The sequence below is a fragment of the Ascaphus truei genome (genome assembly GCF_040206685.1).
Source record: "Ascaphus truei isolate aAscTru1 chromosome 13 unlocalized genomic scaffold, aAscTru1.hap1 SUPER_13_unloc_6, whole genome shotgun sequence".
In the NCBI taxonomy this organism is placed as follows: domain Eukaryota; kingdom Metazoa; phylum Chordata; class Amphibia; order Anura; family Ascaphidae; genus Ascaphus; species Ascaphus truei.
In genome coordinates this window covers 694,422-766,510 of record NW_027453850.1, presented here as the reverse complement: position 1 = coordinate 766,510, position 72,089 = coordinate 694,422, and the positions used below count along the sequence as shown (strand labels likewise).

Here is a 72,089-nt window from a genome sequence, read left to right as displayed (position 1 = left end):
CTCTTCTCTGATTGGTTAGTACCCAAATGAGTCACATACCTAAATTTTCGTATTCCCCTATAACCCTGGGCCAAACAAAAATAGAAAAATAATCCTAAGTGTCAACCCTAACTTTCAACCCTAACTTTCAACCCTAACTTTCAACCCTAACTTTCAACCCTAACTCTTCTCTGATTGGTTAGTACCCAAATGAGTCACATACCTAAATTTTCGTATTCCCCTATAACCCTGGGCCAAACAAAAATAGAAAAATAATCCTAAGTGTCAACCCTAAATTTCAACCCTAACTTTCAACCCTAACTTTCAACCCTAACTTTCAACCCTAACTCTTCTCTGATTGGTTAGTACCCAAATGAGTCACATACCTAAATTTTCGTATTCCCCTATAACCCTAACCCTAACCCTAACCCTAACCCTAACCCTAACCCTAACCCTAACCCTAACCCTAACCCTAACCCTAACCCTTCTCTCTCTCTCCACTCCCTTCTCTCTCTCTCCACTCCCTTCTCTCTCTCTCCACTCCCTTCTCTCTCTCTCCACTCCCTTCTCTCTCTCTCCCCCTTATAACTCCCTCGTCATTCCCTCTACCTCTCTCTCTCCCTCTCCCTTCTCTCTCTCTCCCTTTTCTCTCTCCTCTCTCCCTCTCCCTTCTCTCTCCCTCTCCCTTCTCTCTCCCTTTTCCTTGTCACTCCCTCATCACTCTCTTTCTCTCCCTTCTCTCTCTCTCTCCCTTTTCTCTCTCCCTCCTCTCTCCCTTGTCACCCACTTCTCTCTCCCTCTCCCTTCTCTCTCCCTATCCCTTCTCTCTCCCTTTCCTTGTCTCTCCCTCTTCCTTGTCTCTCCATTCTCTCTCCCTTCTCCTTCTCTCTCCCTTTTCCTTCTATCTCCCTTTCCTTCTCTCTCCCTTTTCCTTCTCTCTCCCTTTTCCTTCTCTCTCCCTTTTCTTTCTCTCTCCATTTTCTCACTCCCTTCTCTATCCCTCTGCCTTCTCTCTCCCTTCTCTCTCCCTATCCATTCTCTCTCCCTCTTCCTTCTCTCTCCCTCTTCCTTCTCTCTCCCTTTCCAATCTCTCTCCCTTTTCCTTGTCTCTCCATTCTCTCCCTTTTCCTTTCCCCTCCCCTTTCCTTTGCTCTCCCTCTCCCTTCTCTCTCTCTCCACTCCCTTCTCTCTCTCTCTCTCTCTCTCTCCCCCTCCCTTCTCTATCCCTCTCCCTTATAACTCCCTGATCATTCCCTCTACCTCTCTCTCCCCCTCTCCCTTCTCTCTCTCTCCCTTTCCCTTCTCTCGCACCCTCTTCCTTCTCTCTGTCTATCCCTCTCCCTTCTCTCTCTCCCTTCTCTCTCTCCCTCTCCCTTCTCTCTCCCTCTCCCTTCTCTCTCCCTATCCCTTCTCTCTCCCTTTCCTTGTCTCTCCCTCTCCCTTGTCTCTCCATTCTCTCTCCCTCTTCCTTCTCTCTCCCTCTTCCTTCTCTCTCCCTTTTCCTTCTATCTTCCTTTCCTTCTCTCTCCCTTTTCCTTCTCTCTCCCTTTACCTTCTCTCTCATTTTGCCTTCTCTCTCCCTTTTCTCTCCCTTTTCTCTCCCTTTTCTCTCCCTTTTCTCTCCCTTTTCCTTTTCTCTCCCTTTTCCTTTTCTCTCCCTTTTCCTTTTCTCTCCCTTTTCCTTTTCTCTCCCTTTTCCTTTTCTTTCCCTTTTCCTTTTCTCTCCCTTTTCCTTTTCTCTCCCTTTTCCTTTTCTCTCACTTTTCCTTTTCTTTCCCTTTTCCTTTTCTCTCCCTCACCCTTCTCTCTCCCTCTCCCTTCTCTCTCCATCTCCCTTCTCTCTACATCTACCTTCTCTCTCTCCGTATACCTTCTTCCTCTCCCTATCCCTTCTCTCTCTCCCTATCCCTTCTCTCTCCCTATCCATTATCTCTCCCTTTCCTTGTCTCTCCCTCTCTCTTCTCTCTCCCTTTTCTTTCTCTCTCCCTTCTCTCTCCCTTTTCTCACTCCCTTCTCTATCCCTCTGCCTTCTCTCTCCCTTCTCTCTCCCTATCCCATCTCTCTCCCTCTTCCTTCTCTCTCACTTTCCATGCTCTCTCCCTTTTCCTTGTCTCTCCATTCTCTCCCTTTTCCTTTCCCCTCTCCTTTCCTTCGCTCTCCCTCTCCCTTCTCTCTCCCTCCTCTCTCCCTTGTCTCTTCCATCTCTCTCCCTCTCCCTTCTCTCTCACTATCCCTTCTCTCTCCCTTTCCTTGTCTCTCCCTCTCCCTTGTCTCTCCATTCTCTCTCCCTCTTCCTTCTCTCTCCCTTTTCCTTCTATCTCCATTTCCTTCTCTCTCCCTTTTCATTTTCTCTCCCTTTTCCTTTTCTCTCCCTCTCCCTTCTCTCTCCCTCTCCCTTCTCTGTCCCTCCTCTCACACTTGTCTCTCCCTGCTTTCTCTCTCTCCCTTCTCTCTCCCTCTCCCTTCTCTCAATTTTTTTCTCTCTTACTCCCACTCTATCTCTTTCACTTCAACCCGTCTCTTGCTCTCACACACATTTCTTTCTTCCACTTCTCTCTCTCTCTTTTTCTTTCTCACACCCTCTCTTTCTCTCCCTGCTCTCTATTACTCTCCCTGACTAGCATCCCTGCTCCTTCTAAATCACCTGTATTTTACTCTCACAAATGTCCTTTCTTTCTCTCTCTCTTTCAAGGACTACCACTCTCCCCTCTCTCTCACAAACCCCTCTCTCACTCAGTCTAAGCATTGTTTATTTAGTTCATCAGTGAAAGAGGGTCCTCAACTGCATTGCTCTAAAGGGGATTGCATTATATTTTTTCACTTATCTTGGGTAAAATTTATTTGCAGTATGAAAATAGGTAAGTTCGTCTATCAAGATGATGTTCACAAAGGACATACTAACAAGGAGGTAAGTAGTTGAGGTAAGTGAGTACACCTACACAATGCATTGCTTTTATCTCTCAGGATATAAAGCTTTGAGTTGATTTCTCTCCCTTTACACGAGTGTGCCCTTTTAGAGTCAGGCAGTGAACTCTTCGCTACTGTCCCATCTGCAGCGCTAGCTCGACTGTAAATTGGGGGAAGAAAGCATACCCCTTTACGGACGATAGACAGTAGTGCTTCTTCACTCCTAGCATACGGCAGAGGAGAAGCTCCGCTCTGTACAAAACGGATCTAGTCCTCAATGTCCAAGTACTTAGTAGTGAGGTAAAAGCTAGCTCTTTACCTCTAAGGGTGCCTCTCGCTAACATGCAACGAATGCAAGAGTTTTCAAATTTTTGAATGACTAACTGCATATAAATGCAACATGTCAATTGGATAGGGAATAGAATATATACAACAAAATAGAAAGGGCAGGCTCACAGACTGATTCCATGCCCTCCCTCACCCGCTCTTGACCCATGTTCACTATCACCCACCACCTCATCCACCTTCACCCTCACACTCATCCACCTTCACCCACCCACCATTGCCCCCTCACCAACACCTTCACTCACCCACACCTTCACTCATCCCCCTACCTCACCTACATTCACCAACCTTTAACCCCACTTAAACACACCCTCCCTCTTCCACCTTAATCCTCACCCTCCCTCACCCACGTTCACTCTACCTTACTGGCCTCAACCTTACCTACAAAGCCTCCTATACCCATATTAACCATCCCTCACCCACCTTCAACATCACCTTCCCACACCCTCCTTCACCCAACCTCCCTCACCCACCTTCTACCCTCATCATCCATATTAAAATTCACCTTCACCACCCTTACCTGCACACCAATACCCAGCCTCACCCTTGCCCACTCACCCATACCTGAACTGACCCACACTTTTTTCACCCACCTTCATCCTCACCCTCCCAGACACATTTACTCACCCTCCCTAATCCACCTTCAACACCACCTACCCACTCTCTTCATCATCCACCTTCCCTCAAAAACCTTCAACCTCCTTACCCACACCCACCATACATCCCTAAACCTCCCTCACCCACCTACCCACAACCTCCCTCACGTGCTTACCCACTTACACTTTTTCTTACCACACTTTCAACCCCAAACCACACCCTCCCTAAATTGTTCAGAACTTAACTCTCATTGGCCAAGTACCTAAATGAGTCACATAACTAAAAATGTTCTATTCTTTTTTAACCAAACACAAATACAAAAATAATCGTAAGGGTCAACCCTAACCCTAACTTTCAACGCTAACCCTAACTCTTCTCTGATTGGTTAGTACCCAAATGAGTCACATACCTAAATTTTCGTATTCCCCTATAACCCTGGGCCAAACAAAAATAGAAAAATAATCCTAAGTGTCAACCCTAACTTTCAACCCTAACTTTCAACCCTAACTTTCAACCCTAACTTTCAACCCTAACTTTCAACCCTAACTCTTCTCTGATTGGTTAGTACCCAAATGAGTCACATACCTAAATTTTCGTATTCCCCTATAACCCTAACCCTAACTGTCAACCCTAACTGTCAACCCTAACTTTCAACCCTAACTTTCAACCCTAACTTTCAACCCTAACTTTCAACCCTAACTTTCAACCCTAACTTTCAACCCTAACTTTCAACCCTAACTTTCAACCCTAACTCTTCTCTGATTGGTTAGTACCCAAATGAGTCACATACCTAAATTTTCGTATTCCCCTATAACCCTGGGCCAAACAAAAATAGAAAAATAATCCTAAGTGTCAACCCTAACTTTCAACCCTAACTTTCAACCCTATCTTTCAACCCTAACTTTCAACCCTAACTTTCAACCCTAACTCTTCTCTGATTGGTTAGTACCCAAATGAGTCACATACCTAAATTTTCGTATTCCCCTATAACCCTGGGCCAAACAAAAATAGAAAAATAATCCTAACTTTCAACCCTAACTTTCAACCCTAACTTTCAACCCTAACTTTCAACCCTAACTTTCAACCCTAACTTTCAACCCTAACTTTCAACCCTAACTTTCAACCCTAACTCTTCTCTGATTGGTTAGTACCCAAATGAGTCACATACCTAAATTTTCGTATTCCCCTATAACCCTAACCCTAACCCTAACCCTAACCCTAACCCTAACCCTAACTTTCAACCCTAACTTTCAACCCTAACTCTTCTCTGATTGGTTAGTACCCAAATGAGTCACATACCTAAATTTTCGTATTCCCCTATAACCCTGGGCCAAACAAAAATAGAAAAATAATCCTAAGTGTCAACCCTAACTTTCAACCCTAACTTTCAACCCTAACTTTCAACCCTAACTCTTCTCTGATTGGTTAGTACCCAAATGAGTCACATACCTAAATTTTCGTATTCCCCTATAACCCTGGGCCAAACAAAAATAGAAAAATAATCCTAACTTTCAACCCTAACTTTCAACCCTAACTTTCAACCCTAACTTTCAACCCTAACTTTCAACCCTAACTCTTCTCTGATTGGTTAGTACCCAAATGAGTCACATACCTAAATTTTCGTATTCCCCTATAACCCTGGGCCAAACAAAAATAGAAAAATAATCCTAAGTGTCAACCCTAACTTTCAACCCTAACTTTCAACCCTAACTTTCAACCCTAACTCTTCTCTGATTGGTTAGTACCCAAATGAGTCACATACCTAAATTTTCGTATTCCCCTATAACCCTGGGCCAAACAAAAATAGAAAAATAATCCTAAGTGTCAACCCTAACTTTCAACCCTAACTTTCAACCCTAACTTTCAACCCTAACTTTCAACCCTAACTTTCAACCCTAACTTTCAACCCTAACTCTTCTCTGATTGGTTAGTACCCAAATGAGTCACATACCTAAATTTTCGTATTCCCCTATAACCCTGGGCCAAACAAAAATAGAAAAATAATCCTAAGTGTCAACCCTAACTTTCAACCCTAACTTTCAACCCTAACTTTCAACCCTAACTCTTCTCTGATTGGTTAGTACCCAAATGAGTCACATACCTAAATTTTCGTATTCCCCTATAACCCTGGGCCAAACAAAAATAGAAAAATAATCCTAACTTTCAACCCTAACTTTCAACCCTAACTTTCAACCCTAACTTTCAACCCTAACTTTCAACCCTAACTCTTCTCTGATTGGTTAGTACCCAAATGAGTCACATACCTAAATTTTCGTATTCCCCTATAACCCTGGGCCAAACAAAAATAGAAAAATAATCCTAAGTGTCAACCCTAACTTTCAACCCTAACTTTCAACCCTAACTTTCAACCCTAACTCTTCTCTGATTGGTTAGTACCCAAATGAGTCACATACCTAAATTTTCGTATTCCCCTATAACCCTGGGCCAAACAAAAATAGAAAAATAATCCTAAGTGTCAACCCTAACTTTCAACCCTAACTTTCAACCCTAACTTTCAACCCTAACTCTTCTCTGATTGGTTAGTACCCAAATGAGTCACATACCTAAATTTTCGTATTCCCCTATAACCCTGGGCCAAACAAAAATAGAAAAATAATCCTAAGTGTCAACCCTAACTTTCAACCCTAACTTTCAACCCTAACTTTCAACCCTAACTTTCAACCCTAACTTTCAACCCTAACTTTCAACCCTAACTCTTCTCTGATTGGTTAGTACCCAAATGAGTCACATACCTAAATTTTCGTATTCCCCTATAACCCTAACCCTAACCCTAACCCTAACCCTAACCCTAACTTTCAACCCTAACTCTTCTCTGATTGGTTAGTACCCAAATGAGTCACATACCTAAATTTTCGTATTCCCCTATAACCCTGGGCCAAAAAAAAATAGAAAAATAATCCTAAGTGTCAACCCTAACTTTCAACCCTAACTTTCAACCCTAACTTTCAACCCTAACTTTCAACCCTAACTTTCAACCCTAACTTTCAACCCTAACTCTTCTCTGATTGGTTAGTACCCAAATGAGTCACATACCTAAATTTTCGTATTCCCCTATAACCCTGGGCCAAACAAAAATAGAAAAATAATCCTAACTTTCAACCCTAACTTTCAACCCTAACTTTCAACCCTAACTTTCAACCCTAACTTTCAACCCTAACTCTTCTCTGATTGGTTAGTACCCAAATGAGTCACATACCTAAATTTTCGTATTCCCCTATAACCCTGGGCCAAACAAAAATAGAAAAATAATCCTAAATGTAAACCCTAACTTTCAACCCTAACTTTCAACCCTAACTTTCAACCCTAACTTTCAACCCTAACTCTTCTCTGATTGGTTAGTACCCAAATGAGTCACATACCTAAATTTTCGTATTCCCCTATAACCCTGGGCCAAACAAAAATAGAAAAATAATCCTAAGTGTCAACCCTAACTTTCAACCCTAACTTTCAACCCTAACTTTCAACCCTAACTTTCAACCCTAACTCTTCTCTGATTGGTTAGTACCCAAATGAGTCACATACCTAAATTTTCGTATTCCCCTATAACCCTGGGCCAAACAAAAATAGAAAAATAATCCTAAGTGTCAACCCTAACTTTCAACCCTAACTTTCAACATAACTTTCAACCCTAACTTTCAACCCTAACTCTTCTCTTAATTGTTAGTACCCAAATGAGTCACATACCTACATTTTCGTATTCCCCTATAACCCTGGGCCAAACAAAAATAGACAAATAATCCTAACTTTCAACCCTAACTTTCAACCCTAACTTTCAACCCTAACTTTCAACCCTAACTTTCAACCCTAACTCTTCTCTGATTGGTTAGTACCCAAATGAGTCACATACCTAAATTTTCGTATTCCCCTATAACCCTGGGCCAAACAAAAATAGAAAAATAATCCTAAGTGTCAACCCTAACTTTCAACCCTAACTTTCAACCCTAACTTTCAACCCTAACTTTCAACCCTAACTTTCAACCCTAACTTTCAACCCTAACTCTTCTCTGATTGGTTAGTACCCAAATGAGTCTTACCTAAACTTTCATATTCCCCTATAACCCTGGGCCAAACAAAAATAGAAAAATAATCCTAACTTTCAACCCTAACTTTCAACCCTAACTTTCAACCCTAACTTTCAACCCTAACTCTTCTCTGATTGGTTAGTACCCAAATGAGTCACATACCTAAATTTTCATATTCCCCTATAACCCTGGGCCAAACAAAAATAGAAAAATAATCCTAAGTGTCAACCCTATCTTTCAACCCTAACTTTCAACCCTAACTTTCAACCCTAACTTTCAACCCTAACTTTCAACCCTAACTTTCAACCCTAACTTTCAACCCTAACTCTTCTCTGATTGGTTAGTACCCAAATGAGTCACATACCTAAATTTTCGTATTCCCCTATAACCCTGGGCCAAACAAAAATAGAAAAATAATCCTAAGTGTCAACCCTAACTTTCAACCCTAACTTTCAACCCTAACTTTCAACCCTAACTTTCAACCCTAACTTTCAACCCTAACTTTCAACCCTAACTTTCAACCCTAACTCTTCTCTGATTGGTTAGTACCCAAATGAGTCTTACCTAAACTTTCATATTCCCCTATAACCCTGGGCCAAACAAAAATAGAAAAATAATCCTAACTTTCAACCCTAACTTTCAACCCTAACTTTCAACCCTAACTTTCAACCCTAACTTTCAACCCTAACTTTCAACCCTAACTCTTCTCTGATTGGTTAGTACCCAAATGAGTCACATACCTAAATTTTCATATTCCCCTATAACCCTGGGCCAAACAAAAATAGAAAAATAATCCTAAGTGTCAACCCTAACTTTCAACCCTAACTTTCAACCCTAACTTTCAACCCTAACTTTCAACCCTAACTTTCAACCCTAACTTTCAACCCTAACTTTCAACCCTAACTTTCAACCCTAACTCTTCTCTGATTGGTTAGTACCCAAATGAGTCACATACCTAAATTTTCGTATTCCCCTATAACCCTAACCCTAACCCTAACCCTAACCAGTGTCAACCCTAACTTTCAACCCTAACTTTCAACCCTAACGCTTCTCTGATTGGTTAGTACCCAAATGAGTCACATACCTAAATTTTCGTATTCCCCTATAACCCTGGGCCAAACAAAAATAGAAAAATAATCCTAAGTGTCAACCCTAACTTTCAACCCTAACTTTCAACCCTAACTTTCAACCCTAACTTTCAACCCTAACTTTCAACCCTAACTTTCAACCCTAACTCTTCTCTGATTGGTTAGTACCCAAATGAGTCACATACCTAAATTTTCGTATTCCCCTATAACCCTGGGCCAAACAAAAATAGAAAAATAATCCTAAGTGTCAACCCTAACTTTCAACCCTAACTTTCAACCCTAACTTTCAACCCTAACTCTTCTCTGATTGGTTAGTACCCAAATGAGTCACATACCTAAATTTTCGTATTCCCCTATAACCCTGGGCCAAACAAAAATAGAAAAATAATCCTAAGTGTCAACCCTAACTTTCAACCCTAACTTTCAACCCTAACTTTCAACCCTATCTCTTCTCTGATTGGTTAGTACCCAAATGAGTCACATACCTAAATTTTCGTATTCCCATATAACCCTGGGCCAAACAAAAATAGAAAAATAATCCTAAGTGTCAACCCTAACTTTCAACCCTAACTTTCAACCCTAACTTTCAACCCTAACTTTCAACCCTAACTCTTCTCTGATTGGTTAGTACCCAAATGAGTCACATACCTAAATTTTCGTATTCCCCTATAACCCTGGGCCAAACAAAAATAGAAAAATAATCCTAACTTTCAACCCTAACTTTCAACCCTAACTTTCAACCCTAACTTTCAACCCTAACTTTCAACCCTAACTCTTCTCTGATTGGTTAGTACCCAAATGAGTCACATACCTAAATTTTCGTATTCCCCTATAACCCTGGGCCAAACAAAAATAGAAAAATAATCCTAAGTGTCAACCCTAACTTTCAACCCTAACTTTCAACCCTAACTTTCAACCCTAACTTTCAACCCTAACTTTCAACCCTAACTCTTCTCTGATTGGTTAGTACCCAAATGAGTCACATACCTAAATTTTCGTATTCCCCTATAACCCTGGGCCAAACAAAAATAGAAAAATAATCCTAAGTGTCAACCCTAACTTTCAACCCTAACTTTCAACCCTAACTCTTCTCTGATTGGTTAGTACCCAAATGAGTCACATACCTAAATTTTCGTATTCCCCTATAACCCTGGGCCAAACAAAAATAGAAAAATAATCCTAAGTGTCAACCCTAACTTTCAACCCTAACTTTCAACCCTAACTTTCAACCCTAACTCTTCTCTGATTGGTTAGTACCCAAATGAGTCACATACCTAAATTTTCGTATTCCCCTATAACCCTGGGCCAAACAAAAACAGAAAAATAATCCTAAGTGTCAACCCTAACTTTCAACCCTAACTTTCAACCCTAACTTTCAACCCTAACTTTCAACCCTAACTTTCAACCCTAACTCTTCTCTGATTGGTTAGTACCCAAATGAGTCACATACCTAAATTTTCGTATTCCCCTATAACCCTAACCCTAACCCTAACCCTAAGTGTCAACCCTAACTTTCAACCCTAACTTTCAACCCTAACTTTCAACCCTAACTTTCAACCCTAACTCTTCTCTGATTGGTTAGTACCCAATTGAGTCTCATACCTAAATTTTCGTATTCCCCTATAACCCTGGGCCAAACAAAAATAGAAAAATAATCCTAAGTGTCAACCCTAACTTTCAACCCTAACTTTCAACCCTAACTTTCAACCCTAACTTTCAACCCTAACTTTCAACCCTAACTCTTCTCTGATTGGTTAGTACCCAAATGAGTCACATACCTAAATTTTCGTATTCCCCTATAACCCTGGGCCAAACAAAAATAGAAAAATAATCCTAAGTGTCAACCCTAACTTTCAACCCTAACTTTCAACCCTAACTCTTCTCTGATTGGTTAGTACCCAAATGAGTCACATACCTAAATTTTCGTATTCCCCTATAACCCTGGGCCAAACAAAAATAGAAAAATAATCCTAAGTGTCAACCCTAACTTTCAACCCTAACTTTCAACCCTAACTTTCAACCCTAACTTTCAACCCTAACTCTTCTCTGATTGGTTAGTACCCAAATGAGTCACATACCTAAATTTTCGTATTCCCCTATAACCCTGGGCCAAACAAAAACAGAAAAATAATCCTAAGTGTCAACCCTAACTTTCAACCCTAACTTTCAACCCTAACTTTCAACCCTAACTCTTCTCTGATTGGTTAGTACCCAAATGAGTCACATACCTAAATTTTCGTATTCCCCTATAACCCTAACCCTAACTTTCAACCCTAACTTTCAACCCTAACTTTCAACCCTAACTTTCAACCCTAACTCTTCTCTGATTGGTTAGTACCCAAATGAGTCACATACCTAAATTTTCGTATTCCCCTATAACCCTGGGCCAAACAAAAATAGAAAAATAATCCTAAATTTCAACCCTAACTTTCAACCCTAACTTTCAACCCTAACTTTCAACCCTAACTTTCAACCCTAACTCTTCTCTGATTGGTTAGTACCCAAATGAGTCACATACCTAAATTTTCGTATTCCCCTATAACCCTGGGCCAAACAAAAATAGAAAAATAATCCTAAGTGTCAACCCTAACTTTCAACCCTAACTTTCAACCCTAACTTTCAACCCTAACTCTTCTCTGATTGGTTAGTACCCAAATGAGTCACATACCTAAATTTTCGTATACCCCTATAACCCTGGGCCAAACAAAAATAGAAAAATAATCCTAACTTTCAACCCTAACTTTCAACCCTAACTTTCAACCCTAACTTTCAACCCTAACTTTCAACCCTAACTCTTCTCTGATTGGTTAGTACCCAAATGAGTCACATACCTAAATTTTCGTATTCCCCTATAACCCTGGGCCAAACAAAAATAGAAAAATAATCCTAAGTGTCAACCCTAACTTTCAACCCTAACTTTCAACCCTAACTCTTCTCTGATTGGTTAGTACCCAAATGAGTCACATACCTAAATTTTCGTATTCCCCTATAACCCTGGGCCAAACAAAAATAGAAAAATAATCCTAAGTGTCAACCCTAACTTTCAACCCTAACTTTCAACCCTAACTTTCAACCCTAACTCTTCTCTGATTGGTTAGTACCCAAATGAGTCACATACCTAAATTTTCGTATTCCCCTATAACCCTGGGCCAAACAAAAATAGAAAAATAATCCTAAGTGTCAACCCTAACTTTCAACCCTAACTTTCAACCCTAACTTTCAACCCTAACTTTCAACCCTAACTCTTCTCTGATTGGTTAGTACCCAACTGAGTCACATACCTAAATTTTCGTATTCCCCTATAACCCTAACCCTAACCCTAACGTTTATCTCTATGGCAATGAACAGACCCGCTTATTGCCCCCCGGTCCGACCCCCCAGAGATGGACTCCAACTGGACAAGCACAGTCTCACCAAGTATGTGGAGGGCACTGATCGGATTGACATGTTTCTAAGGAACTTTGAAACGCAGTGCCGGCGGTACGGGGTGCTTCCCCAGCATAGGGTTGCACGCCTGGACCCGCTACTCTCCAGCTTGGCTAAACAGACTTTGATGGCGCTTACAGAGGAGTTTGCTGATGACTATGACCACCTGAAAGAACTTTTGCTGTTTCAGCATGGTTTTACCCCTGAAGCTTACCGGGGTAAGTTCCGGCTGGAGGAGAGGCACCCTCAGGAGACCTATGTCACTTATGTGACCCGCATGGCTTTGTATGGGTTACACTGGGTGGAGGGCTCTGAGGCCAAGACTTACCAACGCCTGCTGGACCTCATCTTTCAGGAGCAGCTCATGCAGCAGTGCCCGCCGGCGGTGAGGGCTTTTGTGTATGATAAAAAGCCCAAGACCTACACCGAGGCGGCGAGGATGGCAGATGACTATGTGGTCAGCCGGTCCCAGATGACCGCCAAGGTACCAGCCAAAGCGGTAACCCCACCGGCGCCGGCCAAGAAAGCTGTGAGTACCCCCCAGTGGACCCAAAAGCCACCTGCGGGCAGCGGGTCACAGAAGGCGGGAGAGCTCCGGCATGAGCGCTGGTGCTACAATTGCAACAGCACTGGTCACATCAGACCAGATTGCCCGGAACCCCTGCGTTCCAACGGACCCTATCGAGGGCAACGCACCCCAGCTGCAAAGCCGGTAGCCCGCGTGCGGGTGGCTTCCACCAAAGAACCAGGACCGGTCATGGAAACAACTCCCAGCGAGACGTCCCATGTCACCCCTACCCCGGTTTCTTCAGTGCCTACAGCCAGGAGCGGAGGACATCACAGCGCAGACCTGCAGCAGACGGACGGCAGGAGCAAGCATCTCACCCCGGTCACAGTCGGTGACCGGCAAGCAGTTGGCTTACTTGATTCAGGAGCTGCAGTGACCCTGGTCCGACCTGATATGGTCCGGCCAGAGGAATTGATCCCAGGCCCTGGGATACAGATCATTGTGGCTGACGGAGAGCCACGTTTCCTGCAGGTGGCCCGCATTTTTTTGGATTGGGGGGTGGGCAAGGGTGTGCGGGAGGTGGGGGTTTTACCAGGTTTGGATGCTGAAATTCTTTTGGGCAATGACCTGGGACCGATGACCTGCACCTACGACCGTGTGCCCCAGCCCGCTGCAGTGGCGGCGGTTACCCGGAGCCAGACCGCGGCAATGTCGGCGGTGGCCACCCCAGTCCCCCAGCCTTTGGGACCAACGTTAGCGGAGGGCACAGAGGAGCCCAGGGAGGTAAGCCAGGATCAGTTGCAACCACAGGCTGACTTACTGTTCCCCCTTACCGTGTCCCCTTCCCCTGACAATGACATGACTGGGGGGGGGGGCAGATTTAGGAGCCCAGTTTAGGGAGGCAGTGAAGGCAGACCCTACCCTGGCCGGCGTGAGACTTCGGGCGTCCGAATCTCAGGCAGGGGAGGGCACTGAGCGCTGCCTATGGCATAAGGGACTCCTATACAGAGAAGAAGGGAACCCGAGAATAGAGAAGGGATTGACCGGTAAGCGACAGCTAGTAGTACCCCAGGGGTACCGACAGCAATTGTTACGGGTAGCTCACTCTATTCCGTTAGCGGGACATCAGGGGGTCACCAGAACGCGAGCCCGGTTATTGCAGTGTTATTTCTGGCCGGGGGCATCCAGGGATGCGGCTGATTTCTGCCGCTCCTGTGATGCCTGCCAGCGAGTAGGTAAGGCGGGCGACCGTGTGAAGGCACCCCTGAGACCCCTACCGATAATAGGGGAACCCTTCCAGAAAGTAGCGATGGACCTGATAGGACCCCTCATGATTCCTAGCAGGTCAGGGAAGTGCTACATCCTCACGGTGGTGGATTTTGCCACCCGGTACCCTGAGGCGGTAGCGCTGGGCACCATAAGTGCCAAGACAGTGGCAGCAGCTTTGCTGAACATTTTTGCTAGGGTAGGTTTCCCTAGTGAGATCCTAACTGATCAGGGGTCGCAGTTCATGAGTGAACTGTTACATTGTCTCTGGGATGCCTGCGGTGTACAGCACCAGCGCACTACCCCTTACCATCCCCAAACAAACGGATTATGTGAGAGGTTTAATGGTACCCTGAAGCAGATGCTTCGGACCTTTATAGAGGTGGAGGGGAAAGACTGGGAGATTCACCTGCAGCACTTGCTGTTTGCATACCGAGAGGTACCGCAAGAATCTACAGGCTTCTCCCCCTTCGAGCTACTATATGGCCGCAGGGTACGTGGACCTCTGGACCTCTTCCGTGAGGGATGGGAGGGGAAGACTACTGCTACTGATGCTTCAGTGATCCAGTATGTAGTAGATCTCAGAGACCGGTTAGAGATGCTTATGGGGGTGGCCCAGGACCACCTCAGGGCTGCTCAGACCAAGCAGAAGCAATGGTATGACCAGCAGGCCGTAGCAGAGAATTCATCCCAGGACAGCAGGTGCTTGTTCTCAAACCCACTCGGGAGAACAAGCTGATGGCTGCCTGGTCGGGACCGTACCCGGTTATCCGAAAGGTGAATGAGTGCAACTATGTTGTACAGGTAGCGCCTGAGAGGCACAAGACATATCACATTAATATGTTAAAGGAATACAGAGCACCGAGTATGGGAGCAGTAATGGCCATTTGTAGCCCACTGCTGGAAGATCCGGCGAGCAATGCTCTGCCTGATCTCCTAGGGGAGGCAAAGCAAGGAAACACTGTTGAGCAGGTAGAGATCGGGGCACAGTTGAGTGCTAGGCAGAAGGGAGAAGCCAGGGACATGCTAGCTCAGTATAGCGCCCTCTTCACTGACATGCCAGGGACCACACATCTCACCAAACACCCAGTACACACAGGGGACCTGCAGCCTCTGCATAAGCACGCTTATAGAGTGTCAGCAGAGGTCAAGACAAGTATGGAGAGAGAGATTGAGGAGATGCTGACCCTAGGGGTAATTACTCCGTCCCAGAGCCCTTGGGCAAGTCCAGTAGTCCTAGTGCCTAAGAAGGACAAAACCACCCGGTTTTGTGTGGACTACCGGTTGCTCAACGCTGGGACGGTGTCAGATGCTTACCCCATGCCCCGCATGGATGAGTTACTAGATGAACTCGCGGGGGCAAAGTATCTGACCACCATGGATCTGAGCAAAGGCTACTGGCAGATTCCCCTGACCCTGGAGGCTAGGGAGAAGTCAGCATTCTTCACTCCAAGTGGCCTCTATGAGTTTTTGGTGATGCCATTTGGGATGAAGAATGCCCCGGCTACCTTCCAACGCCTGGTCAATAGGTTACTGGAAGGGATGCAGAGCTATGCCAGGGCTTACTTAGATGACATTGCTGTCTTTAGTAATTCCTGGGAATCCCACATAGGACATGTAGCTGCGGTGCTGGATAGAATCAGGGAGGCTGGGCTTACCTTAAAACCCACTAAGTGTATGGTAGGTATGGCAGAAGTCCTGTACTTAGGGCACAGGGTGGGTGGAGGGCATTTCAAGCCAGAGCCAGCCAAGGTAGAAGCCATAGTTCAGTGGCCTGTTCCAAAAACCAAGAAACAGGTCATGGCCTTTTTGGGCACCGCAGGGTACTACAGGAAATTTGTCCCACAGTACAGCGCCGTGGCCAAACCCCTGACTGATCTGACTAAGAAGCAACTGCCTGTGCTTATTACCTGGTCTCCTGCTGTGAAACTGCTTTCCAGGCACTGAAAGCTGCGCTTGCTGAGGCCCCCATCCTGGCTGCCCCAGATTATACCAAGCATTTTCTTATTCAGACTGATGCCTCAGACTTTGGTGTGGGGGCTGTGTTGAGCCAGGTGGGGGACGACGGCAAAGAGCACCCTGTGGTGTATCTCAGTCGCAAACTGCTCCCCAGGGAGGTGGCATATGCCACCATTGAAAAGGAGTGCTTGGCCATTGTGTGGGCACTCAAAAAGCTCCAGCCCTATGTCTATGGGAGCGCTTTCACGGTCATTACCGACCACAATCCCCTGAGCTGGCTACAGAGGGTATCAGGGGAAAATGCCAAACTGCTGAGATGGAGCTTGGCTTTGCAAGAATTTGAATTCACCATTCAGCACAAAAAGGGTAGTGAAAACAGCAATGCTGATGGACTTTCACGCCAGGACTATCCCTCTGAGACTGAATTCATTAATGGTGCCAGCAGTGCCCCACTCCCCGTCAGGGCCAGTGGGCCACAGGACACGCATTAAGAAGGGGAGGTGTAGAGGGAGAGAGGGGGTGGCCCGGTATTAAAGGGGTTGCACCCCATTTGGCCACCCCTGACCGCACCAGGGAGACAAGGGGTTAACTGGGCTGAGGTCCAGAAATGTGATGTAACCCTTGTTATGACATGTAAATGTATTTTCCCCTGTTCCATTGTAATGTCTGGTTACTCAGTGTTTGCATCACACACACACTAGAATCCATCCGGGAGCACAAGGGTTAATAATTCTTTAATGATTATAGCTCTTTGTGTAAGTTTCCCGCCTTTTCGGGCACCATTTTGCAGGTCCCCATTGGCCGCCATTAGGGCTCAATGCATTTCAATAGGAATTTGTGCTGTTTTCGTCCTGTTTCCTGTAGTGACCAGCAGGTGGCGTCCGAGAGGGAGAGCGGCGGTTTCCCATTGAAAGTCAATGGGCTCATTGACTTCAATGGAGATGCCTCGAGGTAACCTAGTTGGCTGCCGTCCAGACCGCAAACCGCAAAGCGGATACAATGTCCTTCAAAAGAGCTAAAATCACTGGGTCAAGTTCAACGTCAATTAGCGGGGAAATAAACTGTTTTAGGGCACCTAGGGATAAAATTCTTTTTGCCCCTAGTTCCTAAGCGTCCCCCCACTCGACCACCACCGGGTCCCCGAATCCTGGACCCCCGATAAGGGTCGAACCAGATAGAGCGGGTCGCGCCATAGGCTTTGCCGGCGGCGGCAGAAACGGCTCAGAAAAATGACTAAGTGAGAAATGCTGAATTTTAGGAATCCATATCTCCGGTTCCGGAGGGTTCAGCGGATCAGGGTTTGGGGTATCTGTAGCCACTGCTCCGGCATCGCTGCAGAACCATCCTTGACCCGCTTGGACCAACCCGACGGAGTATGGACCCCCTTGAAGTTCGGGACTTTTCCCATAAACTTCAATGGCAGAAAACCCCCATTGACTTCAATGGCGGCGATTTACCATTGAAAGTCTATGGCGGAGCTGCCCGTTGTTTTCAATGGGGATTTAGTGAAAAGCTGAGATTTCTTTTTCAATGGAGATTTTTGTATTAAAATGATTTAATGTGCATTGGTGTAACTTCGGTTTCTTAGGTCGTAGCAAGTCGCTTTTTGGACCATATGGTGTCCCAGTTCTGGCAATGCGAACTGGGAAGTTTGGACCTGCTAAACCTAACGGAACCGGATATTTTAATACGTTTATGTTTTATGCTTAATAGTGTATCTTAAGGTATGGACAAAGACCCAGAAGAGATTCTTTTGGGCCATAAGGTAGCAGATGGCCCTGGGGACGCCGCTATGTCTAGGATTTAAGTGCTGTTCAAAGAGTTTTATCACCCTCACTGTTTATCCGAAGCCCAAACCAGGGCAGGTCTTAAGTGTTCCAGTTAACACCTTTCAACAAAGGTTTTCCTGCCAGAACTCCAAATGGTAGACTGTCTGGCATTCCTGACGTAAATGTGGGGCTTCAGAAATGAGACCCCCAGAGTTCTACTGCGCATGTGCCAACTAGCAGGGGGGCATGGGTCAGAATGCTTTCCCACGTTAGTGAGTGGCTGGAGGTAATTGTAAACCAATCCCCTGTGCTTAAGGTTAAGAATAGAAGGAGAATGGTTTATAAACTGCTGTCCACCCATATATCCTTTGTCTTCGTTTGCTGATATGGTTACCTGATATCACCTGAATGATTTCCTCACTGCTGAAAGAAATGCTACATCATACTTCTCATTCCCCAACCCTTAAGTAAGTGTACTTCTTGTTCGTTACTGTATTATCTGTTGTGTTCACCTATATTCTAAGGAATAAATACAATTTATTATATCTTAAGCCTCGTTCAGTTCAAACCCAATTATTTTTGTGTAATATTAATAAGCCTGTGGAAGCTATCGTCACAAGGAGGTATTATAGTGTGTATTGTGGGGAGAATTAGTGTGTGTGTTGTTTGGGAGTGATATTCGGGAGGATTGTGTGTGCAGAAGGAAGAATGAGTGAGGGGGGAGTAAGGGAGCAGGATTGAATGAGAGGGGGTCATTGAGTGATAGCGGGGAGGGGAGGGAAGAGTGAGGAGAGTGGGTGTAGGAGGGAGCAGTGCAAGAGACCGTCGGGGGCAGAATACATGGTGAGAAGGGAGGCTGCCTAGAAGCATAAAAATCTACTTCACCACTGTTCTGTACTCTCTTCAATACTCTGTGTTACAGATCTCTCTGGCAAGAAATGGGGTCCAATGGCAAAGACTGCTCTAAATAAGATAGTATAAATGAACACAGAGAGAAATTCCAAAGAGTAACCCAAGAAAATACAAGTGAAATCTAATCGTAAGGTAATTAGTCCCATTAAGTGAAATACATAAAGGAATAGTCCATAAAAAAGCACAAAGGAAAAAAATAGGAGTACTTTATTGTGATGTTACATTTCAGAGAATATAAAATTATAGGAAAACAATTCCACTTTGTTCAGAAAACCAGAAAGTCTTGGTCCCAGGTGGACTGAATTTTTATTGCAAATAAGTTCCTTAATACACAAGTAAAGAATATAGTTACTTATTCTATTCTCTACTGTAAGACGTGCCACATTGCCCAATATTTGGGTACAGTGCCCAGATTGTGACCATGCACTACAGAGGTGAGATTCCCCCAACTCCAATTTGCTACACACTCCAAGAGAGATTATTGTGATCAGAGGTGGAATGAGAGGGGTGAGAAGGGTCGCTGCCCAGGGAGTAGCCTGACAGGGGGTACAGAAATCTCTTTTGGTGCATATATTGCGGAGCTGCATTGATTGACTTGTCAATCAGCTCTGCTGCCTATCCCATTGACATCATGATCCGGCACTGTGATCAGCTGCAGCGCTGACCCAGGTGTGTTAGTGCAGCACTTTACAGGGAGGGAACAGAGGTTGTGGATGACAGATGCTGGGGATAGGCCATGAGTACGGGCCAGAGTAAGGTGGAGACTTTCTGTACTCTGCATACAGGACACTGCATGCATGACAGTGTCTGTGTGTGTGTGTGTGTGTGTGTATTCCAAGTGTCAGTGTGCATAAGTAAGTGTGCTCTGTAAGTATGCCTGTGTGGCAGGTATAGGGGGGTGGTTCAGCTGGAGGAACTTATCCAGGCACAAAAGCACATAGATGCCCCAGATTATACCACCCCAAATGCTGATAATATCCTGCTGCACTTTACAGAAGATGATGCAGATGTCAGTGGGTGGTGGGTTCATTAAATCCATCCATCATATCATAGCCACACTGTGCATATGATGTACTGAATCAATCACAGGAAGACATCTCCATGGTAGGGGTAGAAGTTAACAGAATATGTCCAGCACTGTGGTGTGTAGCCCATAAATAATAATTGTGCACATTACAGAACATACTTGCAACTGCAAGATCATTTTGCTGCTTGTAGTGTTTGCTCTTGTCCTGTGCAGTGTTGTCGTAGATCCGTCTCTTCAGTGTTCACTGCAATAAAAGTAAGACATTGCATTAATATTACAGAAGTTTGGGAGCTGAAATCCCACTATGCTGCAGACATTTTCCCTTTGCATAAGATTCTTGTGATTATATCTCAATGATGATCAATAACAACTACATCATAACACAGCCGCTCAATACAAAATATGTATTTGCTATCAATGGTCATGGAGGCCAAACGTCACACAATGTACAGATATACTGCTGCGGCCGAGTTTATTCGAGCATTTGCCTGTTCTTGGCCGCAGCAGTAACCTGGCGCGCGCCGGAGGGTGCCGGGCGCACGCCGAAGCAGCGGAGGAGCGCCCTCCGATCGGGGCTTTCTCCCTTCCGCTGCCGGGTCCGTCGGGTCCCCCGGAACCCCCTGCCGCTGTCCCCCACATCGCGGGACACCAGTGCTCCCTCGGGGAGCCCTGGACGCGCGTGCAGGGGGCGCAGGCACATGATGACGCGTGACCGTGCATCGGTGATGCGCGGCACGCTGAGGGAGTGCGGCTAGCACGCCGGGGCATCCCCCGGCTTGCGGTGCTAGCCGTGCTTCAATAAAACGTGTCGGTAGTGTAGCAAGGATTATTTCTTCCTCTGGTGCATTATGATGGGATGTGTTGTAAGATTCTGCATTATTAGCATCACTGAATCTTTTGGAAACTGAGTAATATTCTATGTTTTAATGCAATATTATGGATGATCAGCCGGTAAAATAAAGCTTACTGTATCTGTAGCCATGCTCTACCCATGATGTGCTGAATCAATGACTGCAGAGTGATTCAGAGTGGTAAACATGACTGGAACTCATCTCTGAATAGAGGACAGAACAGCAGTGCAGAGTAGGAGGTGAATGTATCTCAAATGGAAGACTTAGTAGCTGTGTGGGGAGTAGACAGTACAGACTGATCAAATAAATAGTTAAAGGAGTATCTTCAACATTACTTGGCTTTGTTATCAACATTGAAGTTTCTCTTGTTTTTTCTGTTCTTTAAATCACTACTACTGATGCCATGTGTAACCTGTACTGAGAGATATACTCTACTGGCCTAGATGAAACCATATGATGCAAACAGGATTCATCCCACTCCAGATTCATATGATTGCACCACTTCAACCTTTAATAAAACACATAGAACTACAGCAGTGCGCTACTGCACATGTTCTTGTTATGAATGGTAGTAGATGTGGTCCTTGGGTCAATACTTCATACAGCAGCCACACTCTACTCATGATGTATTGAATCAACAAAAACCTGCATGGTACAGATCACAGGAAGGGTAGAGTAGAGGGGAATATGTCCAATGCGAAACCCTTAGCAGCTGGATTGTGTGGAGTCAACAAAACGACAAATACTAAATGAGAAATATACACATTGCTTATCTGTCTCTGTGTAGTCATTTTCCTCCTCTTCAACTGTCTTTCAAAATTTCTCTTCTGACAGAAAAGAAACACATGGCTTCAATATTCACTGTTCTTCCCTCCTGAAATAAAAGTTAAGCATTGCATGGTTATGATCATACATACAATGAACCTTGCGCCAAACCATGTGATCCAAAGTAAATCCACCTCCCTCCCATAGCTGTGTTCCTTCTAGAGCTTCTACCACACAAGTCATTAATGTTCGTGACACTGTACTGCAGTCACAGTCTGCACACAAAGTACTGAATCAATTACATCACACTGAAAAGGCAGTCTACATGATGCAATAGTTAACCATAATAACTCTGTCATGCAAATGACAGGAAAACCTATATGTATATCATTAGGGGAGAGGGGAAAAATAATTAAAAAATAAGTGCGACAAATAAAAACAGATTATAGGAAAGTAAATCCTTGCCCTGGGAACTTTACAATCTAATAGAAATGTTAGAAGACTTAAAGAGAGGCAGCAGTTGGGGGAAGAAGTGCAGTAGATGACAATGCTTGTCCTTAATGGTGGGTACAATTAGTAGAAAGCACATCTTGGGAACAATAGTTGTTAGCAGTGACTGTGGGTGTGGGACAGTAGCCACGAGTCAAAGTTTTTTAAATGCTTGATTTAAGTCGTGAATTTTAAGATTGGTCTTACATGTGGGTGGAAGAGGTTATGTTGGCATATACTGAGTGTGAGGAAGTTTCACATGTACGGTGCAGTGATGGAAAATGGTTTCAGGCAAGTGAGAGAACAGTAGAGGTGAAAGAAGTTTACAGGAGACAGTTATGGTTATAGTGCAAGAGACAAGCAAGGGCATAACGAGAGATCAAAGATGATATGCAAGAAGGAGCAGATTAATGGAGAGCCTTAACAAAAAGGTAAGGAGGAGAACTTTGTAGGTGATACAAAAACTTGATGGGATGCCAGGACAGGGATTTAAGGAGATGAGCAGAGACTGTTGTGGGAGAAAGTGAGATAATTCAAGCAGCAGAGTTTTGCATAGGAGAAAGTTGTGAAGCATGGAGGCCTGTTAGTAGTATGTTAAAATAACCTATAGGATAACAGTATACATTGGAGTTTTAGCAGTAGGTTGAGAGGGGAAAGGGAAGATCTTGGCAATATTACAGAGAAAGAGGCAACACATTTTACCCATAGCCGTGCATGTGAATGGAGATGGAATTGAAGAGCCAAATGTTACTCCTATGCAACATGTTTGATGACAAGATAGATGGTAGTACTGTTTACTGTGATGGAGAAAGGGGATAATATGAGCCCAGTGTTAGACATTAAGTTTAAGGCAGTGGAGTGCCATCCATGAGCATATAGCCAGGAGACAACCCAAGAGTAGGGACTGGATTGCAGGAGTGAGAACAGGGGTGGATAGATTTGTGTGTGTATCATCCGCATAGAGATTATATCTAAGGCCAAAAGCATTGATGAAGTCACCAAATGATAGTATGTAGAGAGAAAGAGAGATCTCAGAACAGAGCCCTGATGTATACCCACAGACAGATCAATAGAAGACGAAGACATGTTAGCAACAGAGATGGAGAATGTGTGACAGGAAAGTTATGATGAAAACCAGGATAGAACTTTGTTACTGATACCAAGAGAGAGTTTAGAATATGAAGGAGGAGAGTGATTGAGAGCATCAAACGCAGCCGATAGATCAAGTCGGATTAGTAGGGAAAAACCTTGGGAATTAGCTTTAAGCACAGTCTGTAGAACGTGCTGTACGAAAGGCAGGTTGTAAAGGATCCAGGAGGGCATGTGATTTAAGAATGTTGACACTAGCAATTAGAAGGCAAACAGCATGAGGGATACAGAGCGGTAGTTAGTAAGGCACATAGGGTGTAGTTTGTTTCTGACAAAAGGGTGACCGCTACAGGCTTAAAGTAAGAGGGCAAAAATCCAGAGAATAGGGAGAAATTGAAGATGTGGGTGAGAGTGGGGACTAAGAGATGCAGTAAGGTGTGAGGGGATACGATCTAGAGGGCATGTGGTAGAGGGAGAATAGAAGATGATTAGCTTCCAGCTCTGTAAGAGAAGAAAAGGAGTCAAGTGCAGAAGGAGATTTGGGAAGAAGGAGAGAAGGGGGAAGGGACAGAAGGAATCTCCTTTTGGGTGGCATCCACCTTGCCTCTGAAGTAGTCAAATGCTTGAGGAGAAGTGAAGGAAGGATGGCAAGTGGGAGGAGAAGGTCAGTGGAGGGAGTCAAATACAGAGAAAAAAAACAGCGTAAATTAAATTTGAGTGTTGATGAGTGTGGAAAAAAGTAGTGTATTTAGCCCTAGAGAGCAGCTTTATACAGGACAGGAGACATTTTTACTGTAGAAAAATCAAACAAAGTGTGAGATTTCCTCCGTAGGTATTAAGAACAGCGAGTGGAAGTGTGATGAGTGTGTTTGGGAATTTAGCCAAAGGTGTGGGTTAGAGGGATGAGTGTGTCAGAGCCTATAGGGGGCATATAGATAGGAGGATAGCATTGTAAGAGTTAATAAGATTGTTAGTTTAAGCAGAAAGAAAGAGAGAGAAGAGAGAAGAGAGGTTAGAGTAGATGTCAGAGGAGAGTTTAATTAAGCAGAGGCAAATCAGTGGGACAGGTAAGATGCGGTGAGGGGAATGACTGATTGTGACTGATGAGAGCAGAAGAGGTTATGTACAACTAGAGCCTTGTTAGTAAGAGTGGACATTCCAGAGGGCACAGGAGAAGGGAAGAGAAAAGTAAGGAAAGGAATGTGGATTACATTAGATAGGTTAACACTCTTAGTAGGGAGGCCTGATGTGTATATGAGCCGGTCCAAGATTATAAGAGATATCCCCCAACATCAGCGAGCATAGAAGGAGACACAGAGATAGGTGTAGAGAGAGACAGAGATAGGGATATGTAGAGAGAGAAGGGCGTCAAGAGAATGAGACAGATAGGCGTAGAGAGAGGAGACATAGAGAGAGGGGGCTTTGAGAGGGGGGCGTAGAGAATGAGGGAAGGTGGAAGAGAATAGGATGTGCAGGAGTGCATTTCATTGAGCAGTGCAGAAATAGCTGCAATAGAGGTCTGTACAAATGGTGCTTTGTGTAGACACATGCAAAGGTAGGGGAAGGAAAGTGTATAGAACATGTGGATAAAAGCAGGAGTGTGGAAGTTAGAGAAATTAGAAAAGTTTTACAGAGGAGTGAGGAAACAGTAAACAGAAAGAACAAGAGAGAGGTTACATTGGGATGACGTGCTGTGGTAGAGAGAAATGCTAGGAGAGAGCCTCCAGATATTAGAGGACATGAATTGAGAGAGCAAATGTATAAATCAAAACCGGAGGGGGAGGTATAGCACGAAAGCTTGCACAGCAGTTGATGAAGATTATAGTCTTAAAGTTGCGTGTACCTGTCAGGGCACTCAAGAAGGTCAATGCTCACAAGTGCAGAGTTCATGAAGAAATGCTGAATCCAGTTCCCCTCCAATTTAATTTTAATATAACTTTTTCATTCTTCATTACTGCAAAAAGCAAACAAAACAAAACCACATTGCATTACTATTTTCAAAATGGATTGAATGACATATTCAACAGTAACTGTGTGATGCCAATATTGCCTTCTCACTCGTAGGCCAGTACGGTCAGGTACCCAGTACTGATAAAACAATAAGTGCCCGTACTAAGTACCAATATGAATTATAAGGAAATGTAAAATCTCCAGGTCTCTCTCCATCTCTGCAACAGATATATGGATAAGCCCATATTAAGGCATCACGTGACCGGAGCCGTCACTGACTGGGTATACGCAAAGATGCAGGGAGATGCAAAGAAAGGGAGGGAGAGAGACAGGGAGAAGATGGGAAACGGAGGGAGGCACGGATGGCAGGCCTCTCTCTTTCACTGGTGCATGCAAGGAGCTGGTCCCAACATCCACAAAGTGTGTGTGTATTATTGGTTGTGTTTTATGGCGGTAGGAGGATAGTGTGTATATTGTGTGTGTGTGGGAGTATTATATTGTGTGTAGGGTATTATAGTGTGTATATTATGTTGAGGTGCAGAGGAGAGTGTTAGATTGGGTATCTTGTGTTAGGGGGTATTGTGTATATTGTGTTTAAGACTATAATATTATTGGGGAGATTATTATTGAGGAGGTATTAAAGTGTGTATTGTGGGGAGTATTAGTGTATGTATTATTTGTGGGTGACAGATGCTGTGGGTAGGCCAAGAGTACGGGCCAGACTAAGGTGGAGACTTTCTGTACTCTGCATACAGGACTCTACATGCACTGCAGAGGTGAAATTCCCCCAACTCCAATTTGCTACACTCTCCAAGAGAGAATATTGTGATCAGAGGTGGAAGATGAGCAGGGTCACTGCCCAGGGAGTAGCCTGTCAGGGGGCATGGAAATCTCTTTTGGTGCGTATGTTGCCACGTGGCATTGATTGACCGGTCAATTAGCACTGCTTCCTATCACAGTGACATGATCCGGTGCTGTGATCGGTTGCAGCGCTGACCAAGGTGTGTTAGTGCAGCAATTTACAGGGAGGGAACAGAGGTTGTGGGTGACAGATGCTGGGGGTAGGCCAAGAGTACGGGCCAGAGCAAGGTGGAGATATTCTGTACTCTGCATGCCCATCCTGCATGCCCAGGACTCTGCATGCATGCCAGTGGCTGTGGGGTGTGTGTGTGTAGGTATGCCAAGTGTCAGTGTGCATAAGTAAGTGTGCTGTGTGTGTAAGTAAGTTTGCCTGTGTGGCAGGAGGTGTAGGGGGGTGGGGGGCGGGGGGCGGTTCAGCTGGAGGACTTTACCCAGCACAAAAGCACATAGATGCCTCTGATTATATCACCCCAAATGCTGATAATATCCTGCTGTAGATGCACTTTACAGAAGATGATACAGATGTCATCAGTGTTTGGTGGGTTCATTAAATCAATCCATCATATAATAGCCACACTATGCATATGATGTACTGAATCAGTAACACCAATCACAGGAAGACATCTCCATGGTAGGGGTAGTGTTGAAGTTAACAAAATATGTCCAGCACTGTGGTGTGGAGCCCATACATAATAATTGTGCACATTACCAGAACAACATATTGTCAACTGCATGATCATTTTGCTGCTTGTAGTGTATACTCTTGTCCTGTGCAGTGTTGTAGTAGATCCGTCTCTTCGGTGTTCACTGCAATAAAAGTAAGACATTGCATTAATATTACAGAAGTTTGGGGGCTGAAATCCCACTATGCTAATGACAGTTTCCCTTTGCATAAGATTCTTGTGATTATATCTCAATGATGATCAATAACAACTACATCATAACACAGCTGCTCTATACACAATATGTATTTGCCATCAATGGTCATGGAGGCAATATGTCACACAATGTACATATATAGCAAGGATTATTTCTTCCTCTGGTGTATTATGATGGGAGGGTGAGATTCTGCATTATCAGCATCAGTAAATCTGTAGGAAACTGAGTGATATTCTATTTTTTAATGCAATATTAGGGTAAAATAAAGCTTGCTGTATCTATAGCCATGCTCTACCCATGATGTGCTGAATCAATGACTGCAGAGCGATTTAGAGTGGTAAACATGACTTGAACTCATCTCTGAATAGAGGGTAGCACAGTAGTGCAGAGTAGAAGGTGAATGTATCTCAAATGGAAACCCTTAGCAGCTGTGTGGGGGGTAGACAGTACAGACTGACCAAGTAAATAGTAAAAAGTAGTAACTTCAACATTACTTGGTTTTGTTCTCCACTCCTGTTTTTCTGTTCTTTAAATCACTAATACTGATGCCATATGTAACCTGTACTGAGAGTTATATACTCTACTGGCCTAGATCAAATTAAATGATGCAAACAGGATCCCTCCCACTCAAGATTCATATGATTGCACCACCTCAAACTTTCATAGCAATAACATAGAACTGCAGCAGTGCGCTACTGCACATGTTCTTGTTATGAATGGTAGTAGATGTGGTCCTTGGGTCAGTACTTCATACTGTAGCCACACTCTATTCATGATGTATTGAATCAACAAAAATCTGCATGGTACAGATCACAGGAAGGGGTGGAGTAGAGGTGAATATGTCCAATGCGAAACCCTTAGCAGCCGGATTTTTTGGAGTCAATAAAACGACAAATACTAAATGAGAAATATACACATTGCTTATCTGTCTCTGTGTAGTCATTTTCCTCCTCTTCAACTGTCCTTCAATTTTCTATTTTGCAAGAAAATGAACACATGGCTTCAATATTCACTTCTGTTCTGCAGTCTTTCCTCTTGAAATAAAAAAGTTAAGCATTGCATTATTATTATTATAATTATTATTGACGATACATACAATGAACCTTGCTCCAAACCATGTGATACAAAGCAAATCCACCTCCCTCCCACAGCTGTGCTCCTTCTAGAGCTTCTACCACACAAGTTATTCATGTCAGTGAAACTGTACTGCAGTCCCGGTCTGCACACAATCTACTGAATCAATGACATCACACTGTGTCACACAATGTCATGCTAACGACAGGAAACAATCTTTGTATATATCTTTGTATATATAATAATAATAATAATAATAAAAAAAATAAGACAGGACAGACACTCCTACATTGCAATCAATAGAAAATAACTGGGACAGGCACTTCAAGGATGCATACGGTCCCGGATAAACTGTAGCTACCTATACACGTGTGCCTTGTCTCTAGACTCTGCATATATCTCTATTTATATACCACCCATTGTGTACTCAGCGCTTTACAAGAGAGACCAAAAAGTACAGGAAATTATTATACAATAAGTTCAACAAACAAAAACAGACAATAGGAAAGTAAATCCCTGTCCTGGGTAGTTTACAATCTAAGAGAAATGTAAGGAGACTTACAGAGAGACAACAGGTGGGGGAACAAGTGCAGTAGATGACAATGCTTGTCCTTAATGGTGGGTACTTGTAGTATAAAGCACTTCTTGGGAACAATAGTTAGTGACTGAATGAGTGACAGTAGCAACGAGTAAAAGCTATTGAAATGCTTCATTTAAGTTGTGAATTTTAAGGTTGATCTTAAATGTGGGTGGAAGAGGGTATGTTGGCATATACTGAGTGTGTGTGAGTTTCACAGGTAAATTGATGGGAAAGGGTTTCAGGCAAGAGAGCGAGTGCGCAGTAGAGGTGTAAGAAGTATAATGGAGACAGCTATTAGTAGAGCTTAGGAGACGAGGAAGGGCATAACGAGACCAAAGATGATATGTAGGAAGGAGCAGATGAATAGAGAATAGTGTTGGACTGGGTCCTCAACTATAAAAAAATGGGTAACGGGTACCCGGCCAAAATGAAAGGTTCTACCTGGTCGGGTACACGGTTTGGCACTTACCTTCCGGGTGGCGGTGACATCTAGGATCAGCAGCAGTCCTGTGACGGTGGCAGCATCTGTGGTGTCTTCAGCCGGCGGGGGAGCTGCAGGCTCACAGACACAGCTTACCTGCTTCGGTGCTGTGGAAGTGATTCCTGCAGCTCCCCCCGCCAGGTGAAGACACCTCTGATGCTGCCAACATCAGAGGACTGCTGCTGCTGATCCTAGATGTCTTAGGAAAGGTAAGTATAAAAGATTATTTCCAGCTGCCCTGACATTACCCGACGCCGGGTATTACCCGGCCAAGTCCACTTCTCAGTGGCCGGTTTCGAGTAATGTCCGGGTAGCTGGAAATGTGTCGGGTAACGCCGGGTACTCGGTACACCACTAATAGAGAACCTTAACAAAAAGGTAAGGAGGAGAACTTTGTAGGTGATCTGAAACTTGATGGGAAGCAAGGAGAGGGATTTAAGGAGGAGGAGGAGATGAGCAGATACTGTTGTGGGAGAAAGGGAAATTATTCAAGCAGCAGAGTTTTGGATAGATTGCAAATGAGAAAGTTGTGAAGCAGGGAGCCCTGTTAGCAGTATGTTAACCCATACGATAAGGGCATGCATTGGCGTTTTAGCAGTAGATTGACAGAGAAAAGGGCAAATCTTGGAAATATTACAGAGAAAGAATCGACAAACTTTAGCCAGTGTCGTGAATGAAGATGGAAAGGGAAGAGTCAAATGTTACTCCTAGGCAATGTGCTTTCATGACAGGATGATGGTAGTACTGTTTACTGCGATGGAGAAAGGTGATATTAGGCCAGATTTAGGGGGAAATATGAGGAGCTCAGTTTTAGACATTAGGTTTAAGGCAGAAGAGTGTCATCCATGGAGGATATAGCCAGGAGGCCACCCGAAACTAGGAACTAAATTGCAGGAGTGACGGTAGGGTGGATAGGTGTGTGTATCATCTGCATAGAGATGATATCAAGGGCCAAAATAGTTGATAAGGTCAACTAGTGATAGTATGTAGTGAGAGAGGTCCCAGAACAGAGTCCTGAGGTATACCAACAGACAAAACAACAGGAGACAAAGACACGTTAGCAACAGAGATGGAGAATGTGTGATGGAGAAGTATGATGAAAACCAGGATATAAGTTTGCTGCGGATACGAAGAAAGAGTTTAGAATATGAATGAGAAGAGTGATTGACAGTATCAAAAGCAGAAGAGAGATCAAGCAGGATTAGTAAGTAAAATGGACCTTGGGAATTTTCTTTATGTACATAATTGGTTACATTGGGAAAGGCAGATTGTGAAGGGCCCAGAGGAGCATGTGATTTAAGAATGTTGATCAAACGGGAGATCACAAGACGTTCTAGCAATTAGGAGGCAAATGGTAGGACGGATACAGGGCGATAGTTAGAAATTCACACAAGGTCAAGGTTATTTTTGAGAATAGGGGTGACCACTGCATGCTTAAAAGGAAGAGTTGAAAGAGCCAAAGGATATGGAGGAATTGAAGATGTGGGTGAGAGTAAGAATATAGGATTGAGAGGGCATGTGGTAGAGGGAGAAGAGAAGATCAGGTTCCAGCTTTGTGACAGGAGAAAAGGAGTCAAGAGTGCAATGAGATCTAGATAGAAAAAGAGAGAGGGGGAAGGGAGAGAACGAATCTACTTGTGGATGGCATCCACCTTGCCTCAAGTGAGCAAAGGCTTGAGGAGAAATAAAGGATGGATGTTAAGTGGGAGGAGAAAGTCAGTGGTGGGACTCAAATACATAGAAGACAGTGTGAATTAAATTGGAGTGTTGATGAGTGAGGAAAAAGTAGTGTTTGACCTTAAAAAAAGGAGCAGAGTTTTACAGAACAGGACAAAGGTTTAGTGTAGAAAATCAGACTGTGAGATTTCCTCCATAGGTGTTAAGAGCAGCAGTGTGATGTGATGAAGTGTGATGAGAGCGTGCTTGTGAATAAAACCAATGCATGGGTTAGGCTGCGTCTATAGTAAGCACGCAACAGATGGCAAAGTTAGCGCATGCCTGTCGCTCCAGCAATCCCTGCACTGAGGTCCGAGGCGACGGGGAGGCCCTGCATCGCTCGCACGCACTGTGGACAACCAAGCGTGTGCCCATGATAATCACGGCCTTAGAGGGATGAGTGTGTCAGAGCCTAGAAGGGGCATATAGATGATGGAGGAGGAGGGAGGAGGAGATGATAGCATTGTAAGAGTTAACAAGATAGCTAGTTTAAGCAGAAAGTGAGGAGAGGTTAGAGATAAGGGTAGATGTCAGAGGAGAGAGTTCAATTAAGCTGAGGTATCGAGTAGGACAGGGGTGAGGGGAATGAGAAGTGGTGGATGATGAGAGCAGAAGAGGTCATGTACAAATAGACCATGTTAGTCGTAGAGCAGACATTCCAGAGGGCACGTGAGAAGGGAAGAGTAAAGTGAGACAAGGAATGTGGATTACATTAGATGGGTTAATATGCTTAGCAGGGAGGTGGAGAGAGAGGCAAGAGGCAGAGGGTGGTGTAGGGGTAGAGGAAGAGATGTTGCATGTACCTTGTCAGAACATTAAAGAACGTCAATTCACACTGGTGCAGAGTTGATGATGAAATGCTGAATCCAGTTCACGTCCAATTCAATTTTAACAGAACTTTTTCATTCTTCATTACTGCAAAAAAAAAAGTAAAAAACAATGCATTACTATTTTCAAAATGGATTGAATTCCCCCACCAATGACTATGTGTTACCAATATATCCCTCTCAGTCCCACTGCAGCACATACTGTACCAGTGTGAAAGTAAGAAGGTACACAGTACCGGTAAAACAATACGTGCCGGTACTATGCACCATATGAATTATAAGGGGATGTAAATCTCCCAGTCTCTCTCCATATCCGCAACAGAGCGGGCTCCGGTCAGTGGCATGGATGCCCATATATGGGTATGCTCATATTTGGGCATCCCATGTCACTGACCGGAGCCGGCTCTGAGTATAGGGATATATGCGGAGACGCACAGGTGCAAGGAAATGGGAGGAGGCACGGTGAGAAACAGGGAGAGACCACAGGAAGATAGAGGGCAACAACTTCCACAAGGTACTTGTATGGGTATAATTGTTTGTATTTTGTGCAGAGGGGGTAATTTCAGATAAAATACAATTCTCCACCCTCTACGAAACAATTCCACTTTGTTCAGTAAGCCAGAAAGTCTTGGTCCCATGTGGACTGAATTTAATGCAAATAAGGTCCTTAATACACAAGTAAAGAATAAAGTTACTTATTCTCTACTGTAAGAAGTGCCACATTGCCCACTATTTGGGTCCTGTGCCCAGATTGTGACCATGCATGGCAGAGGTGAGATTCCCCCAACTCCAATTTGCTACACTCTCCAAGAGAGATAATTGTGATCAGAGGTGGAACTAGGGGAGGGTGTGAGCAGGGTCACTGCCCAGGGAGTAACCTGACTGGGGGCACGGAAATCTCATTTAGTGCATATGTTGCGGCACTGCATTGATTGACCGGTCAATCTGCACTGCTGCCTGTCACAGTGACATCCTGATCGGGCACTGTGATCAGCTATAGCACTGACCCAGGTGAGATAGTTCAGCACTTTACAAGGAGGGAACAGATGTTGTGGGTGACAGATGCTGGAGGTAGGCCAAGACTGTTGGCCAGAGTAACGTGGAGACTTACTGCACTCTGCATGCCCATCCTCTCCCTGACATCAGGGGAAGGAAGTGGCCCTGGGGTGTGTGTAGGTATGCCAGATGTCAGTGTATGCATAAGTAAGTATGCCTGTGTAGTGGGAGGTGTAGGGGCGTTAAGCTGGAGGACTTAAAACAGGCACAAAAGCACATAGATACCTCTGATTATACCGCACCAAATGCTGATAATATCATGCTGTAGCTGCACTTTACAGAAGATGATGCAGATGTCATCATTGGTTGGTGGGTTCATTAAATCAATCCATCATATCATAACCACACTGTGCATATGATGTACTGAATCAGTAACACCAGGAAGACATCTCCATGTTAGGAGTAGAGTTGAAGTTAACAGAATATGTCCAGCACTGTGGTGTGTAGCCCATAAATAATAATTGTGCACATTACCAGAACAACATACTGTCAACTGCAAGATCATTTTGCTGCTTGTAGCGTATGCTCATCCTGTACAGTGTTGTAGTAGATCCGTCTCTTCAGTGTTCACTGCAACAAAAGTAAGACATTGCATTAATATTACAGACGTTTGGGGGCTGAAATCTCACTTCGCTGCGGACAATTTCCCTTTGCATAAGATTCTTGTGATTATGTCAATGATGATCAATAACTGCATCATAACACAGCCGCTCTATACAGAAGATGTACTTGCTCTCATTGGTCATTGAGGTAATACGTCACACAATGTACAGATATAGCAAGGATTATTTCTCCCACTTGTGCATTATGGCATTATGATGGGAAATGTTGTGAGATTCTGCATTATCAGCATCACTGAATCTTTTGGAAATTAAGTGATATTCTATGTTTTAATGCAATATTATGGGTGATCAGCCGGTAAAATAATAATAGCTTGCTGTATCTGTAGCCATGCTCTACCCATGATGTGCTGAACCAATGACTGCAGAGAGATTCAGAGTGCTAAACATGACTGGAACGCATCTCTGAATAATGGGCAGCAAAGCAGTGCAGAATAGGAGGTGAAAGTATTTAAAATGGAAGATCCTTAGCAGCTGTGTGGAGAGTAGACAGTACAGACTGACCAAGTAAATGGTAAAAGGAGTAACTTCAACATTACTTGGCTTTGTTCTCCACATTGAAGCTTTCCTCCTCTTTAAATCACTAATACTGATGCCATGTGTAACCTGTACTGAGAGTTATATAATCTACTGGCCTAGATGAAACCATATGATGCAAACAGGATCCATCCCACTCCAGATTCATAGAATTGAACCACCTCAACCTTTCATAACAATCACATAGAACTGCAGCTGTGCGCTACTGCACATGTTCTTGTTATGAATGGTAGTAGATGTGGTCCTTGGGTCTTTACTTCATACTGTAGCCACACTCTACTCATGATGTATTGAATCAACGAAAACTTGCATGGTTCAGATCACAGGAAGGGGTAGAGTAGAGATGAAAATATTCAATGTGAAACCCGTAGCAGCCGGATTGTGTGGAGTCAATAAAACGACAAATACTAAATGGTAAATGAGAAATATACACATTGCTTATCTGTCTCTGTGTAGTAATTTTCCTTCTCTTCAACTGTCCTTCAAATTTTCTCTTTTGCAAGAAAAGGAACACATGGCTTCAATATTCACTTCTGTTCTGCAGTCATCCCTCCTGAAATAAAAGTTAAGCATTGCATTGTTATTATGATAATACATACAATAAACCTTGCTCCAAACCATTTGATGCAAAGCAAATCCACCTCCCACCCACAGCTGTGCTCCTTCTAGAGCATGCATGTCAAACTCCAGTCCTCGAGGGTCCCAAACAGGCCAGGTTTTCAGTAGGGATATCCTGAAAACCTGGCCTGTTTGCGGCCCTCGAGGACTGGAGTTTGACATCCTTGTTCTTGAGCTTCTACCACGCAAGTCATCCATGTGAGTGACACTGTACTGCAGTCCTGGTCTGCACACAATCTACTGAATCAATGACATCACACTGTAAAGGCAATCTACAAGATGTATTAGTTGTCCACACTTCCGAAATGTTACTTTTATGTCCAAATCACTTATTCCCATGACCTGATATTTGTATTTGTTATTTATAGGATTGTCACAAAGAGTTGATGAGGTCACCAAATGATAGTATGTAGAGAGAAAGAGAGATCTCAGAACAGAGCCCTGATGTATACCCACAGACAGATCAATAGAAGACGAAGACATGTTAGCAACAGAGATGGAGAATGTGTGACAGGAAAGTTATGATGAAAACCAGGATAGAACTGTGTTACGGATACCAAGAGAGAGTTTAGAATATGAAGGAGGAGAGTGATTGAGAGCATCAAACGCAGCAGATAGATCAAGTAGGATTAGTAGGGAAAAGTGACCTTGGGAATTTGCTTTAAGCACAGTCTGTAGAACGAGCTGTACGAAAGGCAGGTTGTAAAGGATCCAGGAGGGAATGTGATTTAAGAATGTTGACATTCTAGCAATTAGGAGACAAACAGCAGGAGGGATACAGGGCGGTAGTTAGTAAGGCACATAGGGTGTAGGTTGTTTCTGAGAAAAGGGTGACCACTACAGGCTTAAAGTAAGAGGGTAAAGAGCCAGAGAATAGGGAGGAATTGAAGATGTGGGTGAGAGTGGGGACTAAGAGATGCAGTAAGGTGTGAGGGGATACGATCTAGAGGGCATGTGGTAGAGGGAGAAGAGAAGATGATTTGCTTCCAGCTCTGTAAGAGAAGAAAAAGAGTCAAATGCAGAAGGAGAATTAGGTAGAAGGAGAGAAGGGGGAAGGGACAGAAGGAATCTCCTTGTGGGTGGCATCCACCTTGCCTCTGAAGTAGTCAAATGCTTGAGGAGAAGTGAAGGAAGGATGGCAAGTGTGAGGAGAAGGTTAGTGGAGGGAGTCAAATACAGGGAAAAAAAGACAGCGTAAATTAAATTTGAGTGTTGATGAATGTGAAAAAAAAGTAGTGTGGTTTGGCCCCAGAGAGCAGCTTTATACAGGACTGGAGACATTTTTACTGTAGAAAAATCAAATATCAATTGTGTGATTTCCTTCATAGGCATTAAGAACAGCGAGTGGAAGTGTGATGAACATGTTTGGGAATTTAGCCAAGGGTGTGGGCTAGAGGGACAAGTGTGTCAGAGCCTAGAGGGGGCATATAGATAGGAGGATAGCATTGTAAGAGTTAATAAGATTGTTAGTTTAAGCGGAAAGAGAGAGAGAGCAGAGAGGTTAGAGTAGATGTCAGAGGAGAGTTTAATTAAGCAGAGGCAAATCAGTGGGACAGGTAAGATGGGGTGAGGGGAATGACTGATTGTGAATGATGAGAGCAGAAGAGGTCATGTACAACTAGAGCCTTGTTAGTCAGAGAACGGACATTCCAGATGGCATAGGAGAAGGGAAGAGAAAAGTAAGGAAAGGAATGTGGATTACATTAGATAGGTTAACACTCTTAGCAGGGAGGCAGAGGCAGGGAGGCCCGATGTGTATATGAGCAGGTTCAAGATTATAAGAGATATCCCACACATCAGCAAACATAGAAGGAGACACAGAGATAGGTGTAGAGAGAGACAGAGATAGCTCTATGTAGAGAGAGAGGGACGTAGAGAGAATGAGACAGATAGGCGCAGAGAGAGGGGGCGCAGAGAGAGGAGGCGCCAAAAGAGGGGGCGCAGAGAGAGGGGGCACAGAGAATAGGATATTAAAGAGTGCTTTTCATTGAGCAGTGCAGAAATAGCTGCAATAGAGGTCTGTACAAATGGTGCAGTGTGTAGACACATGCAAAGGTAGGGGAAGGAAAGAGGAGAACATGTGGATAAAAGCAGGAGTGTGAAAGTTAGAGAAATTAGAAAAGTTTAACAGAGGAGTGAGGAAACAGCCAGCAGAAAGAACAAGAGAGAGGTTACATTGGGATGACGTTCTGTGGTAAAGAGAAAATGCTAGGAGAGAGCTTTCAAATATTAGAGGACATGAATTGAGGGAGCAAATGTATAAATCAAAACCTGAGGGGGAGGTATAGCACGAAAGCTTGCACAGCAGATTATAGTCTTAATGTTGCGTGTACCTGTCAGGGTATTCAAGAAGTTAAATTCTCACAAGTGCAGAGTTCATGATGAAATGCTGAATCTAGTCCCCCTCCAATTTAATTTTAATATAACTTTTCCATTCTTCATTACTGCAAAAAGCAAACAAAACAAAACCACATTGCATTACTATTTTCAAAATGGATTGAATGGCATATTCAACAGTGACTGTGTGATGCCAATATTCCCCACTCACTCGTAGTGAAGCACATATTGTACTAGTGTTGAAAGTAGGCCGGTAGAGTCAGGTACGCAGTACTGATAAAACAATAAGTGCCCGTCGTAAGTACCAGCTCCGCAACAGTGCGGGCATCACATTAGTGACGTGGATGAACATATATGGATAAGCCCATATTAAGGCATCACGTGACCAGAGCCGTCACTGACTGGGTATACGTAAAGACGCAGGGAGATGCAAGGAAAGGGAGGGAGAGAGACAGGGAGAAGATGTGAAACGGAGGAAGGCACGGATGGAGGGAGTTCTTCCGAGCTTCTGCGGGCCTCTCTCTTTCACTGGTGCATGCCGGGAGCTGGTCCCAACATCCACAAAGTGTGTGTGTATTATTGGTTGTATTTTATGGGGGTAGGAGGGTAGTGTGTATATTGTGTGTGTGGGAGTATTATATTGTGTGTAGAGGTGCAGAGGAGAGTACTAGATTGTGTATCTTGTGTAAGGGTGTTGTGTATATTGTGTTTGGAGCTATAATATTATTGGGGAGATTAGTATTGAGGAGGTATTATAGTGTGTATTGTGGGGAGTATTAGTGTGTGTATTGTTTGTGGGTGACAGATGCTGGGGGTATGCAGCAATCCCTGCACTGAGGTCCGAGGCGGCTCTGCATCGCTCGCACGCACTGTGGATGACCAAGCATGTGCCCATGATAATCATGGCCTTACAGGGATGAGTGTGTCAGAGCCTAGAAGGGGCATATATATGATGGAGGAGGGAGGAGGAGGAGGGAGGAGGAGGAGATGATAGCATTGTAAAAGTTAACAAGATAGTTAGTTTAAGCAGAAAGTGAGGAGAGGTTAGAGATAAGGGTAGATGTCAGAGGAGAGAGTTCAATTAAGCTGAGGTATCGAGTAGGACAGGGGTGAGGGGAATGAGAGGTGGTGGATGATGAGAGCAGAAGAGGTCATGTACAAATAGACCTTGTTAGTCAGAGAGCAGTCATTCCAGAGGGCACGTGAGAAGTGAAGAGTAAAGTGAGACATGGAATGTGGATTACATTAGATGGGTTAATACGCTTAGCAGGGAGGTGGAGAGAGAGAGGCAAGAGGCAGAGAGTGGTGCAGGGGTTGAGGAAGAGATGTTGCATGTACCTTATCAGAACATTAAAGAACATCAATTCACACTGGTGCAGAGTTGATGATGAATCCAGTTCACCTCCAATTCAATTTTAACAGAAATGTTTCATTCTTCATTACTGAAAAAAAAGAAAAGTAAAAAACATTTCATTACTATTTTCAAAATGGATTGAATTCCCCCAACAATGACTATGTGTTACCAATATATCCCTCTCAGTCCCACTGCAGCATATACTGTACCAGTGTGAAAGTAGGAAGGTACACAGTACCGGTAAAACAATACGTGCCGGTACTATGCACCATATGAATTATAAGGGGATGTAAATCTCCCAGTCTCTCTCCATATCCGCAACAGAGCGGGCTCCGGTCAGTGGCATGGATGCCCATATATGGGTATGCTCATATTTGGGCATCCCATGTCACTGACCGGAGCCGGCTCTGAGTATAGGGATATATGCGGAGACGCAGAGGTGCAAGGAAATGGGAGGAGGCACGGTGAGAAACAGGGAGAGACCACAGGAAGATAGAGGGCAACAACTTCCACAAGGTACTTGTATGGGTATAATTGTTTGTATTTTGTGCAGAGGGGGTAATTTCAGATAAAATACAATTCTCCACCCTCTACGAAACAATTCCACTTTGTTCAGTAAGCCAGAAAGTCTTGGTCCCATGTGGACTGAATTTAATGCAAATAAGGTCCTTAATACACAAGTAAAGAATAAAGTTACTTATTCTCTACTGTAAGAAGTGCCACATTGCCCACTATTTGGGTCCTGTGCCCAGATTGTGACCATGCATGGCAGAGGTGAGATTCCCCCAACTCCAATTTGCTACACTCTCCAAGAGAGATAATTGTGATCACAGGTGGAACTAGGGGAGGGTGTGAGCAGGGTCACTGCCCAGGGAGTAACCTGACTGGGGGCACGGAAATCTCATTTAGTGCATACACTACCGACACACTTTATTGAAGTGTGGTCGGTACCGCAAGCCGGGAAATCTCCCGGCTTGCTAGTGGCCGCCCCTCGGCGTGCCGCGCGTCATAGACGCGCGGTCACGCGTCATCGGGAGCGTGCGCCCGCTGCACGCATGTCCAGGGGCTCCCCGAGGGAGCCCTGGTGTCCCGCGATCGCGGGACAGCGGCAGGGGGTTCCGGGGGACCCGGCGGACCCGGCAGCGGTAGGGAGAGCGCCCCGATCGGAGGGCGCTCTTCCGCTGCTTCGGCGTGCGCCCGTCACACTCGGGCGCGCGCCAGGCTACTGCTGCGGCACAGAACGGGCAAATGCTCGAATAAACTGTGCCGCAGCAGTATGTTGCGGCACTGCATTGATTGACCGGTCAATCTGCACTGCTGCCTGTCACAGTGACATCCTGATCGGGCACTGTGATCAGCTATAGCACTGACCCAGGTGAGATAGTTCAGCACTTTACAAGGAGGGAACAGATGTTGTGGGTGACAGATGCTGGAGGTAGGCCAAGACTGTTGGCCAGAGTAACGTGGAGACTTACTGCACTCTGCATGCCCATCCTCTCCCTGACATCAGGGGAAGGAAGTGGCCCTGGGGTGTGTGTAGGTATGCCAGATGTCAGTGTATGCATAAGTAAGTATGCCTGTGTAGTGGGAGGTGTAGGGGCGTTAAGCTGGAGGACTTAAAACAGGCACAAAAGCACATAGATACCTCTGATTATACCGCACCAAATGCTGATAATATCATGCTGTAGCTGCACTTTACAGAAGATGATGCAGATGTCATCATTGGTTGGTGGGTTCATTAAATCAATCCATCATATCATAACCACACTGTGCATATGATGTACTGAATCAGTAACACCAGGAAGACATCTCCATGTTAGGAGTAGAGTTGAAGTTAACAGAATATGTCCAGCACTGTGGTGTGTAGCCCATAAATAATAATTGTGCACATTACCAGAACAACATACTGTCAACTGCAAGATCATTTTGCTGCTTGTAGCGTATGCTCATCCTGTACAGTGTTGTAGTAGATCCGTCTCTTCAGTGTTCACTGCAACAAAAGTAAGACATTGCATTAATATTACAGACGTTTGGGGGCTGAAATCTCACTTCGCTGCGGACAATTTCCCTTTGCATAAGATTCTTGTGATTATGTCAATGATGATCAATAACTGCATCATAACACAGCCGCTCTATACAGAAGATGTACTTGCTCTCATTGGTCATTGCGGTAATACGTCACACAATGTACAGATATAGCAAGGATTATTTCTCCCACTTGTGCATTATGGCATTATGATGGGAAATGTTGTGAGATTCTGCATTATCAGCATCACTGAATCTTTTGGAAATTAAGTGATATTCTATGTTTTAATGCAATATTATGGGTGATCAGCCGGTAAAATAATAATAGCTTGCTGTATCTGTAGCCATGCTCTACCCATGATGTGCTGAACCAATGACTGCAGAGAGATTCAGAGTGCTAAACATGACTGGAACGCATCTCTGAATAATGGGCAGCAAAGCAGTGCAGAATAGGAGGTGAAAGTATTTAAAATGGAAGATCCTTAGCAGCTGTGTGGAGAGTAGACAGTACAGACTGACCAAGTAAATGGTAAAAGGAGTAACTTCAACATTACTTGGCTTTGTTCTCCACATTGAAGCTTTCCTCCTCTTTAAATCACTAATACTGATGCCATGTGTAACCTGTACTGAGAGTTATATAATCTACTGGCCTAGATGAAACCATATGATGCAAACAGGATCCATCCCACTCCAGATTCATAGAATTGAACCACCTCAACCTTTCATAACAATCACATAGAACTGCAGCTGTGCGCTACTGCACATGTTCTTGTTATGAATGGTAGTAGATGTGGTCCTTGGGTCTTTACTTCATACTGTAGCCACACTCTACTCATGATGTATTGAATCAACGAAAACTTGCATGGTTCAGATCACAGGAAGGGGTAGAGTAGAGATGAAAATATTCAATGTGAAACCCGTAGCAGCCGGATTGTGTGGAGTCAATAAAACGACAAATACTAAATGGTAAATGAGAAATATACACATTGCTTATCTGTCTCTGTGTAGTAATTTTCCTTCTCTTCAACTGTCCTTCAAATTTTCTCTTTTGCAAGAAAAAGAACACATGGCTTCAATATTCACTTCTGTTCTGCAGTCATCCCTCCTGAAATAAAAGTTAAGCATTGCATTGTTATTATGATAATACATACAATAAACCTTGCTCCAAACCATTTGATGCAAAGCAAATCCACCTCCCACCCACAGCTGTGCTCCTTCTAGAGCATGCATGTCAAACTCCAGTCCTCGAGGGTCCCAAACAGGCCAGGTTTTCAGTAGGGATATCCTGAAAACCTGGCCTGTTTGCTGCCCTCGAGGACTGGAGTTTGACATCCTTGTTCTTGAGCTTCTACCACGCAAGTCATCCATGTGAGTGACACTGTACTGCAGTCCTGGTCTGCACACAATCTACTGAATCAATGACATCACACTGTAAAGGCAATCTACAAGATGTATTAGTTGTCCACACTTCCGAAATGTTACTTTTATGTCCAAATCACTTATTCCCATGACCTGATATTTGTATTTGTTATTTATAGGATTGTCACAAAGAGTTGATGAGGTCACCAAATGATAGTATGTAGAGAGAAAGAGAGATCTCAGAACAGAGCCCTGATGTATACCCACAGACAGATCAATAGAAGACGAAGACATGTTAGCAACAGAGATGGAGAATGTGTGACAGGAAAGTTATGATGAAAACCAGGATAGAACTGTGTTACGGATACCAAGAGAGAGTTTAGAATATGAAGGAGGAGAGTGATTGAGAGCATCAAACGCAGCAGATAGATCAAGTAGGATTAGTAGGGAAAAGTGACCTTGGGAATTTGCTTTAAGCACAGTCTGTAGAACGAGCTGTACGAAAGGCAGGTTGTAAAGGATCCAGGAGGGAATGTGATTTAAGAATGTTGACATTCTAGCAATTAGGAGACAAACAGCAGGAGGGATACAGGGCGGTAGTTAGTAAGGCACATAGGGTGTAGGTTGTTTCTGAGAAAAGGGTGACCACTACAGGCTTAAAGTAAGAGGGTAAAGAGCCAGAGAATAGGGAGGAATTGAAGATGTGGGTGAGAGTGGGGACTAAGAGATGCAGTAAGGTGTGAGGGGATACGATCTAGAGGGCATGTGGTAGAGGGAGAAGAGAAGATGATTAGCTTCCAGCTCTGTAAGAGAAGAAAAGGAGTCAAATGCAGAAGGAGAATTAGGTAGAAGGAGAGAAGGGGGAAGGGACAGAAGGAATCTCCTTGTGGGTGGCATCCACCTTGCCTCTGAAGTAGTCAAATGCTTGAGGAGAAGTGAAGGAAGGATGGCAAGTGTGAGGAGAAGGTTAGTGGAGGGAGTCAAATACAGGGAAAAAAAGACAGCGTAAATTAAATTTGAGTGTTGATGAATGTGAAAAAAAAGTAGTGTGGTTTGGCCCCAGAGAGCAGCTTTATACAGGACTGGAGACATTTTTACTGTAGAAAAATCAAATATCAATTGTGTGATTTCCTTCATAGGCATTAAGAACAGCGAGTGGAAGTGTGATGAACATGTTTGGGAATTTAGCCAAGGGTGTGGGCTAGAGGGACAAGTGTGTCAGAGCCTAGAGGGGGCATATAGATAGGAGGATAGCATTGTAAGAGTTAATAAGATTGTTAGTTTAAGCGGAAAGAGAGAGAGAGCAGAGAGGTTAGAGTAGATGTCAGAGGAGAGTTTAATTAAGCAGAGGCAAATCAGTGGGACAGGTAAGATGGGGTGAGGGGAATGACTGATTGTGAATGATGAGAGCAGAAGAGGTCATGTACAACTAGAGCCTTGTTAGTCAGAGAACGGACATTCCAGATGGCATAGGAGAAGGGAAGAGAAAAGTAAGGAAAGGAATGTGGATTACATTAGATAGGTTAACACTCTTAGCAGGGAGGCCCGATGTGTATATGAGCAGGTTCAAGATTATAAGAGATATCCCACACATCAGCAAACATAGAAGGAGACACAGAGATAGGTGTAGAGAGAGACAGAGATAGCTCTATGTAGAGAGAGAGGGACGTAGAGAGAATGAGACAGATAGGCGCAGAGAGAGGGGGCGCAGAGAGAGGAGGCGCCAAAAGAGGGGGCGCAGAGAGAGGGGGCACAGAGAATAGGATATTAAAGAGTGCTTTTCATTGAGCAGTGCAGAGATAGCTGCAATAGAGGTCTGTACAAATGGTGCAGTGTGTAGACACATGCAAAGGTAGGGGAAGGAAAGAGGAGAACATGTGGATAAAAGCAGGAGTGTGGAAGTTAGAGAAATTAGAAAAGTTTAACAGAGGAGTGAGGAAACAGCAAGCAGAAAGAACAAGAGAGAGGTTACATTGGGATGACGTTCTGTGGTAAAGAGAAAATGCTAGGAGAGAGCTTTTAAATATTAGAGGACATGAATTGAGGGAGCAAATGTATAAATCAAAACCTGAGGGGGAGGTATAGCACGAAAGCTTGCACAGCAGATTATAGTCTTAATGTTGTGTGACAAACAGCTTACTCCGGGGCTCCGCTGCTTGTCCGGGACGGTTAGAACACGGTCTTTTGGGGTAGGTTAAATGAGGAGGCGTCACGTACTGTTCCTTTAAACAGGCTGTGCCTGGTTTATTCAGTCCCAGGCACTGAGACTGCCACAGTGCATACAACAAAACACATCAAAACAAAAGCTGCTCACCTGAGCGATAACTTAACTTAGATTTCCCTAACTCAGGGTGGAAGTGGCTTTTCCACTTTCCAACAACAAAACAAGGTACTTTTGCAGAGTTAGCCAAATGAATAGAACAATTGAACCTGTGTGGGGAAGGGGCTTCTCCCCACTGTGTTCAGCAGCCTTCCAGGCTCTGGAGAAGAGACAAGAGCAAACAGGAAATCAGTCTTACATACCTGATTTCTAATTAGCATGACAGGTGACAGAAATCCCTCAGTTCCAGCGCTTGCCCAAAACTGTGGGATGGAGTGCATGTATTATAAGGCTGCACTCCCAGGCCAGACAGGATAGAAACTGTTCAGTATCCTGGGAGCCCTATATATGGAATTTATTACCATCCCCTGGTTTCTGTCACATATCCTCCCCCCCAGCTCAGACCCTGAGGGATGAGCGACCATGGATATTAGGGAGTGCATCCTTGACAACCCGTCAGCATTGCCATGTTTGTGCCCTGACCTGTGTTCCACAGAAAATTTAAAGGGTTGTAGGCTTAGGAACCACCTGGTCACTCTAGCATTCTTTTCCCTGTTTTGACACATCCAGGTAAGGGGTGCATGATCTGTGACCAACCGGAATTTTCTCCCCAACAGGTAGTATTTGAGCGTCTCTACAGCCCACTTTATTGCGAGACACTCTTTCTCTACTATGGAGTAATTTTTCTCCTGGGGATTTAGTTTCCTACTTAAATAAAGGATGGGGTGTTCCTCACCTTGAGACTCCTGGGAGAGTACCGCCCCCAGCCCTACCTCAGATGCGTCGGTTTGGACTACGAACTCTTTGGAGAAGTCAGGTGTGACCAACACTGGTTGGGCACAGAGAGCTTCTTTCAGGCTTCTAAAGGCCTGTTCGGTTTCGGGGGACCACTTTACCATAAGTGGTCCTCTTGCTTTTGTGAGGTCGGTTAGTGGGGTTGCCTTAGTCGCAAAATTGGGAATAAACCTTCTATAGTACCCAATTAACCCCAAAAAGGTCCTTACTTGTTTTTTTGTAACTGGCCTTGGCCAACCTTGTATCGCCTCCACTTTGAGTGTTTGGGGTTTGAGTAAACCTCTGCCAATAGAATACCCCAGATACTTGGCCTCCTCCAGACCAATGGTGCATTTAGCGGGGTTAGCAGTTAGTCCAGCAGACCGAACTGCGTCGAGCACAGCTTGGACCTTTGGAAGGTGGGATTGCCAATCTTCACTATGGATTACCACATCATCCAGGTAGGCAGCAGCATACCGAGCATGTGGTTTTAAAATTTTATCCATCATTCTTTGGAATGTGGCGGGAGCTCCATGTAAGCCAAAAGGCAGCACCCTATACTGAAAGAGGCCGTCTGGGGTTGAGAAGGCTGTCTTTTCTTTTGCCCTTTCTGTGAGGGGAACCTGCCAGTACCCTTTTGTTAGGTCTAGGGTTGTGAGATATCGGGCTTTACCCAGTCTCTCTACAAGTTCATCTACCCTGGGCATAGGGTAAGTATCAAATTTTGACACCGCGTTTAGTTTCCGGTAGTCATTACAAAACCTTGTTGTACCATCTGGCTTTGGGACTAAGACTATAGGGCTGTTCCACCCACTTTGGGATTCCTCAATTACGCCTAGTTTTAGCATTTTTTTAACCTCTAAACTTATAGCCTCTCTTTTGGCCTCTGGGATTCGGTATGGTTTAAGGTTAACTCGGACCCCCGGTTCAGAGACTAGGTCATGTTCAATTACGCTAGTTCTACCTGGCTGTGTAGAGAAGATTTCTTTGTTTCTGCTCACTAAATTCTGAACCTCTTGTTTCTGATGAACGGACAGGGTTTCAGCTATGCTAACCTCTGGGTCAGTTTCTTGACTCTCTGACGGACCTGGGGTTACTAGGGTTGACAAGACTTCTCTATCTTTCCAGGGCTTGAGTAGGTTTATATGGTAAATTTGCTCAGGTTTCCTCCTACCTGGCTGTCTTACCTTATAATTTACTTCTCCCACTCTTTCCAAGACCTCATATGGCCCATGCCATTTAGCAAGGAATTTACTTTCCACGGTGGGAACCAGAACTAGTACCCTATCACCTGGAAAAAAAATTCTGACCCTAGCACCCTTATTATACGTATTCCTCTGTGCTTCTTGAGCTTTCTCCATGTGTTCCCTCACTATGGGTAGGACTGCAGCAATGCGGTCCTGCATCTGGGCAACATGCTCTATTACACTTCTGTAAGGGGTAACCTCGTGTTCCCAAGTCTCTTTGGCTATATCCAGTAAGCCCCTTGGGTGTCGGCCATACAATAGTTCAAACGGGGAGAAGCCTGTGGATGATTGGGGAACTTCCCTAATGGCAAATAACAGGTACGGTAACAAACAATCCCAGTTTTTCCCATCTTTATCGACCGCCCGCCGTAACATGCTCTTTAAGGTTTTATTGAACCTTTCCACTAAACCATCTGTTTGTGGATGATAGACTGAGGTTCTGAGGTGCTTGATTTTTAGGAGTTTACATAACTCTTTTGTTACTTGGGACATAAACGGTGTTCCCTGGTCAGATAGAATCTCTTTAGGAATTCCAACCCGGGAAAACAGAACTACTAACTCTTTTGCTATGTTTTTGGCAGAGGTGCTACGTAGGGGAACTGCCTCCGGATATCGGGTGGCATAATCTAATATTACCAATATATGCTGATGTCCCCTAGCAGACTTTATTAGGGGTCCTACTAGATCCATAGCAATCCGGTCAAATGGTACCTCTATTATGGGAAGGGGTACCAATGGGCTGCGGTACGCCTTGAACGGGGCGGTGATCTGACATGCTGGGCATGAGGAACAATAATTCGTAATTTCTGCCAGAACCCCAGGCCAATAGAAGCTTCGGAGAACCTTTTCTTTTGTCTTTTCCACCCCTAGGTGTCCCCCCAATGGATGACTATGTGCGAGGTGTAACACTACATTACGGAATGTCCGTGGTACCAACAATTGTTTAGTTGTAACTGATTTTCTTTTATCAACCCGATATACTAGGTCGTTCTCTACCTCGAAGTAGGGGTAAGCAAGCGACCTATCTGGTTGGCCAAGAGTACTACTCAGGTCCCGTATATTTCCCCTTGCTACCTCTAATGTGGGGTCCTCCCACTGGGCCTTCTTAAAACTCCCAGGACTGACCTCTAGGTCAGCGAGGGTCTTATCCGGTTCTGGGGTGGTAAGTGTCTGATCAACATCCTGATTTGGGGTATTCCCTACCAAAGTAGTGATGGGGAAGGGAATTTTACAGCACTCCTCCTTTTCCCCCTTCTTATTTGGGCCCTCGTCAACCTCCATTTCTGAAAACGGGAAAGGATTTATTTCTTCTAATACTTCGTTATGGTCCGCTATTGAACTCTGGGCGCTATTCTGAGCGGGGGACCACATTTTTAGAAAATGGGGAAAGTCGGTCCCTATTAACACATCATGTGTCAGTTTGGGTACAATACCCACCTTGAAATCTAAAGAACCAAACTCTGTTTCAAAAAAAACATCAACAGTGGAATATTCATGATTATCCCCATGTATACAACAAATTGCCACTCTTTGTGAACTGTTTCCCTGTTTCTTCTTAATGGGCAAGAGGTATTCGGACACTAGTGTGACCATGCTCCCAGAGTCCAGAAGTGCCCGAACCCTCCTACCATTAACCTTTACAGATGCCCACAGATGGTTATTCAAGGGGTCCTCTGGGCTAGGGCGCATACATTGGGACAACAGCGAATAAGGTTCCACGCTGTTGCATTGCATGGGCTCATCATTTAGTGGGCAGATTTTTGCTGTGTGGCCCCTCTCATGACAATTTACACATTTAGGTACATAGTCTGTGTCCCACTTAGAGCCTTTTCCCGGCTCCCCATGTTGGCTATTGCCCTTAGTGTGCGAACCACTGTTGCTGGTGCTGCGTGAAGGTGGTCGCCGCTCTTCAGCTCCCCTTAACCCCGGTACCCTTTTACCGTCTCTGGAAGAGTCCTGGAACCTCGGGTAGTGGGGTTGCTCCACGACTGTGGGTTGCGGGTGCTCTCCTGCTGCATTGTACCTTTCTACGAGGGCCACAAGCTCATCCGCATTGTGGGGGTCACTCCGACTGACCCAATGGCGTAAGGCAGAGGGAAGTTTCCTCAAGAACTGGTCCATGACCAACCGTTCCACGATGTGGCTTGCTGAGTTGATCTCGGGTTGTAGCCACTTCCGGGCGAGGTGGATGAGGTCATACATCTGGCTTCGGGTGGCTTTATCCATCGTGAAGGACCATGCGTGAAACCTTTGGGCGCGAACAGCCGTGGTTACGCCGAGGCGGGCGAGGATCTCGAACTTCAATTTTGCATAGACGTTAGCTTCGGCTGGCTCTAGATCAAAGTAAGCCTTCTGGGGTTCGCCGCTTAGGAAGGGTGCGATTAGACCAGCCCACTCAGCTTCTGGCCATCCCTCTCTCTGTGCCGTGCGTTCAAACGTGAGAAGATAGGCTTCCACATCATCCGAGGGTCCCATCTTCTGAAGGTAGTGGCTTGCCCTGGTCATTTTCGGAACTGGGGCTGCCGCTGCCAGTGGAAGGTTACTGATAGTCCCCCTCAGGATCTCGAGTTCCTGCTGTAAGCCCTGAGCGAACCGCTGTTGCTCCTCTCTCAGCAAGCGGTTTGTCTCTTGCTGGTTTGCATTCGCCTGTTGCAGGGCTTCATTCGCGTCTTTCTGGACAGCGACATTGCGTACCAGCGCACTCACCACGTCTTCCATCTTGTTTGGAGAGAGAGAAAAAAAACTTTTTTTTTTTTTTTTTTTTTTTTTTAAAGTTCTTTAACCCCCAGACCTTTTAGTGTTCTGCCCGCATTCTCCACCATATGTGACAAACAGCTTACTCCGGGGCTCCGCTGCTTGTCCGGGACGGTTAGAACACGGTCTTTTGGGGTAGGTTAAATGAGGAGGCGTCACGTACTGTTCCTTTAAACAGGCTGTGCCTGGTTTATTCAGTCCCAGGCACTGAGACTGCCACAGTGCATACAACAAAACACATCAAAACAAAAGCTGCTCACCTGAGCGATAACTTAACTTAGATTTCCCTAACTCAGGGTGGAAGTGGCTTTTCCACTTTCCAACAACAAAACAAGGTACTTTTGCAGAGTTAGCCAAATGAATAGAACAATTGAACCTGTGTGGGGAAGGGGCTTCTCCCCACTGTGTTCAGCAGCCTTCCAGGCTCTGGAGAAGAGACAAGAGCAAACAGGAAATCAGTCTTACATACCTGATTTCTAATTAGCATGACAGGTGACAGAAATCCCTCAGTTCCAGCGCTTGCCCAAAACTGTGGGATGGAGTGCATGTATTATAAGGCTGCACTCCCAGGCCAGACAGGATAGAAACTGTTCAGTATCCTGGGAGCCCTATATATGGAATTTATTACCATCCCCTGGTTTCTGTCACAGTTGCGTGTACCTGTCAGGGTATTCAAGAAGTTAAATTCTCACAAGTGCAGAGTTCATGATGAAATGCTGAATCTAGTCCCCCTCCAATTTAATATAACTTTTCCATTCTTCATTACTGCAAAAAGCAAACAAAACAAAACCACATTGCATTACCATTTTCAAAATGGATTGAATGGCATATTCAACAGTGACTGTGTGATGCCAATATTCCCCACTCACTCGTAGTGAAGCACATATTGTACTAGTGTTGAAAGTAGGCCGGTAGAGTCAGGTACGCAGTACTGATAAAACAATAAGTGCCCGTCGTAAGTACCAGCTCCGCAACAGTGCGGGCATCACATTAGTGACGTGGATGAACATATATGGATAAGCCCATATTAAGGCATCACGTGACCAGAGCCGTCACTGACTGGGTATACGTAAAGACGCAGGGAGATGCAAGGAAAGGGAGGGAGAGAGACAGGGAGAAGATGTGAAACGGAGGAAGGCACGGATGGAGGGAGTTCTTCCGAGCTTCTGCGGGCCTCTCTCTTTCACTGGTGCATGCCGGGAGCTGGTCCCAACATCCACAAAGTGTGTGTGTATTATTGGTTGTATTTTATGGGGGTAGGAGGGTAGTGTGTATATTGTGTGTGTGGGAGTATTATATTGTGTGTAGAGGTGCAGAGGAGAGTACTAGATTGTGTATCTTGTGTAAGGGTGTTGTGTATATTGTGTTTGGAGCTATAATATTATTGGGGAGATTAGTATTGAGGAGGTATTATAGTGTGTATTGTGGGGAGTATTAGTGTGTGTATTGTTTGTGGGTGACAGATGCTGGGGTTATGCAGCAATCCCTGCACTGAGGTCCGAGGCGGCTCTGCATCGCTCGCACACACTGTGGATGACCAAGCATGTGCCCATGATAATCATGGCCTTAGAGGGATGAGTGTGTCAGAGCCTAGAAGGGGCATATATATGATGGAGGAGGGAGGAGGAGGAGGGAGGAGGAGATGATAGCATTGTAAAAGTTAACAAGATAGTTAGTTTAAGCAGAAAGTGAGGAGAGGTTAGAGATAAGGGTAGATGTCAGAGGAGAGAGTTCAATTAAGCTGAGGTATCGAGTAGGACAGGGGTGAGGGGAATGAGAGGTGGTGGATGATGAGAGCAGAAGAGGTCATGTACAAATAGACCTTGTTAGTCAGAGAGCAGTCATTCCAGAGGGCACGTGAGAAGTGAAGAGTAAAGTGAGACATGGAATGTGGATTACATTAGATGGGTTAATACGCTTAGCAGGGAGGTGGAGAGAGAGAGGCAAGAGGCAGAGAGTGGTGCAGGGGTTGAGGAAGAGATGTTGCATGTACCTTATCAGAACATTAAAGAACATCAATTCACACTGGTGCAGAGTTGATGATGAATCCAGTTCACCTCCAATTCAATTTTAACAGAAATGTTTCATTCTTCATTACTGAAAAAAAAGAAAAGTAAAAAACATTTCATTACTATTTTCAAAATGGATTGAATTCCCCCAACAATGACTATGTGTTACCAATATATCCCTCTCAGTCCCACTGCAGCATATACTGTACCAGTGTGAAAGTAGGAAGGTACACAGTACCGGTAAAACAATACGTGCCGGTACTATGCACCATATGAATTATAAGGGGATGTAAATCTCCCAGTCTCTCTCCATATCCGCAACAGAGCGGGCTCCGGTCAGTGGCATGGATGCCCATATATGGGTATGCTCATATTTGGGCATCCCATGTCACTGACCGGAGCCGGCTCTGAGTATAGGGATATATGCGGAGACGCAGAGGTGCAAGGAAATGGGAGGAGGCACGGTGAGAAACAGGGAGAGACCACAGGAAGATAGAGGGCAACAACTTCCACAAGGTACTTGTATGGGTATAATTGTTTGTATTTTGTGCAGAGGGGGTAATTTCAGATAAAATACAATTCTCCACCCTCTACGAAACAATTCCACTTTGTTCAGTAAGCCAGAAAGTCTTGGTCCCATGTGGACTGAATTTAATGCAAATAAGGTCCTTAATACACAAGTAAAGAATAAAGTTACTTATTCTCTACTGTAAGAAGTGCCACATTGCCCACTATTTGGGTCCTGTGCCCAGATTGTGACCATGCATGGCAGAGGTGAGATTCCCCCAACTCCAATTTGCTACACTCTCCAAGAGAGATAATTGTGATCAGAGGTGGAACTAGGGGAGGGTGTGAGCAGGGTCACTGCCCAGGGAGTAACCTGACTGGGGGCACGGAAATCTCATTTAGTGCATACACTACCGACACACTTTATTGAAGTGTGGTCGGTACCGCAAGCCGGGAAATCTCCCGGCTTGCTAGTGGCCGCCCCTCGGCGTGCCGCGCGTCATAGACGCGCGGTCACGCGTCATCGGGAGCGTGCGCCCGCTGCACGCATGTCCAGGGGCTCCCCGAGGGAGCCCTGGTGTCCCGCGATCGCGGGACAGCGGCAGGGGGTTCCGGGGGACCCGGCGGACCCGGCAGCGGTAGGGAGAGCGCCCCGATCGGAGGGCGCTCTTCCGCTGCTTCGGCGTGCGCCCGTCACACTCGGGCGCGCGCCAGGCTACTGCTGCGGCACAGAACGGGCAAATGCTCGAATAAACTGTGCCGCAGCAGTATGTTGCGGCACTGCATTGATTGACCGGTCAATCTGCACTGCTGCCTGTCACAGTGACATCCTGATCGGGCACTGTGATCAGCTATAGCACTGACCCAGGTGAGATAGTTCAGCACTTTACAAGGAGGGAACAGATGTTGTGGGTGACAGATGCTGGAGGTAGGCCAAGACTGTTGGCCAGAGTAACGTGGAGACTTACTGCACTCTGCATGCCCATCCTCTCCCTGACATCAGGGGAAGGAAGTGGCCCTGGGGTGTGTGTAGGTATGCCAGATGTCAGTGTATGCATAAGTAAGTATGCCTGTGTAGTGGGAGGTGTAGGGGCGTTAAGCTGGAGGACTTAAAACAGGCACAAAAGCACATAGATACCTCTGATTATACCGCACCAAATGCTGATAATATCATGCTGTAGCTGCACTTTACAGAAGATGATGCAGATGTCATCATTGGTTGGTGGGTTCATTAAATCAATCCATCATATCATAACCACACTGTGCATATGATGTACTGAATCAGTAACACCAGGAAGACATCTCCATGTTAGGAGTAGAGTTGAAGTTAACAGAATATGTCCAGCACTGTGGTGTGTAGCCCATAAATAATAATTGTGCACATTACCAGAACAACATACTGTCAACTGCAAGATCATTTTGCTGCTTGTAGCGTATGCTCATCCTGTACAGTGTTGTAGTAGATCCGTCTCTTCAGTGTTCACTGCAACAAAAGTAAGACATTGCATTAATATTACAGACGTTTGGGGGCTGAAATCTCACTTCGCTGCGGACAATTTCCCTTTGCATAAGATTCTTGTGATTATGTCAATGATGATCAATAACTGCATCATAACACAGCCGCTCTATACAGAAGATGTACTTGCTCTCATTGGTCATTGAGGTAATACGTCACACAATGTACAGATATAGCAAGGATTATTTCTCCCACTTGTGCATTATGGCATTATGATGGGAAATGTTGTGAGATTCTGCATTATCAGCATCACTGAATCTTTTGGAAATTAAGTGATATTCTATGTTTTAATGCAATATTATGGGTGATCAGCCGGTAAAATAATAATAGCTTGCTGTATCTGTAGCCATGCTCTACCCATGATGTGCTGAACCAATGACTGCAGAGAGATTCAGAGTGCTAAACATGACTGGAACGCATCTCTGAATAATGGGCAGCAAAGCAGTGCAGAATAGGAGGTGAAAGTATTTAAAATGGAAGATCCTTAGCAGCTGTGTGGAGAGTAGACAGTACAGACTGACCAAGTAAATGGTAAAAGGAGTAACTTCAACATTACTTGGCTTTGTTCTCCACATTGAAGCTTTCCTCCTCTTTAAATCACTAATACTGATGCCATGTGTAACCTGTACTGAGAGTTATATAATCTACTGGCCTAGATGAAACCATATGATGCAAACAGGATCCATCCCACTCCAGATTCATAGAATTGAACCACCTCAACCTTTCATAACAATCACATAGAACTGCAGCTGTGCGCTACTGCACATGTTCTTGTTATGAATGGTAGTAGATGTGGTCCTTGGGTCTTTACTTCATACTGTAGCCACACTCTACTCATGATGTATTGAATCAACGAAAACTTGCATGGTTCAGATCACAGGAAGGGGTAGAGTAGAGATGAAAATATTCAATGTGAAACCCGTAGCAGCCGGATTGTGTGGAGTCAATAAAACGACAAATACTAAATGGTAAATGAGAAATATACACATTGCTTATCTGTCTCTGTGTAGTAATTTTCCTTCTCTTCAACTGTCCTTCAAATTTTCTCTTTTGCAAGAAAAGGAACACATGGCTTCAATATTCACTTCTGTTCTGCAGTCATCCCTCCTGAAATAAAAGTTAAGCATTGCATTGTTATTATGATAATACATACAATAAACCTTGCTCCAAACCATTTGATGCAAAGCAAATCCACCTCCCACCCACAGCTGTGCTCCTTCTAGAGCATGCATGTCAAACTCCAGTCCTCGAGGGTCCCAAACAGGCCAGGTTTTCAGTAGGGATATCCTGAAAACCTGGCCTGTTTGCTGCCCTCGAGGACTGGAGTTTGACATCCTTGTTCTTGAGCTTCTACCACGCAAGTCATCCATGTGAGTGACACTGTACTGCAGTCCTGGTCTGCACACAATCTACTGAATCAATGACATCACACTGTAAAGGCAATCTACAAGATGTATTAGTTGTCCACACTTCCGAAATGTTACTTTTATGTCCAAATCACTTATTCCCATGACCTGATATTTGTATTTGTTATTTATAGGATTGTCACAAAGAGTTGATGAGGTCACCAAATGATAGTATGTAGAGAGAAAGAGAGATCTCAGAACAGAGCCCTGATGTATACCCACAGACAGATCAATAGAAGACGAAGACATGTTAGCAACAGAGATGGAGAATGTGTGACAGGAAAGTTATGATGAAAACCAGGATAGAACTGTGTTACGGATACCAAGAGAGAGTTTAGAATATGAAGGAGGAGAGTGATTGAGAGCATCAAACGCAGCAGATAGATCAAGTAGGATTAGTAGGGAAAAGTGACCTTGGGAATTTGCTTTAAGCACAGTCTGTAGAACGAGCTGTACGAAAGGCAGGTTGTAAAGGATCCAGGAGGGAATGTGATTTAAGAATGTTGACATTCTAGCAATTAGGAGACAAACAGCAGGAGGGATACAGGGCGGTAGTTAGTAAGGCACATAGGGTGTAGGTTGTTTCTGAGAAAAGGGTGACCACTACAGGCTTAAAGTAAGAGGGTAAAGAGCCAGAGAATAGGGAGGAATTGAAGATGTGGGTGAGAGTGGGGACTAAGAGATGCAGTAAGGTGTGAGGGGATACGATCTAGAGGGCATGTGGTAGAGGGAGAAGAGAAGATGATTTGCTTCCAGCTCTGTAAGAGAAGAAAAAGAGTCAAATGCAGAAGGAGAATTAGGTAGAAGGAGAGAAGGGGGAAGGGGGAAGGGACAGAAGGAATCTCCTTGTGGGTGGCATCCACCTTGCCTCTGAAGTAGTCAAATGCTTGAGGAGAAGTGAAGGAAGGATGGCAAGTGTGAGGAGAAGGTTAGTGGAGGGAGTCAAATACAGGGAAAAAAAGACAGCGTAAATTAAATTTGAGTGTTGATGAATGTGAAAAAAAAGTAGTGTGGTTTGGCCCCAGAGAGCAGCTTTATACAGGACTGGAGACATTTTTACTGTAGAAAAATCAAATATCAATTGTGTGATTTCCTTCATAGGCATTAAGAACAGCGAGTGGAAGTGTGATGAACATGTTTGGGAATTTAGCCAAGGGTGTGGGCTAGAGGGACAAGTGTGTCAGAGCCTAGAGGGGGCATATAGATAGGAGGATAGCATTGTAAGAGTTAATAAGATTGTTAGTTTAAGCGGAAAGAGAGAGAGAGCAGAGAGGTTAGAGTAGATGTCAGAGGAGAGTTTAATTAAGCAGAGGCAAATCAGTGGGACAGGTAAGATGGGGTGAGGGGAATGACTGATTGTGAATGATGAGAGCAGAAGAGGTCATGTACAACTAGAGCCTTGTTAGTCAGAGAACGGACATTCCAGATGGCATAGGAGAAGGGAAGAGAAAAGTAAGGAAAGGAATGTGGATTACATTAGATAGGTTAACACTCTTAGCAGGGAGGCAGAGGCAGGGAGGCCCGATGTGTATATGAGCAGGTTCAAGATTATAAGAGATATCCCACACATCAGCAAACATAGAAGGAGACACAGAGATAGGTGTAGAGAGAGACAGAGATAGCTCTATGTAGAGAGAGAGGGACGTAGAGAGAATGAGACAGATAGGCGCAGAGAGAGGGGGCGCAGAGAGAGGAGGCGCCAAAAGAGGGGGCGCAGAGAGAGGGGGCACAAAGAATAGGATATTAAAGAGTGCTTTTCATTGAGCAGTGCAGAAATAGCTGCAATAGAGGTCTGTACAAATGGTGCAGTGTGTAGACACATGCAAAGGTAGGGGAAGGAAAGAGGAGAACATGTGGATAAAAGCAGGAGTGTGGAAGTTAGAGAAATTAGAAAAGTTTAACAGAGGAGTGAGGAAACAGCCAGCAGAAAGAACAAGAGAGAGGTTACATTGGGATGACGTTCTGTGGTAAAGAGAAAATGCTAGGAGAGAGCTTTCAAATATTAGAGGACATGAATTGAGGGAGCAAATGTATAAATCAAAACCTGAGGGGGAGGTATAGCACGAAAGCTTGCACAGCAGATTATAGTCTTAATGTTGCGTGTACCTGTCAGGGTATTCAAGAAGTTAAATTCTCACAAGTGCAGAGTTCATGATGAAATGCTGAATCTAGTCCCCCTCCAATTTAATTTTAATATAACTTTTCCATTCTTCATTACTGCAAAAAGCAAACAAAACAAAACCACATTGCATTACTATTTTCAAAATGGATTGAATGGCATATTCAACAGTGACTGTGTGATGCCAATATTCCCCACTCACTCGTAGTGAAGCACATATTGTACTAGTGTTGAAAGTAGGCCGGTAGAGTCAGGTACGCAGTACTGATAAAACAATAAGTGCCCGTCGTAAGTACCAGCTCCGCAACAGTGCGGGCATCACATTAGTGACGTGGATGAACATATATGGATAAGCCCATATTAAGGCATCACGTGACCAGAGCCGTCACTGACTGGGTATACGTAAAGACGCAGGGAGATGCAAGGAAAGGGAGGGAGAGAGACAGGGAGAAGATGTGAAACGGAGGAAGGCACGGATGGAGGGAGTTCTTCCGAGCTTCTGCGGGCCTCTCTCTTTCACTGGTGCATGCCGGGAGCTGGTCCCAACATCCACAAAGTGTGTGTGTATTATTGGTTGTATTTTATGGGGGTAGGAGGGTAGTGTGTATATTGTGTGTGTGGGAGTATTATATTGTGTGTAGAGGTGCAGAGGAGAGTACTAGATTGTGTATCTTGTGTAAGGGTGTTGTGTATATTGTGTTTGGAGCTATAATATTATTGGGGAGATTAGTATTGAGGAGGTATTATAGTGTGTATTGTGGGGAGTATTAGTGTGTGTATTGTTTGTGGGTGACAGATGCTGGGGGTATGCAGCAATCCCTGCACTGAGGTCCGAGGCGGCTCTGCATCGCTCGCACGCACTGTGGATGACCAAGCATGTGCCCATGATAATCATGGCCTTACAGGGATGAGTGTGTCAGAGCCTAGAAGGGGCATATATATGATGGAGGAGGGAGGAGGAGGAGGGAGGAGGAGGAGATGATAGCATTGTAAAAGTTAACAAGATAGTTAGTTTAAGCAGAAAGTGAGGAGAGGTTAGAGATAAGGGTAGATGTCAGAGGAGAGAGTTCAATTAAGCTGAGGTATCGAGTAGGACAGGGGTGAGGGGAATGAGAGGTGGTGGATGATGAGAGCAGAAGAGGTCATGTACAAATAGACCTTGTTAGTCAGAGAGCAGTCATTCCAGAGGGCACGTGAGAAGTGAAGAGTAAAGTGAGACATGGAATGTGGATTACATTAGATGGGTTAATACGCTTAGCAGGGAGGTGGAGAGAGAGAGGCAAGAGGCAGAGAGTGGTGCAGGGGTTGAGGAAGAGATGTTGCATGTACCTTATCAGAACATTAAAGAACATCAATTCACACTGGTGCAGAGTTGATGATGAATCCAGTTCACCTCCAATTCAATTTTAACAGAAATGTTTCATTCTTCATTACTGAAAAAAAAGAAAAGTAAAAAACATTTCATTACTATTTTCAAAATGGATTGAATTCCCCCAACAATGACTATGTGTTACCAATATATCCCTCTCAGTCCCACTGCAGCATATACTGTACCAGTGTGAAAGTAGGAAGGTACACAGTACCGGTAAAACAATACGTGCCGGTACTATGCACCATATGAATTATAAGGGGATGTAAATCTCCCAGTCTCTCTCCATATCCGCAACAGAGCGGGCTCCGGTCAGTGGCATGGATGCCCATATATGGGTATGCTCATATTTGGGCATCCCATGTCACTGACCGGAGCCGGCTCTGAGTATAGGGATATATGCGGAGACGCAGAGGTGCAAGGAAATGGGAGGAGGCACGGTGAGAAACAGGGAGAGACCACAGGAAGATAGAGGGCAACAACTTCCACAAGGTACTTGTATGGGTATAATTGTTTGTATTTTGTGCAGAGGGGGTAATTTCAGATAAAATACAATTCTCCACCCTCTACGAAACAATTCCACTTTGTTCAGTAAGCCAGAAAGTCTTGGTCCCATGTGGACTGAATTTAATGCAAATAAGGTCCTTAATACACAAGTAAAGAATAAAGTTACTTATTCTCTACTGTAAGAAGTGCCACATTGCCCACTATTTGGGTCCTGTGCCCAGATTGTGACCATGCATGGCAGAGGTGAGATTCCCCCAACTCCAATTTGCTACACTCTCCAAGAGAGATAATTGTGATCAGAGGTGGAACTAGGGGAGGGTGTGAGCAGGGTCACTGCCCAGGGAGTAACCTGACTGGGGGCACGGAAATCTCATTTAGTGCATATGTTGCGGCACTGCATTGATTGACCGGTCAATCTGCACTGCTGCCTGTCACAGTGACATCCTGATCGGGCACTGTGATCAGCTATAGCACTGACCCAGGTGAGATAGTTCAGCACTTTACAAGGAGGGAACAGATGTTGTGGGTGACAGATGCTGGAGGTAGGCCAAGACTGTTGGCCAGAGTAACGTGGAGACTTACTGCACTCTGCATGCCCATCCTCTCCCTGACATCAGGGGAAGGAAGTGGCCCTGGGGTGTGTGTAGGTATGCCAGATGTCAGTGTATGCATAAGTAAGTATGCCTGTGTAGTGGGAGGTGTAGGGGCGTTAAGCTGGAGGACTTAAAACAGGCACAAAAGCACATAGATACCTCTGATTATACCGCACCAAATGCTGATAATATCATGCTGTAGCTGCACTTTACAGAAGATGATGCAGATGTCATCATTGGTTGGTGGGTTCATTAAATCAATCCATCATATCATAACCACACTGTGCATATGATGTACTGAATCAGTAACACCAGGAAGACATCTCCATGTTAGGAGTAGAGTTGAAGTTAACAGAATATGTCCAGCACTGTGGTGTGTAGCCCATAAATAATAATTGTGCACATTACCAGAACAACATACTGTCAACTGCAAGATCATTTTGCTGCTTGTAGCGTATGCTCATCCTGTACAGTGTTGTAGTAGATCCGTCTCTTCAGTGTTCACTGCAACAAAAGTAAGACATTGCATTAATATTACAGACGTTTGGGGGCTGAAATCTCACTTCGCTGCGGACAATTTCCCTTTGCATAAGATTCTTGTGATTATGTCAATGATGATCAATAACTGCATCATAACACAGCCGCTCTATACAGAAGATGTACTTGCTCTCATCGGTCATTGAGGTAATACGTCACACAATGTACAGATATAGCAAGGATTATTTCTCCCACTTGTGCATTATGGCATTATGATGGGAAATGTTGTGAGATTCTGCATTATCAGCATCACTGAATCTTTTGGAAATTAAGTGATATTCTATGTTTTAATGCAATATTATGGGTGATCAGCCGGTAAAATAATAATAGCTTGCTGTATCTGTAGCCATGCTCTACCCATGATGTGCTGAACCAATGACTGCAGAGAGATTCAGAGTGCTAAACATGACTGGAACGCATCTCTGAATAATGGGCAGCAAAGCAGTGCAGAATAGGAGGTGAAAGTATTTAAAATGGAAGATCCTTAGCAGCTGTGTGGAGAGTAGACAGTACAGACTGACCAAGTAAATGGTAAAAGGAGTAACTTCAACATTACTTGGCTTTGTTCTCCACATTGAAGCTTTCCTCCTCTTTAAATCACTAATACTGATGCCATGTGTAACCTGTACTGAGAGTTATATAATCTACTGGCCTAGATGAAACCATATGATGCAAACAGGATCCATCCCACTCCAGATTCATAGAATTGAACCACCTCAACCTTTCATAACAATCACATAGAACTGCAGCTGTGCGCTACTGCACATGTTCTTGTTATGAATGGTAGTAGATGTGGTCCTTGGGTCTTTACTTCATACTGTAGCCACACTCTACTCATGATGTATTGAATCAACGAAAACTTGCATGGTTCAGATCACAGGAAGGGGTAGAGTAGAGATGAAAATATTCAATGTGAAACCCGTAGCAGCCGGATTGTGTGGAGTCAATAAAACGACAAATACTAAATGGTAAATGAGAAATATACACATTGCTTATCTGTCTCTGTGTAGTAATTTTCCTTCTCTTCAACTGTCCTTCAAATTTTCTCTTTTGCAAGAAAAGGAACACATGGCTTCAATATTCACTTCTGTTCTGCAGTCATCCCTCCTGAAATAAAAGTTAAGCATTGCATTGTTATTATGATAATACATACAATAAACCTTGCTCCAAACCATTTGATGCAAAGCAAATCCACCTCCCACCCACAGCTGTGCTCCTTCTAGAGCATGCATGTCAAACTCCAGTCCTCGAGGGTCCCAAACAGGCCAGGTTTTCAGTAGGGATATCCTGAAAACCTGGCCTGTTTGCTGCCCTCGAGGACTGGAGTTTGACATCCTTGTTCTTGAGCTTCTACCACGCAAGTCATCCATGTGAGTGACACTGTACTGCAGTCCTGGTCTGCACACAATCTACTGAATCAATGACATCACACTGTAAAGGCAATCTACAAGATGTATTAGTTGTCCACACTTCCGAAATGTTACTTTTATGTCCAAATCACTTATTCCCATGACCTGATATTTGTATTTGTTATTTATAGGATTGTCACAAAGAGTTGATGAGGTCACCAAATGATAGTATGTAGAGAGAAAGAGAGATCTCAGAACAGAGCCCTGATGTATACCCACAGACAGATCAATAGAAGACGAAGACATGTTAGCAACAGAGATGGAGAATGTGTGACAGGAAAGTTATGATGAAAACCAGGATAGAACTGTGTTACGGATACCAAGAGAGAGTTTAGAATATGAAGGAGGAGAGTGATTGAGAGCATCAAACGCAGCAGATAGATCAAGTAGGATTAGTAGGGAAAAGTGACCTTGGGAATTTGCTTTAAGCACAGTCTGTAGAACGAGCTGTACGAAAGGCAGGTTGTAAAGGATCCAGGAGGGAATGTGATTTAAGAATGTTGACATTCTAGCAATTAGGAGACAAACAGCAGGAGGGATACAGGGCGGTAGTTAGTAAGGCACATAGGGTGTAGGTTGTTTCTGAGAAAAGGGTGACCACTACAGGCTTAAAGTAAGAGGGTAAAGAGCCAGAGAATAGGGAGGAATTGAAGATGTGGGTGAGAGTGGGGACTAAGAGATGCAGTAAGGTGTGAGGGGATACGATCTAGAGGGCATGTGGTAGAGGGAGAAGAGAAGATGATTAGCTTCCAGCTCTGTAAGAGAAGAAAAGGAGTCAAATGCAGAAGGAGAATTAGGTAGAAGGAGAGAAGGGGGAAGGGACAGAAGGAATCTCCTTGTGGGTGGCATCCACCTTGCCTCTGAAGTAGTCAAATGCTTGAGGAGAAGTGAAGGAAGGATGGCAAGTGTGAGGAGAAGGTTAGTGGAGGGAGTCAAATACAGGGAAAAAAAGACAGCGTAAATTAAATTTGAGTGTTGATGAATGTGAAAAAAAAGTAGTGTGGTTTGGCCCCAGAGAGCAGCTTTATACAGGACTGGAGACATTTTTACTGTAGAAAAATCAAATATCAATTGTGTGATTTCCTTCATAGGCATTAAGAACAGCGAGTGGAAGTGTGATGAACATGTTTGGGAATTTAGCCAAGGGTGTGGGCTAGAGGGACAAGTGTGTCAGAGCCTAGAGGGGGCATATAGATAGGAGGATAGCATTGTAAGAGTTAATAAGATTGTTAGTTTAAGCGGAAAGAGAGAGAGAGCAGAGAGGTTAGAGTAGATGTCAGAGGAGAGTTTAATTAAGCAGAGGCAAATCAGTGGGACAGGTAAGATGGGGTGAGGGGAATGACTGATTGTGAATGATGAGAGCAGAAGAGGTCATGTACAACTAGAGCCTTGTTAGTCAGAGAACGGACATTCCAGATGGCATAGGAGAAGGGAAGAGAAAAGTAAGGAAAGGAATGTGGATTACATTAGATAGGTTAACACTCTTAGCAGGGAGGCCCGATGTGTATATGAGCAGGTTCAAGATTATAAGAGATATCCCACACATCAGCAAACATAGAAGGAGACACAGAGATAGGTGTAGAGAGAGACAGAGATAGCTCTATGTAGAGAGAGAGGGACGTAGAGAGAATGAGACAGATAGGCGCAAAGAGAGGGGGCGCAGAGAGAGGAGGCGCCAAAAGAGGGGGCGCAGAGAGAGGGGGCACAGAGAATAGGATATTAAAGAGTGCTTTTCATTGAGCAGTGCAGAAATAGCTGCAATAGAGGTCTGTACAAATGGTGCAGTGTGTAGACACATGCAAAGGTAGGGGAAGGAAAGAGGAGAACATGTGGATAAAAGCAGGAGTGTGGAAGTTAGAGAAATTAGAAAAGTTTAACAGAGGAGTGAGGAAACAGCAAGCAGAAAGAACAAGAGAGAGGTTACATTGGGATGACGTTCTGTGGTAAAGAGAAAATGCTAGGAGAGAGCTTTCAAATATTAGAGGACATGAATTGAGGGAGCAAATGTATAAATCAAAACCTGAGGGGGAGGTATAGCACGAAAGCTTGCACAGCAGATTATAGTCTTAATGTTGCGTGTACCTGTCAGGGTATTCAAGAAGTTAAATTCTCACAAGTGCAGAGTTCATGATGAAATGCTGAATCTAGTCCCCCTCCAATTTAATTTTAATATAACTTTTCCATTCTTCATTACTGCAAAAAGCAAACAAAACAAAACCACATTGCATTACTATTTTCAAAATGGATTGAATGGCATATTCAACAGTGACTGTGTGATGCCAATATTCCCCACTCACTCGTAGTGAAGCACATATTGTACTAGTGTTGAAAGTAGGCCGGTAGAGTCAGGTACGCAGTACTGATAAAACAATAAGTGCCCGTCGTAAGTACCAGCTCCGCAACAGTGCGGGCATCACATTAGTGACGTGGATGAACATATATGGATAAGCCCATATTAAGGCATCACGTGACCAGAGCTGTCACTGACTGGGTATACGTAAAGACGCAGGGAGATGCAAGGAAAGGGAGGGAGAGAGACAGGGAGAAGATGTGAAACGGAGGAAGGCACGGATGGAGGGAGTTCTTCCGAGCTTCTGCGGGCCTCTCTCTTTCACTGGTGCATGCCGGGAGCTGGTCCCAACATCCACAAAGTGTGTGTGTATTATTGGTTGTATTTTATGGGGGTAGGAGGGTAGTGTGTATATTGTGTGTGTGGGAGTATTATATTGTGTGTAGAGGTGCAGAGGAGAGTACTAGATTGTGTATCTTGTGTAAGGGTGTTGTGTATATTGTGTTTGGAGCTATAATATTATTGGGGAGATTAGTATTGAGGAGGTATTATAGTGTGTATTGTGGGGAGTATTAGTGTGTGTATTGTTTGTGGGTGACAGATGCTGGGGTTATGCAGCAATCCCTGCACTGAGGTCCGAGGCGGCTCTGCATCGCTCGCACACACTGTGGATGACCAAGCATGTGCCCATGATAATCATGGCCTTAGAGGGATGAGTGTGTCAGAGCCTAGAAGGGGCATATATATGATGGAGGAGGGAGGAGGAGGAGGGAGGAGGAGGAGATGATAGCATTGTAAAAGTTAACAAGATAGTTAGTTTAAGCAGAAAGTGAGGAGAGGTTAGAGATAAGGGTAGATGTCAGAGGAGAGAGTTCAATTAAGCTGAGGTATCGAGTAGGACAGGGGTGAGGGGAATGAGAGGTGGTGGATGATGCGAGCAGAAGAGGTCATGTACAAATAGACCTTGTTAGTCAGAGAGCAGTCATTCCAGAGGGCACGTGAGAAGTGAAGAGTAAAGTGAGACATGGAATGTGGATTACATTAGATGGGTTAATACGCTTAGCAGGGAGGTGGAGAGAGAGAGGCAAGAGGCAGAGAGTGGTGCAGGGGTTGAGGAAGAGATGTTGCATGTACCTTATCAGAACATTAAAGAACATCAATTCACACTGGTGCAGAGTTGATGATGAATCCAGTTCACCTCCAATTCAATTTTAACAGAAATGTTTCATTCTTCATTACTGAAAAAAAAGAAAAGTAAAAAACATTTCATTACTATTTTCAAAATGGATTGAATTCCCCCAACAATGACTATGTGTTACCAATATATCCCTCCCAGTCCCACTGCAGCATATACTGTACCAGTGTGAAAGTAGGAAGGTACACAGTACCGGTAAAACAATACGTGCCGGTACTATGCACCATATGAATTATAAGGGGATGTAAATCTCCCAGTCTCTCTCCATATCCGCAACAGAGCGGGCTCCGGTCAGTGGCATGGATGCCCATATATGGGTATGCTCATATTTGGGCATCCCATGTCACTGACCGGAGCCGGCTCTGAGTATAGGGATATATGCGGAGACGCAGAGGTGCAAGGAAATGGGAGGAGGCACGGTGAGAAACAGGGAGAGACCACAGGAAGATAGAGGGCAACAACTTCCACAAGGTACTTGTATGGGTATAATTGTTTGTATTTTGTGCAGAGGGGGTAATTTCAGATAAAATACAATTCTCCACCCTCTACGAAACAATTCCACTTTGTTCAGTAAGCCAGAAAGTCTTGGTCCCATGTGGACTGAATTTAATGCAAATAAGGTCCTTAATACACAAGTAAAGAATAAAGTTACTTATTCTCTACTGTAAGAAGTGCCACATTGCCCACTATTTGGGTCCTGTGCCCAGATTGTGACCATGCATGGCAGAGGTGAGATTCCCCCAACTCCAATTTGCTACACTCTCCAAGAGAGATAATTGTGATCAGAGGTGGAACTAGGGGAGGGTGTGAGCAGGGTCACTGCCCAGGGAGTAACCTGACTGGGGGCACGGAAATCTCATTTAGTGCATACACTACCGACACACTTTATTGAAGTGTGGTCGGTACCGCAAGCCGGGAAATCTCCCGGCTTGCTAGTGGCCGCCCCTCGGCGTGCCGCGCGTCATAGACGCGCGGTCACGCGTCATCGGGAGCGTGCGCCCGCTGCACGCATGTCCAGTGGCTCCCCGAGGGAGCCCTGGTGTCCCGCGATCGCGGGACAGCGGCAGGGGGTTCCGGGGGACCCGGCGGACCCGGCAGCGGTAGGGAGAGCGCCCCGATCGGAGGGCGCTCTTCCGCTGCTTCGGCGTGCGCCCGTCACACTCGGGCGCGCGCCAGGCTACTGCTGCGGCACAGAACGGGCAAATGCTCGAATAAACTGTGCCGCAGCAGTATGTTGCGGCACTGCATTGATTGACCGGTCAATCTGCACTGCTGCCTGTCACAGTGACATCCTGATCGGGCACTGTGATCAGCTATAGCACTGACCCAGGTGAGATAGTTCAGCACTTTACAAGGAGGGAACAGATGTTGTGGGTGACAGATGCTGGGGGTAGGCCAAGACTGTTGGCCAGAGTAACGTGGAGACTTACTGCACTCTGCATGCCCATCCTCTCCCTGACATCAGGGGAAGGAAGTGGCCCTGGGGTGTGTGTAGGTATGCCAGATGTCAGTGTATGCATAAGTAAGTATGCCTGTGTAGTGGGAGGTGTAGGGGCGTTAAGCTGGAGGACTTAAAACAGGCACAAAAGCACATAGATACCTCTGATTATACCGCACCAAATGCTGATAATATCATGCTGTAGCTGCACTTTACAGAAGATGATGCAGATGTCATCATTGGTTGGTGGGTTCATTAAATCAATCCATCATATCATAACCACACTGTGCATATGATGTACTGAATCAGTAACACCAGGAAGACATCTCCATGTTAGGAGTAGAGTTGAAGTTAACAGAATATGTCCAGCACTGTGGTGTGTAGCCCATAAATAATAATTGTGCACATTACCAGAACAACATACTGTCAACTGCAAGATCATTTTGCTGCTTGTAGCGTATGCTCATCCTGTACAGTGTTGTAGTAGATCCGTCTCTTCAGTGTTCACTGCAACAAAAGTAAGACATTGCATTAATATTACAGACGTTTGGGGGCTGAAATCTCACTTCGCTGCGGACAATTTCCCTTTGCATAAGATTCTTGTGATTATGTCAATGATGATCAATAACTGCATCATAACACAGCCGCTCTATACAGAAGATGTACTTGCTCTCATTGGTCATTGAGGTAATACGTCACACAATGTACAGATATAGCAAGGATTATTTCTCCCACTTGTGCATTATGGCATTATGATGGGAAATGTTGTGAGATTCTGCATTATCAGCATCACTGAATCTTTTGGAAATTAAGTGATATTCTATGTTTTAATGCAATATTATGGGTGATCAGCCGGTAAAATAATAATAGCTTGCTGTATCTGTAGCCATGCTCTACCCATGATGTGCTGAACCAATGACTGCAGAGAGATTCAGAGTGCTAAACATGACTGGAACGCATCTCTGAATAATGGGCAGCAAAGCAGTGCAGAATAGGAGGTGAAAGTATTTAAAATGGAAGATCCTTAGCAGCTGTGTGGAGAGTAGACAGTACAGACTGACCAAGTAAATGGTAAAAGGAGTAACTTCAACATTACTTGGCTTTGTTCTCCACATTGAAGCTTTCCTCCTCTTTAAATCACTAATACTGATGCCATGTGTAACCTGTACTGAGAGTTATATAATCTACTGGCCTAGATGAAACCATATGATGCAAACAGGATCCATCCCACTCCAGATTCATAGAATTGAACCACCTCAACCTTTCATAACAATCACATAGAACTGCAGCTGTGCGCTACTGCACATGTTCTTGTTATGAATGGTAGTAGATGTGGTCCTTGGGTCTTTACTTCATACTGTAGCCACCCTCTACTCATGATGTATTGAATCAACGAAAACCTGCATGGTTCAGATCACAGGAAGGGGTAGAGTAGAGATGAAAATATTCAATGTGAAACCCGTAGCAGCCGGATTGTGTGGAGTCAATAAAACGACAAATACTAAATGGTAAATGAGAAATATACACATTGCTTATCTGTCTCTGTGTAGTAATTTTCCTTCTCTTCAACTGTCCTTCAAATTTTCTCTTTTGCAAGAAAAGGAACACATGGCTTCAATATTCACTTCTGTTCTGCAGTCATCCCTCCTGAAATAAAAGTTAAGCATTGCATTGTTATTATGATAATACATACAATAAACCTTGCTCCAAACCATTTGATGCAAAGCAAATCCACCTCCCACCCACAGCTGTGCTCCTTCTAGAGCATGCATGTCAAACTCCAGTCCTCGAGGGTCCCAAACAGGCCAGGTTTTCAGTAGGGATATCCTGAAAACCTGGCCTGTTTGCGGCCCTCGAGGACTGGAGTTTGACATCCTTGTTCTTGAGCTTCTACCACGCAAGTCATCCATGTGAGTGACACTGTACTGCAGTCCTGGTCTGCACACAATCTACTGAATCAATGACATCACACTGTAAAGGCAATCTACAAGATGTATTAGTTGTCCACACTTCCGAAATGTTACTTTTATGTCCAAATCACTTATTCCCATGACCTGATATTTGTATTTGTTATTTATAGGATTGTCACAAAGAGTTGATGAGGTCACCAAATGATAGTATGTAGAGAGAAAGAGAGATCTCAGAACAGAGCCCTGATGTATACCCACAGACAGATCAATAGAAGACGAAGACATGTTAGCAACAGAGATGGAGAATGTGTGACAGGAAAGTTATGATGAAAACCAGGATAGAACTGTGTTACGGATACCAAGAGAGAGTTTAGAATATGAAGGAGGAGAGTGATTGAGAGCATCAAACGCAGCAGATAGATCAAGTAGGATTAGTAGGGAAAAGTGACCTTGGGAATTTGCTTTAAGCACAGTCTGTAGAACGAGCTGTACGAAAGGCAGGTTGTAAAGGATCCAGGAGGGAATGTGATTTAAGAATGTTGACATTCTAGCAATTAGGAGACAAACAGCAGGAGGGATACAGGGCGGTAGTTAGTAAGGCACATAGGGTGTAGGTTGTTTCTGAGAAAAGGGTGACCACTACAGGCTTAAAGTAAGAGGGTAAAGAGCCAGAGAATAGGGAGGAATTGAAGATGTGGGTGAGAGTGGGGACTAAGAGATGCAGTAAGGTGTGAGGGGATACGATCTAGAGGGCATGGGTTAATACGCTTAGCAGGGAGGTGGAGAGAGAGAGGCAAGAGGCAGAGAGTGGTGCAGGGGTTGAGGAAGAGATGTTGCATGTACCTTATCAGAACATTAAAGAACATCAATTCACACTGGTGCAGAGTTGATGATGAATCCAGTTCACCTCCAATTCAATTTTAACAGAAATGTTTCATTCTTCATTACTGAAAAAAAAGAAAAGTAAAAAACATTTCATTACTATTTTCAAAATGGATTGAATTCCCCCAACAATGACTATGTGTTACCAATATATCCCTCTCAGTCCCACTGCAGCATATACTGTACCAGTGTGAAAGTAGGAAGGTACACAGTACCGGTAAAACAATACGTGCCGGTACTATGCACCATATGAATTATAAGGGGATGTAAATCTCCCAGTCTCTCTCCATATCCGCAACAGAGCGGGCTCCGGTCAGTGGCATGGATGCCCATATATGTGTATGCTCATATTTGGGCATCCCATGTCACTGACCGGAGCCGGCTCTGAGTATAGGGATATATGCGGAGACGCAGAGGTGCAAGGAAATGGGAGGAGGCACGGTGAGAAACAGGTAGAGACCACAGGAAGATAGAGGGCAACAACTTCCACAAGGTACTTGTATGGGTATAATTGTTTGTATTTTGTGCAGAGGGGGTAATTTCAGATAAAATACAATTCTCCACCCTCTACGAAACAATTCCACTTTGTTCAGTAAGCCAGAAAGTCTTGGTCCCATGTGGACTGAATTTAATGCAAATAAGGTCCTTAATACACAAGTAAAGAATAAAGTTACTTATTCTCTACTGTAAGAAGTGCCACATTGCCCACTATTTGGGTCCTGTGCCCAGATTGTGACCATGCATGGCAGAGGTGAGATTCCCCCAACTCCAATTTGCTACACTCTCCAAGAGAGATAATTGTGATCAGAGGTGGAACTAGGGGAGGGTGTGAGCAGGGTCACTGCCCAGGGAGTAACCTGACTGGGGGCACGGAAATCTCATTTAGTGCATATGTTGCGGCACTGCATTGATTGACCGGTCAATCTGCACTGCTGCCTGTCACAGTGACATCCTGATCGGGCACTGTGATCAGCTATAGCACTGACCCAGGTGAGATAGTTCAGCACTTTACAAGGAGGGAACAGATGTTGTGGGTGACAGATGCTGGAGGTAGGCCAAGACTGTTGGCCAGAGTAACGTGGAGACTTACTGCACTCTGCATGCCCATCCTCTCCCTGACATCAGGGGAAGGAAGTGGCCCTGGGGTGTGTGTAGGTATGCCAGATGTCAGTGTATGCATAAGTAAGTATGCCTGTGTAGTGGGAGGTGTAGGGGCGTTAAGCTGGAGGACTTAAAACAGGCACAAAAGCACATAGATACCTCTGATTATACCGCACCAAATGCTGATAATATCATGCTGTAGCTGCACTTTACAGAAGATGATGCAGATGTCATCATTGGTTGGTGGGTTCATTAAATCAATCCATCATATCATAACCACACTGTGCATATGATGTACTGAATCAGTAACACCAGGAAGACATCTCCATGTTAGGAGTAGAGTTGAAGTTAACAGAATATGTCCAGCACTGTGGTGTGTAGCCCATAAATAATAATTGTGCACATTACCAGAACAACATACTGTCAACTGCAAGATCATTTTGCTGCTTGTAGCGTATGCTCATCCTGTACAGTGTTGTAGTAGATCCGTCTCTTCAGTGTTCACTGCAACAAAAGTAAGACATTGCATTAATATTACAGACGTTTGGGGGCTGAAATCTCACTTCGCTGCGGACAATTTCCCTTTGCATAAGATTCTTGTGATTATGTCAATGATGATCAATAACTGCATCATAACACAGCCGCTCTATACAGAAGATGTACTTGCTCTCATTGGTCATTGAGGTAATACGTCACACAATGTACAGATATAGCAAGGATTATTTCTCCCACTTGTGCATTATGGCATTATGATGGGAAATGTTGTGAGATTCTGCATTATCAGCATCACTGAATCTTTTGGAAATTAAGTGATATTCTATGTTTTAATGCAATATTATGGGTGATCAGCCGGTAAAATAATAATAGCTTGCTGTATCTGTAGCCATGCTCTACCCATGATGTGCTGAACCAATGACTGCAGAGAGATTCAGAGTGCTAAACATGACTGGAACGCATCTCTGAATAATGGGCAGCAAAGCAGTGCAGAATAGGAGGTGAAAGTATTTAAAATGGAAGATCCTTAGCAGCTGTGTGGAGAGTAGACAGTACAGACTGACCAAGTAAATGGTAAAAGGAGTAACTTCAACATTACTTGGCTTTGTTCTCCACATTGAAGCTTTCCTCCTCTTTAAATCACTAATACTGATGCCATGTGTAACCTGTACTGAGAGTTATATAATCTACTGGCCTAGATGAAACCATATGATGCAAACAGGATCCATCCCACTCCAGATTCATAGAATTGAACCACCTCAACCTTTCATAACAATCACATAGAACTGCAGCTGTGCGCTACTGCACATGTTCTTGTTATGAATGGTAGTAGATGTGGTCCTTGGGTCTTTACTTCATACTGTAGCCACCCTCTACTCATGATGTATTGAATCAACGAAAACCTGCATGGTTCAGATCACAGGAAGGGGTAGAGTAGAGATGAAAATATTCAATGTGAAACCCGTAGCAGCCGGATTGTGTGGAGTCAATAAAACGACAAATACTAAATGGTAAATGAGAAATATACACATTGCTTATCTGTCTCTGTGTAGTAATTTTCCTTCTCTTCAACTGTCCTTCAAATTTTCTCTTTTGCAAGAAAAGGAACACATGGCTTCAATATTCACTTCTGTTCTGCAGTCATCCCTCCTGAAATAAAAGTTAAGCATTGCATTGTTATTATGATAATACATACAATAAACCTTGCTCCAAACCATTTGATGCAAAGCAAATCCACCTCCCACCCACAGCTGTGCTCCTTCTAGAGCATGCATGTCAAACTCCAGTCCTCGAGGGTCCCAAACAGGCCAGGTTTTCAGTAGGGATATCCTGAAAACCTGGCCTGTTTGCGGCCCTCGAGGACTGGAGTTTGACATCCTTGTTCTTGAGCTTCTACCACGCAAGTCATCCATGTGAGTGACACTGTACTGCAGTCCTGGTCTGCACACAATCTACTGAATCAATGACATCACACTGTAAAGGCAATCTACAAGATGTATTAGTTGTCCACACTTCCGAAATGTTACTTTTATGTCCAAATCACTTATTCCCATGACCTGATATTTGTATTTGTTATTTATAGGATTGTCACAAAGAGTTGATGAGGTCACCAAATGATAGTATGTAGAGAGAAAGAGAGATCTCAGAACAGAGCCCTGATGTATACCCACAGACAGATCAATAGAAGACGAAGACATGTTAGCAACAGAGATGGAGAATGTGTGACAGGAAAGTTATGATGAAAACCAGGATAGAACTGTGTTACGGATACCAAGAGAGAGTTTAGAATATGAAGGAGGAGAGTGATTGAGAGCATCAAACGCAGCAGATAGATCAAGTAGGATTAGTAGGGAAAAGTGACCTTGGGAATTTGCTTTAAGCACAGTCTGTAGAACGAGCTGTACGAAAGGCAGGTTGTAAAGGATCCAGGAGGGAATGTGATTTAAGAATGTTGACATTCTAGCAATTAGGAGACAAACAGCAGGAGGGATACAGGGCGGTAGTTAGTAAGGCACATAGGGTGTAGGTTGTTTCTGAGAAAAGGGTGACCACTACAGGCTTAAAGTAAGAGGGTAAAGAGCCAGAGAATAGGGAGGAATTGAAGATGTGGGTGAGAGTGGGGACTAAGAGATGCAGTAAGGTGTGAGGGGATACGATCTAGAGGGCATGGGTTAATACGCTTAGCAGGGAGGTGGAGAGAGAGAGGCAAGAGGCAGAGAGTGGTGCAGGGGTTGAGGAAGAGATGTTGCATGTACCTTATCAGAACATTAAAGAACATCAATTCACACTGGTGCAGAGTTGATGATGAATCCAGTTCACCTCCAATTCAATTTTAACAGAAATGTTTCATTCTTCATTACTGAAAAAAAAGAAAAGTAAAAAACATTTCATTACTATTTTCAAAATGGATTGAATTC

General features: G+C 44.4%; 4 long non-coding RNA genes across 5 annotated transcripts; all 4 read right to left on the bottom strand.

Moving 5' to 3' along the window:
- Positions 1 to 21,447: 21,447 nt before the first annotated feature.
- Positions 21,448 to 37,991, bottom strand: LOC142474122 (uncharacterized). Its single transcript, XR_012790129.1, has 9 exons — positions 37,895 to 37,991; positions 36,553 to 36,663; positions 34,035 to 34,154; positions 32,919 to 33,014; positions 31,365 to 31,476; positions 27,627 to 27,744; positions 26,541 to 26,638; positions 24,864 to 24,974; positions 21,448 to 21,551 (listed from the first exon to the last, which is right to left on the bottom strand). It is a non-coding gene; the product is annotated as an uncharacterized LOC142474122 (long non-coding RNA).
- A 1,813-nt stretch (positions 37,992 to 39,804) lies between these two features.
- Positions 39,805 to 50,480, bottom strand: LOC142474121 (uncharacterized). Of its 2 annotated transcripts, XR_012790127.1 has the most exons (4): positions 50,383 to 50,480; positions 49,050 to 49,154; positions 40,921 to 41,040; positions 39,805 to 39,900 (listed from the first exon to the last, which is right to left on the bottom strand). It is a non-coding gene; the product is annotated as an uncharacterized LOC142474121 (long non-coding RNA). The 2 variants fall into 2 exon arrangements; XR_012790128.1 differs by lacking the exon at positions 49,050 to 49,154.
- Positions 50,481 to 52,298: 1,818 nt separating this feature from the next.
- On the bottom strand, positions 52,299 to 57,364 carry LOC142474120 (uncharacterized). Its single transcript, XR_012790126.1, has 4 exons — positions 57,276 to 57,364; positions 55,934 to 56,044; positions 53,409 to 53,528; positions 52,299 to 52,388 (listed from the first exon to the last, which is right to left on the bottom strand). It is a non-coding gene; the product is annotated as an uncharacterized LOC142474120 (long non-coding RNA).
- A 1,465-nt stretch (positions 57,365 to 58,829) lies between these two features.
- LOC142474119 (uncharacterized) lies at positions 58,830 to 63,874 on the bottom strand. Its single transcript, XR_012790125.1, has 4 exons — positions 63,786 to 63,874; positions 62,444 to 62,554; positions 59,940 to 60,059; positions 58,830 to 58,919 (listed from the first exon to the last, which is right to left on the bottom strand). It is a non-coding gene; the product is annotated as an uncharacterized LOC142474119 (long non-coding RNA).
- Between the last annotated feature and the right edge of the window lie 8,215 nt (positions 63,875 to 72,089).